General features: G+C 42.2%; 11 protein-coding genes across 15 annotated transcripts in view; 6 read left to right on the top strand and 5 right to left on the bottom strand.

The window, feature by feature from the left end:
• Window positions 1-5,427: 5,427 nt before the first annotated feature.
• Window positions 5,428-5,800, top strand: RB195_001565 (uncharacterized protein; the record flags this gene model as incomplete). Its single annotated transcript, XM_064198408.1, has 2 exons — window positions 5,428-5,515; window positions 5,595-5,800. 2 exons carry the CDS (start codon window positions 5,428-5,430, stop codon window positions 5,798-5,800), a joined length of 294 nt encoding a protein of 97 aa, XP_064054289.1.
• Window positions 5,801-7,379: 1,579 nt separating this feature from the next.
• Window positions 7,380-21,546, bottom strand: RB195_001563 (uncharacterized protein; the record flags this gene model as incomplete). 3 transcript variants are annotated; one of them, XM_064198406.1, is made up of 7 exons in its annotated part: window positions 7,380-7,553; window positions 7,842-7,961; window positions 9,585-9,721; window positions 9,780-9,936; window positions 18,198-18,316; window positions 19,363-19,507; window positions 21,484-21,546. In XM_064198406.1, 7 exons carry the CDS (start codon window positions 21,544-21,546, stop codon window positions 7,380-7,382), a joined length of 915 nt encoding a protein of 304 aa, XP_064054286.1. The 3 variants fall into 3 exon arrangements, with proteins under 3 accessions (XP_064054286.1, XP_013306920.2, XP_064054287.1); XM_013451466.2 differs by lacking the exons at window positions 18,198-18,316; window positions 19,363-19,507; window positions 21,484-21,546 and adding an exon at window positions 10,490-10,501; XM_064198405.1 differs by lacking the exons at window positions 7,380-7,553; window positions 7,842-7,961; window positions 9,585-9,721; window positions 9,780-9,936 and adding an exon at window positions 16,316-16,366.
• Window positions 11,090-16,010, bottom strand: RB195_001564 (uncharacterized protein; the record flags this gene model as incomplete). Its single annotated transcript, XM_064198407.1, has 6 exons — window positions 11,090-11,205; window positions 12,182-12,214; window positions 12,275-13,983; window positions 14,762-14,952; window positions 15,832-15,929; window positions 15,977-16,010. The coding sequence occupies 6 exons, from the start codon at window positions 16,008-16,010 to the stop codon at window positions 11,090-11,092; spliced, it is 2,181 nt and encodes a 726-aa protein (XP_064054288.1).
• Window positions 21,547-24,607: 3,061 nt separating the features above from the next.
• On the bottom strand, window positions 24,608-30,396 carry RB195_001562 (uncharacterized protein; the record flags this gene model as incomplete). The annotated part of the gene is made up of 11 exons (XM_064198404.1): window positions 24,608-24,667; window positions 24,739-24,835; window positions 24,900-24,992; window positions 25,058-25,125; window positions 25,247-25,345; window positions 26,724-26,771; window positions 26,874-27,104; window positions 27,176-27,298; window positions 30,027-30,083; window positions 30,135-30,272; window positions 30,334-30,396. The coding sequence occupies 11 exons, from the start codon at window positions 30,394-30,396 to the stop codon at window positions 24,608-24,610; spliced, it is 1,077 nt and encodes a 358-aa protein (XP_064054285.1).
• Window positions 30,397-32,303: 1,907 nt separating this feature from the next.
• RB195_001560 (uncharacterized protein) lies at window positions 32,304-33,853 on the bottom strand (the record flags this gene model as incomplete). The annotated part of the gene is made up of 3 exons (XM_064198402.1): window positions 32,304-32,357; window positions 32,409-32,481; window positions 33,768-33,853. 3 exons carry the CDS (start codon window positions 33,851-33,853, stop codon window positions 32,304-32,306), a joined length of 213 nt encoding a protein of 70 aa, XP_064054283.1.
• On the top strand, window positions 33,355-33,828 carry RB195_001561 (uncharacterized protein; the record flags this gene model as incomplete). The annotated part of the gene is made up of 1 exon (XM_064198403.1): window positions 33,355-33,828. The coding sequence occupies one exon, from the start codon at window positions 33,355-33,357 to the stop codon at window positions 33,826-33,828; it is 474 nt and encodes a 157-aa protein (XP_064054284.1).
• Window positions 33,854-34,013: 160 nt separating the features above from the next.
• RB195_001559 (uncharacterized protein) lies at window positions 34,014-34,278 on the top strand (the record flags this gene model as incomplete). Its single annotated transcript, XM_064198401.1, has 2 exons — window positions 34,014-34,179; window positions 34,232-34,278. The coding sequence occupies 2 exons, from the start codon at window positions 34,014-34,016 to the stop codon at window positions 34,276-34,278; spliced, it is 213 nt and encodes a 70-aa protein (XP_064054282.1).
• A 313-nt stretch (window positions 34,279-34,591) lies between these two features.
• Window positions 34,592-36,605, top strand: RB195_001558 (uncharacterized protein; the record flags this gene model as incomplete). 2 transcript variants are annotated; one of them, XM_064198400.1, is made up of 4 exons in its annotated part: window positions 34,592-34,645; window positions 35,054-35,064; window positions 35,114-35,162; window positions 35,328-36,605. In XM_064198400.1, 4 exons carry the CDS (start codon window positions 34,592-34,594, stop codon window positions 36,603-36,605), a joined length of 1,392 nt encoding a protein of 463 aa, XP_064054280.1. The 2 variants fall into 2 exon arrangements, with proteins under 2 accessions (XP_064054280.1, XP_064054281.1); XM_064198399.1 differs by lacking the exons at window positions 34,592-34,645; window positions 35,054-35,064; window positions 35,114-35,162 and having other exon boundaries at window positions 35,490-36,605.
• Window positions 36,606-46,021: 9,416 nt separating this feature from the next.
• Window positions 46,022-46,291, top strand: RB195_001557 (uncharacterized protein; the record flags this gene model as incomplete). The annotated part of the gene is made up of 1 exon (XM_064198398.1): window positions 46,022-46,291. One exon carries the CDS (start codon window positions 46,022-46,024, stop codon window positions 46,289-46,291), a length of 270 nt encoding a protein of 89 aa, XP_064054279.1.
• Window positions 46,292-47,828: 1,537 nt separating this feature from the next.
• Window positions 47,829-48,188, bottom strand: RB195_001556 (uncharacterized protein; the record flags this gene model as incomplete). Its single annotated transcript, XM_064198397.1, has 1 exon — window positions 47,829-48,188. The coding sequence occupies one exon, from the start codon at window positions 48,186-48,188 to the stop codon at window positions 47,829-47,831; it is 360 nt and encodes a 119-aa protein (XP_064054278.1).
• Window positions 48,189-60,444: 12,256 nt separating this feature from the next.
• Window positions 60,445-60,948, top strand: part of RB195_001555 (uncharacterized protein) — a gene marked incomplete at both ends in the record, with an annotated part of 6,351 nt that continues 5,847 nt past the window's right edge. The window contains 2 exons of one of the 2 annotated variants that reach the window (XM_064198395.1): window positions 60,445-60,494; window positions 60,706-60,787. In XM_064198395.1, the coding sequence (XP_064054276.1) occupies window positions 60,445-60,494; window positions 60,706-60,787 (132 nt within the window). Of the gene's footprint in view, window positions 60,495-60,705; window positions 60,788-60,948 lie in introns of those variants that run through there. The other variant, XM_064198396.1, reaches the window with a different exon arrangement.

The raw sequence follows: 60,948 nt of genomic DNA, 5'->3' as shown, positions 1-60,948 counted from the left end.
TGGGCCGAAAGCGTGACGTTGAAATAAGATACAAAATAGTTACTGCTATGGCTGGTCGAGATTACCCAGAATGTGGGTCTCAACTGTCCCCTACAAAGCCTTCTCACCCAAAACAATGCCCAAGACAGGAATCGAAGTTGTGTCGCCACGCCCACAACGTGGAGTACTAACCACTATACTACTTGGGCCGAAAGCGTGACGTTGAAATAAGATACAAATTGGTATTACGTATTGTGTTAGAGACTACCCAGAATGTGGGTCTCACTGTCCCCTACAAAGCCTTCTCACCCAAAACAATGCCCAAGACAGGAATCGAAGTTGTGTCGCCACGGCCACAACGTGGAGTACTAACCACTATACTACTTGGGCCGAAAGCGTAGCGTTGAAATAAGATACAAATTGGTATTACGTATTGTAAAGACTACCCAGAATGTGGGTCTCACTAAATTTGTCTCACTGTCCCCTACAAAGCCTTCTCACCCAAAACAATGCCCAAGACAGGAATCGAAGTTGTACGCCAACGTGGAGTACTAACCACTATACTACTTGGGCCGAAAGCGTAGCGTTGAAATAAGATACAAATTGGTATTACGTATTGCAGAGACTACCCAGAATGTGGGTCTCACTGTCCCCTACAAAGCCTTCTCACCCAAAACAATGCCCAAGACAGGAATCGAAGTTGTGTCGCCACGCCCACAACGTGGAGTACTAACCACTATACTACTTGGGCCGAAAGCGTGACGTTGAAATAAGATACAAAATGGTTATTACGTATTTGTAGAGACTACCCAGAATGTGGGTCTCAACTGTCCCCTACAAAGCCTTCTCACCCAAAACAATGTCCAAGACAGGAATCGAAGTTGTGACGCCACGCCCACAACGTGGAGTACTAACCACTATACTACTTGGGCGGAAAGCACGACTTTGAAATAAGATACAAAATAGTTACTGCTATGGCTGGTCGAGATTACCCAGAATGTGGGTCTCACTGTCCCCTACAAAGCCTTCTCACCCAAAACAATGTCCAAGACAGGAATCGAAGTTGTGACGCCACGCCCACAACGTGGAGTACTAACCACTATACTACTTGGGCCGAAAGCGTAGCGTTGAAATAAGATACAAAAGGTTACTGCTATTAGAGACTACCCAGAATGTGGGTCTCAACTGTCCCCTACAAAGCCTTCTCACCCAAAACAATGCCCAAGACAGGAATCGAAGTTGTGTCGCCACGCCCACAACGTGGAGTACTAACCACTATACTACTTGGGCCGAAAGCGTAACGTTGAAATAAGATACAAATTACTGTATTACGGATTGTAGAGACTACCCAGAATGTGGGTCTCAACTGTCCCCTACAAAGCCTTCTCACCCAAAACAATGCCCAAGACAGGAATCGAAGTTGTGTCGCCACGCCCACAACGTGGAGTACTAACCACTATACTACTTGGGCCGAAAGCGTAGACGTTGAAATAAGATACAAAATAGTTACTGCTATGGATGGTCGAGATTACCCAGAATGTGGGTCTCAACTGTCCCCTACAAAGCCTTCTCACCCAAAACAATGCCCAAGACAGGAATCGAAGTTGTGTCGCCACGCCCACAACGTGGAGTACTAACCACTATACTACTTGGGCCGAAAGCGTAGCGTTGAAATAAGATACAAATTGGTATTACGTATTGTAGAGACTACCCGAATGGGGTCTCAAGCCAAAGAGCACGTTGAAATAAGATACAAACTGGTATTACGTATTGTAGAGACTACCCAGAATGTGGGTCTCACTGTCCCCTACAAAGCCTTCTCACCCAAAACAATGCCCAAGACAGGAATCGAACCTGTGTCGCCACGGCCACAACGTGGAGTACTAACCACTATACTACTTGGGCCGAAAGCGTGACGTTGAAATAAGATACAAAATAGTTACTGCTACGGATGGTCGAGATTACCCAGAATGTGGGTCTCAACTGTCCCCTACAAAGCCTTCTCGCCCAAAACAATGCCCAAGATAGGAATCGAAGTTGTGTCGCCACGGCCACAACGTGGAGTACTAACCACTATACTACTTGGGCCGAAAGCGTGACGTTGAAATAAGATACAAATTAGTTAGCTACGTATTGTAGAGACTACCCAAGAGTGTTCAACTGTCCCCTACAAAGCCTTCTCACCCAAAACAATGCCCAAGACAGGAATCGAAGTTGTGTCGCCACGGCCCACGAGTACTAACCACTATACTACTTGGCCGAAAGCGTAGCGTTGAAATAAGATACAAATTGGTATTACGTATTGCAGAGACTACCCAGAATGTGGGTCTCACTGTCCCCTACAAAGCCTTCTCACCCAAAACAATGCCCAAGACAGGAATCGAACCTGTGTCGCCACGGCCACAACGTGGAGTACTAACCACTATACTACTTGGGCCGAAAGCGTAGCGTTGAAATAAGATACAAAATAGTTACTGCTATGGCTTGTCGAGATTACCCAGAATGTGGGTCTCAACTGTCCCCTACAAAGCCTTCTCACCCAAAACAATGCCCAAGACAGGAATCGAAGTTGTGTCGCCACGGCCACAACGTGGAGTACTAACCACTATACTACTTGGGCCGAAAGCGTAGCGTTGAAATAAGATACAAATTGGTATTACGTATTGCAGAGACTACCCAGAATGTGGGTCTCACTGTCCCCTACAAAGCCTTCTCACCCAAAACAATGCCCAAGACAGGAATCGAAGTTGTGTCGCCACGGCCACAACGTGGAGTACTAACCACTATACTACTTGGGCCGAAGACGTTGAAATAAGATACAAATTGGTATTCGTCTACTTGAGACTACCCAGAATGTGGGTCTCAATTCCCCTACAAAGCCTTCTCGCCCAAAACAATGCCCAAGATAGGAATCGAAGTTGTGTCGCCACGCCCACAACGTGGAGTACTAACCACTATACTACTTGGGCCGAAAGCGTAACGTTGAAATAAGATACAAAATAGTTACTGCTATGGCTGGTCGAGATTACCCAGAATGTGGGTCTCAACTGTCCCCTACAAAGCCTTCTCACCCAAAACAATGCCCAAGACAGGAATCGAAGTTGTGTCGCCACGGCCACAACGTGGAGTACTAACCACTATACTACTTGGGCCGAAAGCGTAGCGTTGAAATAAGACACAAAATAGTTACTGCTACGGATGGCCGAGATTACCCAGAATGTGGGTCTCAACTGTCCCCTACAAAGCCTTCTCACCCAAAACAATGCCCAAGACAGGAATCGAAGTTGTGTCGCCACGCCCACAACGTGGAGTACTAACCACTATACTACTTGGGCCGAAAGCGTAGCGTTGAAATAAGATACAAATTGGTATTACGTATTGCAGAGACTACCCAGAATGTGGGTCTCACTGTCCCCTACAAAGCCTTCTCACCCAAAACAATGCCCAAGACAGGAATCGAACCTGTGTCGCCACGGCCACAACGTGGAGTACTAACCACTATACTACTTGGGCCGAAAGCGTGACGTTGAAATAAGATACAAAAGAGTTACTGCTACGTATTGTAGAGACTACCTTTGAAATAAGATAAAATTGGTATTACGTTTGCCCAGAATGTGGGTCTCAACTGTCCCCTACAAAGCCTTCTCACCCAAAACAATGCCCAAGACAGGAATCGAAGTTGTGTCGCCACGGCCACAACGTGGAGTACTAACCACTATACTACTTGGGCCGAAAGCGTAGCGTTGAAATAAGATACAAATTGGTATTACGTATTGCTGGCAGAGACTACCCAGAATGTGGGTCTCACTGTCCCCTACAAAGCCTTCTCACCCAAAACAATGCCCAAGATAGGAATCGAAGTTGTGTCGCCACGCCCACAACGTGGAGTACTAACCACTATACTACTTCGGCCGAAAGCGTAACGTTGAAATAAGATACAATCTGTGGTTGAAATAAGATACAAATTGGTATTACGTATTGCAGAGACTACCCAGAATGTGGGTCTCAACTGTCCCCTACAAAGCCTTCTCACCCAAAACAATGCCCAAGACAGGAATCGAAGTTGTGTCGCCACGCCCACAACGTGGAGTACTAACCACTATACTACTTGGGCCGAAAGCGTAGCGTTGAAATAAGATACAAATTGGTATTACGTATTGCAGAGACTACCCAGAATGTGGGTCTCACTGTCCCCTACAAAGCCTTCTCACCCAAAACAATGCCCAAGACAGGAATCGAACCTGTGTCGCCACGGCCACAACGTGGAGTACTAACCACTATACTACTTGGGCCGAAAGCGTGACGTTGAAATAAGATACAAAATAGTTACTGCTACGTGGCGAGATTACCCAGAATGTGGGTCTCAACTGTCCCCTACAAAGCCTTCTCACCCAAAACAATGCCCAAGACAGGAATCGAAGTTGTGTCGCCACGGCCACAACGTGGAGTACTAACCACTATACTACTTGGGCCGAAAGCGTAGCGTTGAAATAAGATACAAACTGGTATTACGTATTGTAGAGACTACCCAGAATGTGGGTCTCACAGTCCCCTACAAAGCCTTCTCACCCAAAACAATGCCCAAGTCAGGAATCGAACCTGTGTCGCCACGGCCACAACGTGGAGTACTAACCACTATACTACTTCGGCCGAAAGCGTAACGTTGAAATAAGATACAAAAGAGTTACTGCTACGTATTGTAGAGACTACCCAGAATGTGGGTCTCAACTGTCCCCTACAAAGCCTTCTCACCCAAAACAATGCCCAAGACAGGAATCGAAGTTGTGTCGCCACGGCCACAACGTGGAGTACTAACCACTATACTACTTGGGCCGAAAGCGTAACGTTGAAATAAGATACAAAAGAGTTATCTACGTATTGTTGTAGAGACTACCCAGAATGTGGGTCTCAACTGTCCCCTACAAAGCCTTCTCACCCAAAACAATGCCCAAGACAGGAATCGAAGTTGTGTCGCCACGCCCACAACGTGGAGTACTAACCACTATACTACTTGGGCCGAAAGCGTAGACGTTGAAATAAGATACAAATTGGTATTACGTATGGCTGGCAGAGACTACCCAGAATGTGGGTCTCACTGTCCCCTACAAAGCCTTCTCACCCAAAACAATGCCCAAGACAGGAATCGAACCTGTGTCGCCACGGCCACAACGTGGAGTACTAACCACTATACTACTTGGGCCGAAAGCGTGACGTTGAAATAAGATACAAAATAGTTACTGCTATGGCTGGTCGAGATTACCCAGAATGTGGGTCTCAACTGTCCCCTACAAAGCCTTCTCACCCAAAACAATGCCCAAGACAGGAATCGAAGTTGTGTCGCCACGCCCACAACGTGGAGTACTAACCACTATACTACTTGGGCCGAAAGCGTAACGTTGAAATAAGATACAAAATAGTTACTGCTACGTATTGTAGAGATTACCCAGAATGTGGGTCTCAACTGTCCCCTACAAAGCCTTCTCACCCAAAACAATGCCCAAGACAGGAATCGAAGTTGTGTCGCCACGGCCACAACGTGGAGTACTAACCACTATACTACTTCGGCCGAAAGCGTAGCGTTGAAATAAGATACAAATTGGTATTACGTATTGCAGAGACTACCCAGAATGTGGGTCTCACTGTCCCCTACAAAGCCTTCTCACCCAAAACAATGCCCAAGACAGGAATCGAACCTGTGTCGCCACGGCCACAACGTGGAGTACTAACCACTATACTACTTGGCCAAAAGTACTTGAATAATGTGTCGCCACGGCCACAACGTGGAGTACTAACCACTATACTACTTGGGCCGAAAGCGTGACGTTGAAATAAGATACAAAATAGTTACTGCTATGGCTGGTCGAGATTACCCAGAATGTGGGTCTCATGTGGGTCAACTGTCCCCTACAAAGCCTTCTCACCCAAAACAATGCCCAAGTCAGGAATCGAAGTTGTGTCGCCACGCCCACAACGTGGAGTACTAACCACTATACTACTTCGGCCGAAAGCGTAGCGTTGAAATAAGATACAAATTGGTATTCTACGTATTGTAGAGACTACCCAGAATGTGGGTCTCACTGTCCCCTACAAAGCCTTCTCACCCAAAACAATGCCCAAGACAGGAATCGAACCTGTGTCGCCACGGCCACAACGTGGAGTACTAACCACTATACTACTTGGGCCGAAAGCATGACGTTGAAATAAGATACAAAATAGTTACTGCTATGGCTGGTCGAGATTACCCAGAATGTGGGTCTCAACTGTCCCCTACAAAGCCTTCTCGCCCAAAACAATGCCCAAGATAGGAATCGAAGTTGTGTCGCCACGCCCACAACGTGGAGTACTAACCACTATACTACTTCGGCCGAAAGCGTAGCGTTGAAATAAGATACAAATTGGTATTACGTATTGCAGAGACTACCCAGAATGTGGGTCTCACTGTCCCCTACAAAGCCTTCTCACCCAAAACAATGCCCAAGACAGGAATCGAAGTTGTGTCGCCACGGCCACAACGTGGAGTACTAACCACTATACTACTTGGGCCGAAAGTGACGTTGAAATAAGATACAAATAGTTACTGCTTGGCTGGTTTCTACGCCCTAAGCCTTCTCGCCCAAAACAATGCCCAAAAAAGGAATAAGTTTTTCCCCCGTGTCTACCACTATACTACTTGGGCGGAAAGCACGACTTTGAAATAAGATACAAATTGGTATTACGTATTGTAGAGACTACCCAGAATGTGGGTCTCACTGTCCCCTACAAAGCCTTCCCACCCAAAACAATGCCCAAGACAGGAATCGAACCTGTGTCGCCACGGCCACAACGTGGAGTACTAACCACTATACTACTTGGGCCGAAAGAGTAACTTTGAAATAAGATACATATAGGTTGGCATTATGGATAGCTAACGCTAGGAACACTGAAGATCTGAATCTCAGCAAGCTGCTGCAAGAACTTGTATAAGATTGGAAGTATGAATTGGACGTGTAGGAGCGGCATCCCTGCGCTTGACCTCTGTTGATCTTTATTACTTCACCGTTTTTATAGTTCAATTCATATAACAGTCATCAAGATCAAGTTATTTGAAATTTACTTTGAACACTTACTTTTTAGTTGATGCTCTTTTCAAGTTTCTTCTTTCAATGCAAGTGGCTACATTTCTAATCATATAGACACTGTATATATATCTATATCCAGGCAGTTGAATGTTAAAAAGAAATTGCAGACGTGACCAATAAATTGTACAATATCACAGGAATTTGTATCTCTCAAAGGTACTTTCAGTAAAATTATCAAGACTTCTAGAGCTGAACTCCAGCTCCTATGCTACCCTTCATCATATGTGGTAATTAGCAGCATGGACGGGTTGGTTCCTCAACAGCAGTTGATGAGTGGAAATATCACAACCGTCCTCCTGAGAGGACCGCTTGTTTCAGTTCGGCAATTTCCATTTGCATTCGTTCTACCGTTCGCCGCAGGTTCTCATTTCGCCGTAGCAACTGATCTAGTTCACCTTCAGCCAAATCGCGAGCCTCTCGTTGGCGTTTGCGATAACGAGCAGCCGCTAGGTTGTTCTGAAAATTTCCACTTGTGCCAGAACTGTAAACGTGCTTGCAGAGAAAGAAAGTGTCGTAGAAAGCAAAACCAATAAATTTGTAAAGAAAAGCGAAGCTCTTGGGAAAATTTGAAGCGTCAAAACAAATCTTTAAAAACAGATGATATCGTCTCGTTGAGCTTTATTCTTCGAAGACATAGGATGGTCGAATGGTTTAACTAGACACGAAGTTTCTTATTTCCAAGCAAATTGAATGTCTGGACGATGCTTAGAATGAGAATATTGTTAAATTGTTATGACCACTCACCTGCTGCCGCTTTCTTCGGAGAATTTCTTCCGGACTTTCCTTCTCGACTTCTGGGGTGGAGCTCCTCATTTTTAGTGCTGTTATAACCATTCTCACTATTTCTTCTATTGAAAAGGAGTTCTGCAAAGCCACAATCCGTTTTTTTTTAAGTACTAGGCATCTAGAGAAGTTTCAAAACAAGAAGACGTGGCACATTAGTCTCACGGCTTTTAGCGTATCGGTTTCGTTCAAGACTCAAGATAAAACTTCAAAATTTTTGAGAAGTTCTAACTATACATGTCAGTGAAGGTCTAGTGAGGAGTTAGACTACCGAAGCTAGAAGAAATTTCTCACCAAATCAACATTTAAAAATTCAAATCATAATGGGAGAAACAAGAAGTGGAACATTTTAAAATGTTTAAGGATTGGTCTGTTTATGAGAAATATATAAGGGATGCAATATGCAATACAATATGTCCTAGGACAGAAGATCTTCTACGTTTCATCTGACTCACTCACTGCTGGAGATCTACATTGATATGGTAAATCGCTCAGCACACTCATTATATTTCTAAAGCGACGTTGCTCTTCTAGAAAAGTTTAAGAAATGAAGTTCTTCTTAATCATAAACGCACAAAACGCAAAACAATTCTTTATCATTGGTGCGCATCATGCATTGATCAGTAGAGATATAGTTGGTCAAGAGGATCCGCGACTGCGAAAGAAGGGATACATTGGAACCAGGGGTTGCAATCGAGGTAGGAACATCGCTAGCTAGCTCTGAAGACTTACTCCAACTGAAGAGCTAGTGCTGGCCCGGTGTGCCGTTTTGAGCGTTTACTGTACACACATTCCTCTAATTTGTGTTGAAGGCATCACTCCACGAATCTGAAGTGGTACGGATTTCAGGTGGAGTATTCGTATACGGGATGGGAGATTATGGAGAGGGGACTGATTCCGTCCATTTCTTCCTAATTGCCGTAAAAAACGGCCCGGAAGATACGGCTTCATTCGTTCTGGCGCACTATTTTCTACAAGGAGTTCGACTGGAGCGCGCCAGCCTTGTGCGGCGCCGCATTTCGGTATTATTCTCCATAGTCTCCCATCCCGTATACGAATACTCCACCTGAAATCTGCACCACCTCAGATTCGTGGGGTGATGCCTTTAAGCGACATTGAAATTCCAATAGCAGGAAAGCGCTAGTTCACTACTACTCAGCATGTTCCTCAATTTTCGATCATTTTAACTCCCTTAGAACACTATTAGCGCTGACAATGGTGCAAAAGTTTATTTGGACATAACAGAAAAAAATGACTCGCAAGAAGAACAGGAATTTTGTTGATAAAACAGCTTAGATCTTACTGAAGATTGGAGGGCATTGTCTCATACCTAGGTCACGCTTAGCTTTTCCATAAAATATGAAGAACTGAGTCTGATTGTGAAAACACTGATATAGGAAGGAACAATCTGAAACTTCGTTGTTGCTTAGGTTGCAGTTGCTTAAGCGGCTGTGCAGTGAAATCGGACTAGCGGATGGCATCGAGGTGGGCTATCGCTAGCTCCATGCGAACTGCACTGATGAATGGTGCTAGCGGGGGTGCTACCTCAACCCCAACCGCTACGTCTCAACGCGTCACTGCAGCCGTTTAGATAACTGCAACGATCTTTCTTTAGTTTTGACTCGACTGTAACGAAGAAAACGCAAACAATGAAAAAAAAGCTTCTCTAAACATGAAAAAAGGTGAATAAATTGAAATATTCACCAAACTATCTTCCTGATCGATTTGTTGCGGTATTAACATCCGTGGCTCCAACGGTGGGTCAAGCAAATTTTCTGCGTAGGCCGGCAATTCCTTGGTGGGCACAGGAGGTAATAATGAATACGGAGGTGGTGGCAAGCCTGTTATGAAGGAACTGCGGAAGTCCCGAAACTAATTCAACTCATTTCATTTACTTACCATTGAAGTGCTCTTCATGCAATATGGATGAGACGGAATCCGGAACGAAAGGACTCATGGTGAATGGGATTGAGGAAGTGACAAATGGTGATGAAGGCGCAATGGGTAGATTAAGCGGTGAAGCTGATGACGACTCGAAGTCTGACGTGGGGCTAGACTGAAAAGTGCAGGTTTCAACATCAGCTTTGATACTATTGATCACACTTTCGTTTAAAGATTATTTTACATTAAAAATTCTAGAGATGACGAAAAATGAAAGCCGCTAGCGAGTTGAGCAGCGGGAAAAAACTTTTTGTTCAAACAGGATGTAGATAATAGGGGCGAGTGACAACAGCTTCTGTCACATGGCACATCAACAGAAAGTGTATTGTATCTACTTCAAAGTCTACTAGAAAACTTCATCAACTCATGCATATACATTTTAGTTGTTTGCGAAATGCCCAGTTTATAATCTGATACCTCCTTAGATTCTCTATATAAATAAACGATAAATCCTCCGGTCTGTAAAGCAATACAGTCAGTAGCAATCCATCTTGTACATATAAGCGCGAATCGTTAAAATCATTGATATCATGATTTGACTATTGCTTTCGTTTTGCGCACCACAAAATACCAATTTTTCATTCAACACTTATGAATAGGAAACATGCTCGATAGATAAAAGTTGAGAAAAGACTATAATCGGAAGACGTATGTGATGAAAACCCTACGCGGACACACATGTTTGCAGATCCAGCTGCTGCTCAATATTGTTTCGGTCAGCCAAGTCAGCGTCCGTCCCTTCCACTCAGTGGGAGGATGTTCGATACACTGTAGCACATGTGATGAACTCCGTTCGGGTTAGGTAAATTATAACCGCGACAGAACGGAATGTAAATAGTTGAGACAGAACACTGCTGTGCAGTTCTCGGTCCTCCAATGTGCTCCCACATTAGACAATGAAAGTGATAGCAGACACAAATAACACAAACAAAATGTGCAAATACGAAACTAATCGCGTCGGAATCGCTTTGCACGACTGAAACAGCATATCACAAAACTGATAGTGTTGGGATCTCTCCACGAATAATTACTGGTAGCGGTGTAGTTCAAAAGTATGAGCGTGATTATACTCAATTCTCCTAGTAATTCAGAAAAGGATGAGTGAAGCGGCTTTTGCGATCTCGTCTTCCTTAACTTATTTCGGGTAATAAGACGTGAGCAATCCGTAGCGCGTCTAAAATTGTGCAGGTGGGCAGTTTCTGCTCCTTATTTTAATCATGTTAGTTGGATTGGGGACATTGAGCTACGATGGACTTGACCACATTTAATCATGCGGTCAAGTCGGTCATCATATCATTAGGTAGACGAAATTCACTTATTGCCCATGTTCGACTGTCTTTGAATCTCGGCATGTTGAAACGTAGTTTTAACTGATTTCCTTGTGCTGTAGCCAAGATTGGTATCGATCTTTATTAAACAGTGGCTAACGTTTCGGCGATATCGCCTTCGTCAGAGCCTGGAAAACTCAAAGCCATTAGTGACCTATCCCCTCAAGCGCCTCATCACCCTACAGAAAGCACCCAAACGGTAAGCAAACTCAAACAGCAACACATAGGCTAGTACTTACCTCATTAGCTAGACTTGTTAACTCAGCAGACCACCACGTACCACAACTACGAGTCACAAGGGTTTTATATAGGGACCTCACAGCTCGCCCCGTAGATCAAAACCCGCATAGGTCTTGATACGGGGATAACTCGTTTGCAATGCACTCATCCTTCTTGTTCATTTTGGGACTTTTGGCGGTTATCCAAAAGGCCTCTAGCGTTCTGCGTGCTGTGATTTCGGACTCGTAGGATAATATACGAACTTCTACCTCTACTTCGGAGTTTGGATGACATATTCTACGGTGTGCTCCAAGTGGGGTGAAGGTTTTTGATTTTGCGAGTCCATCTAGATGCTCCTTGACCCTAATACACAATGGGCGTCCCGTTTCCCCTATATAATCGTCACCGCACAACCTGCACGTGATACGATACACCACTCCCGATATCATGCAATCACCCTCTCTGCCATACGGGCAAACCACGCAGCTGGGAGTTGTGCGGAGTCGATCATACGCAGGATTACGTACCAGCTGACCCTTCGCTGGAGGTATTTCCGCAACTTTTACGTCATTTTCTAGGCCCGCTTTTCGTAGACAGCTCCGTACCGCCCTGCTCATATCATCAGATATATAAGGTAGACAGAAAGGGATCTTTCCTGAGCCATCCACTACTTCGAGAGGGATGTCGCTTGTCGTATAGCACCATCTCCAGTTGTGTATCCATTGGATATAGCCACTTTATGAGCTAGATTTACAGACTATGTCTTCTCCTGGCTACTCGATGAGACTCTTGCCGCCGTTCTGCACATGTTACCTATAACAGATTTTTTCATTTTGCTGGGATGCGCTGAAAGATAGTGGATTAAGATGTTTTTACTACTGGGTTTCCGGTACCACTTAGTCTTACATATCCCATTCCGCAAGTAAATGTGCACATTCAGGAAAGCCAACCAGTTGTCTATCGGTCTCTCCCTTGCGAACTTAATGTGCGGACACTGCTGATTGAGAATATTGAAGCACGCGTCTAGTTCTGCTTGGGTTGAGCAGACGACGCAGCAATCATCTATGTAACGATAATACAGCAGTGGTTTGCGGTCTATTATAGGCTTTTCGATCTTGGTCATGAAAACAGTGGCGAGAGTGGGTGCCAGCCTTTGTCCCATAGCTAGGCCTCTAAGTTGTCGGTAGTACTGTCCCGACCATCGGAAAATAGAGCAATTCAGGCATTCGTTTATCAATGTCATGATCTGCCTGATGCTGAATCCATACATGTTCAAAGAAGCCTGGCGATGCGTGAGCAGTTCGTGAACAGCCTGCATTGCTACATCGTTTGAAACGTTCGTATAGAGTGACGTAACGTCAAAGGTCTCTACTACACATTCACGCTCAAATGAGGTACTGCGGAGATGTTTTAGGAAGTTGCTAGAACTGCTGAGGTGGGCAGGGACATATCTGAGCAGCTGATTTAGGATTATGTTGAGCAGCCAGGAAATTCTATCCGTGGGGCCCCCGATACAACTAATGATAGGCCTCACTTTAAAGTCACGTGGATCGTTCGAAGTGAGGCCATTTTCAGAGAGCTTGTGAGTTTTGATTAGCGTGTATAGGACTGGACATGCGGGTAAGTCGTTCTTGAGACGCGTAATAAAGTTTTTTGGGAGCCCTGCTGTTCCAGCCGTTTCTACCCAAACCCTGTTTAGGCGGCGATATTGCTTTCTAAACTCATTGGCGGAGGATGGGACATATAGACTGTCATCCTCAAGATGTTGTCTCGTTATCGCCTTGTCTAGTTCACGTGATAGAACAACAAATTCGCCTCCCTTATCACTAACGGAAACCTTGATCTCTCCAGCTGTAATAAGATTGCGAATCTCACGTTGGCCTCGACGTTGCGCGACAGTGAGATTGAAATTTACGTGTTTTCTCGAGAAACGCTCCAAAACGGAATACACGGATGTTGCGAACACTCGAAACTTGTTGTCTACCGTGGGGTTGGGTTCAGGTGGTTTATACATCATACGCGGGAAAGGTATGGAGGGTAAGGATACTTGCTCAGCTATTCTGTTCTCTTGCCTTCGCTCTTCTTCTTTTGCTCTCAGTCGCAACCTATCATGAACCAATTGGAGGCTGCCCACAACCTTGCGTGATACCTCCGGACTTATTGATTGCACAGGCGCGAAACTAGGGCCGAGATCCAAAACGGAAAGCGCGTCAGCTGAGATGAGTACATCGCCAATCACAGAAACACGAAATGAACTTTGTGCACTGTTCTTATTAGCAATGGTGCTGTTGTGATCTGCACATACAGAGGTAGATTTAACAGATTTACTAACCTTCTGATGTTGCTGATGGTCTACTAATCGTCTGAACTTTTCCTGCAGTCTAGATTTAGCACTAGAGCGAATATAATCACAAATGGACTTTGACTCACCCACTATTCTCCTCCAAATGCGTTCCGGCACAAAACGTTCACAACAATGTTCTTTATACACACACTTCTTAAGCAAAGAGAACATGTGATCCTGTTTTGCCTTCAATGCCATACGTAGGAGTTGTTGCTCGATCTTCTGCATCTGCCGGCTTTCTTTGGGAACACCGCTTATCTCGTGAAGTCGCCTGTTGGTTATAAAGTTTGGAGAAATTCACTTAGACACCTAGTGGGCTGCCTTCACTAAACGTGTGGGCCCCAGCATCTTTCCCATTCCTCTCGTTCCCTGCGAAAACTGGCTAGATGTTGTATGCACCGTTTGAACTTCAGAAGACATCTTTTAAACGCTGTGCGGGTAGTAAGCAGCTTCTTAGAGGTGACAGCGGTATCTGCTGCGTACAGAGCGAGGAAGTCGAGTCAAAAAGATAGCCACAGAGCTCTTGGTCTGTCAGTTGGTCCGTACCTTCCCTAACGGGTCCGAATGCTGCCCACCCTGTTCTTATCCTTCTGCTCATTCCTCCCTATCGTTCTCCATATTTATAGAACGTGCAAGGTAGACTTATGGCGAAGTTTCCACGACCTGGGAGCCTTCAACTTGTACTCCTCCGTTCTCACAGACGACGTTTTCATAAACTGTGTCTTCTTTTTGTCTACTTGCAACCCTATCCTCTTCCCTGCTCCGTCCACTCCCTCGAATACCACCTCTGCCTTATTGACACATCTCAAAAAGAGAATGTCGTCCGCAAGGTTTCAGAGCAATCTTCTGTTAACACGTATGCCCCTTTCTTCCCAAGTAAGTGGTTTCATTATCCATTGTAGCCGTGATTACCTTCCCCGACAAAGTATCGCCTTGTCGCACCTTCTTTCCAATGGGTATGGTGAGGGGGTGGTACAAAGCTGTATATTAGGGGTGCATCGATCGTAGCAATCCGTTAACGATCGTAGCAATTCGTTAACCTCACATACGATTTGTTCACACCTTCATCGGTCAGCGCTTTTAGCATTGCATTCGTTTCTATGCTGTCGAAGGTTTTCTCATAGTCAATGAAGGTTAGAACAAGAGGCAGGAGGTATTCCCGGTACCTCATTGAAACTTGACACGGTCTGGATGTGGTCCAGGCAGCTGAATTCTTTATGGCAATTGGCATTCCTTCGTTCTAAAGATATTACGTCAGCAAGAATTACATGAAACGGGCGGCCACCAGCCCGAAGAAAGTCTACTGATATAAAGTCAGGTTACGAGACTGTACCAGCTTTCGTGCACTTGATAGCTAGTCTTTGACCAGCCAGGGCTGTTAGCGGAATATTATATTGCGGAAGTCTCTACTACATTTCTTTTGAATTGTCCTTCCTTCTGCTACTTCCAAATCTTCCTGAATCTTCTTCTGCCTGTATTTCGAAAGATCTTCCTGCAACGCTTTTCTGCAGCTAGTGTTGCTACTAACCACTCAATGTGCAATGCATTCGGACCAAGCCTCAGAGTCCTTATTCTTTCCAACAATTCCTTGCTGGTCTTTAAAATTCGAACCAAGTTTGTCGTACGCGGCTACGAAGCACATTTAGCATAGGCTCCCCAGTTTTGTGTAGTAGTCCACGTCTGTGTTCTCCTCGTTGTGCCAGTCACCTTGGGGCAAGGAGTCCTCGAGTACGCAATCGTCGTTTACGACTTCTTTCCTCCTTCGTTGCCGATAGCAGATCTTCTTTTCCATCGTGTGGCTAAGTCGCAATTTTGCATGAAGGAGACGGTGATCAGAACCACTACAAACGGATGGCTACCGAGACGTTAAGTAGACGCCACCTCCGGTTGTTGACCATGTGGTCGATCTCCGCGCGAATCGTGCCATTCCATATACACCGATTCATGAATTTGGTGAGTTGCAATTGCTAATGGTAATGATAAAGAAGGCAATGATGCTAATGATGCTAATGATGCTGATAGGTTTTTTTTGGCGCAGGCAAAGAATGGCCAGACGAGGTGACAAGACCATATGAGAATCGACCAGATGGACGACAGATGGGTGCACAACAAGACCAACTTCGAGAAGGACATTTAGGCAGTGTCTGTAGACGCTGTTCTCGCGTTGTAAGTACACACACAGAATGTCTCCATGGCGAGTCATGTGTCGCTTAGGTCCTGAATCAGAAACGTCTTGAGCAACCTGAGATTTGATCGCCTCTCACCGGTCGCCATACCGTCCGACGTCTGAGACGCCATGGCTCAGTATGCAGGCTACTGAGGTAGTGTATATGCTGGAGTGGTAAAAAGGCTTTTCACAAAACTAAGCAGCCAGGTCACTGCGAGGTTATTTTTCACCACAAGTCATCGCCAACTTATTGAATCATTGAGCCGTCTTGCGACATTTTACTACGAAGGTGATGAATCTTAGCAGTAGTTTACTATTAGCTAGGCTTCCGATTCCGAGAAGTCGGAACCTTGGATGTGTCGAACTCTTTCTCAACTTTCTCATATCGGAGGACGTACCTCGGCTGTGCATCGCAATTCGACTCCCAGAGTCACCTTCACGCCACTATGAGGCGGTAAACCGTTGTGGAGGCTCGTCTCACTGCTCTCTGGAATTTCTTGACTGATACGCTCAAATATAACAGAATAACCCCGTTATTATACAGCATGATATCGCTTTCTGGTACTACCTCACCAATTCGACACTGCAGGATCCGTACCACCCCAGTGCAATGGTTATTGGCGTCGGCGCACTAGATCGATGCCCCTGGACCCATTTCGCCCATTCTAAAGCTTTCTGACGCTGGCGGACTAGTTCAACCTCGTGGGACCACATTCCACATATAACTTACTGGTGCGTGAGCAGCAGTAAATTATAGAATATGGTATGACGCCGTTGGATCACTCTCACTGCTTTTTGGAATTTCACGACACACACAGTGACAAAATAAGCCCATTATTATACAGCATGAATATATCGTTGTTTTTAGAAAGTTGGAAAAATAAACGTTGTTAATAATAACTACTTTGGCCTTGCGAAGCAAAATCTCAGCCAAGTTCATACCGTTTATATCTTTGTGTAATACGTCGCATTTTAACGCCCAGAGTCACCTGCACGCCACTATGAGGCGGTGTACCGTTGTAGAGGCGTTAGTGCTAGCGAGGGTACCCTCTCGACTCTCGATATCAACCGTTTTATCCCACCACTTACTTACCGCTTAAACTTACGACTGCATAGAGCTTCAGGTCGCTTTGATCGGATCATATTTAAGAACCACTGCAATTATAATCTCCGTAAATGGGGCATAGCGCAACAAAACATGATTATACAATTTCACGGAAGACCGGAAAACACTGCGCAGACAATCACTTCAGTTAGAAGGCAGATTGGGAGCAAACTTAGAAACGAAATTTTTACACAACATGCGTTAAAAAACTTGCTTCAGACCGCAGATGGGCACACAACAAAGTCGAAAATCACTATAACCAGTGAAAAAACGTGATAAATTACTAGTGAAGGGAATTACGCCGCATAACGCACCATGGTAATGTTCTAGGAAAAAGTGTGATATGAGCGAAAATGTAAAAATTCACGTGCCGAACAACTACTATCACATCGTAGTGCTCCGTGGCTTTCCGTGAGGCTTTGGAATCACGCAGATCATTGTTAGATTGTCGACTTTTTCCTTTTTACTTTACAATAGCTAACATTGCCTCTTTGGCTAGGGATTTAATTGTGAGTACGTGCTATCCAGCTACTTGATGACGACCTTAGTTCTCATCTTTTGTCTTTTACCCTAAAGTGTTCATCGAAAGGTCGCACGCTAATAAACCCGTCAATCCAGGAAATTGCAAAGCTGATTATCGCGGAAATTTCTACCAGAAATCACGTCGTACCTAGCAACATCATCAAACACTCATTAAAATCTATCGTATTTGCGTAAAAAATCTAGGAACTTGCGAGAACTATTTATAAAAACTATGTTCTTCCGAAGACCATCTAAGAGCTATTTGTAACGGCTAAAACTCTCCTGAAAAGAACCGCGCGTTCTAAACTGCTTTAATCTCAGCATTGGATTTCTATAGTCGAGTCAATACCACCTTAAACTTGGTGCAATGGTCCCACCTTCTCGATCCCACCGCTAGCTCCACCGAGCTTTATGTCGTTTTGACTTGTTTATACCGCAAGGCAATTCTGATCAGTAACCTTTTCTCTATCCTTAGCCTGCTACTGATATTTTTTTGGAGTTGTTCTTGGTGTACGCTGTTTATTCAGAACTGGAAAAGTCTCACTTTTGCTCACAGATATTGTTGAAACACAATTCCAACGTAGGCCAGAAACGAGGTCGAAACAAACTCCATCACTCATAAAGCACCGCAAAGCATACAAAATCCCATTCTATGTCTAGATAAACAAGACAAGGTGTAGGTGCAACTCACTGTGCCGCTTCTCTCAATTTGCTCACATTCCACAACAATCTCTCTGTAAATATCATGTGGAGTTCGTTCCTCCACTTGGTGTACAGGACGATGGAAACTCGACGGCGAGCATAACGACACTAAATATCAAGGAAAGTTACTACATTATCTGATAAGTGTGATGGATCAAGTCATATCTAATATAGTTGGGTCAGAAACTTTTGATTCATAATGCGACGATGAGGTGGAGGTTGCAATCGTTGTCATTTTTAGCTACTCGAGAGGTAGCAGCAAGCGTCGAATTCGAAATAACAGACGACTTGGAATATGGCAGATTCGTCAAGAACACACTCACCAAAACGAGACAGGTCGAATTTTGGAATCGATTTTGTTCTTCCTACGAATATATTAGATTGTCCTGTAAGTTTTTTTTCTGGTTGTCAACACATTGATTCACAGAGACCTGAATCCTAGGTCAATCTATCACATCGATAGACGAAGACTATTCACTATTCTGCTGTTTGTGATTTTGACTAGAATATCTTTGTTGTTGAATAAAAATGAAAATATCAGAAGAGTATGGAAGAAATTTATGAGATAGCCTTATATTTCCTCTTGATGGGAACGCGACGAGAGAGGACCCGATTTTCACAACACTGTTGCTCTGAATACGATGAAGACACGATGGATGTAACCAGATCTACGAGTTTAGGAGGAGTAGATGTTGAAACTGATACATAACCCTTTGGGCGAGCCAATGATGGAGACTCTTTCCGCCTCCTTTTCCCCAGAGTACTTCTTAACACTTGTAAAAAAAACGCAATAACGCTCAATTTTTGCTTAACCAGCAAAAGTTACGAACCTCATAGTGTAAATGTCAAGAAAAAAAGTACATTACTTGGCAACCAATCAAGAAACAGTTGAACCCCGAGTTTCATCTTTCATCTTGGGTCAAATTAATGAACAAAGTGCATCAACACAATTTTATGTATTGTCACGGTTACTGTCCATCCACATGCATATAAGAAAAACGTTATTTTTGCTGCGCTCATTTCCTAATGTTGATAAGATTTATGTCATAGTTGCAGCCAATAAAACTGTCATAGTACCAAAAGAACATGGCCACCACTATAGCTAAACAAAGCAAGAAAAAAGCAATATTTAAAAGAAATATGCAAATGGTTACCGGATGATGATCCTTGTATAGTTGAATGCGTTGCTCTCGGTTTCTTTTTTAGACCAATAATCGATGATAAAATTGATCGACTCATCAGGTCATAAGCATCGAACGATGACGTCATTCTCGTCGTTTCAGCTTCTCGATTGCAGGCCTGATATTTCTTTTGTTGGATTCCTTATATTAAATTATCACTGTTATTTCTGGGGTAGTCGAAATAAATGAAGACAGGTTTTATACCAAATTCTATTTATTGTATACATCATTGCAATAAAATGAGTCGAAAAAAACTTTGAGTCTTTAGGTTCTATTACATAACAGAACTGTTCAGTTTCATATGAGGCACAAGTTGGTACTCAAATGAATATTTGAACAGATCCTATAACCAAGTCGAATTTTCGAGGTCTCAGAAAGTTCAAGGGTCAAATACTTGCAGCAGAACATTTTCGGAACCCATGAATTTAATATTTTTAATTGTTCGGCTATTTTGGAAGTTCTCGAGTATTTTAGTCATCAGCCAGTGCTTCAACTATAGTCAGCCACCATATAACAGTAATCGAAAGCTTTAGTAGGATGACTTCAAACTTTTTTGTAGCCGGATCTGAACGACATAAAACTTGGTGTGGTTGTAAGCGTCAGTGCTCGATGCGGTGCAGTGGAGCTAACGGTTGGGATCGAAGTGGGACCAACGCGAGTTATGGCGATCAGTGATGCTAGCAAGGGATCTCCATCGATCGTTACCGCTACGCTCCACCGCACCGCTTCGAGCGCAGCTGCTTACGTTACTGCACCAAGCATCTACTCGTTTTGACCCGACTATGCTGCCATTAAAATCTGCATAGACAAAAAAGCTAGAGTGTGCTGCGTAGAAATGCGTAAGCGCCTTAGCGTCAAAACAGTATCATGGTCACACGATAGCTGCTGACTTTCTTTTTTTCTTAGATTACTGGTTATCAGTATTTTTAAATGCGATGTGCCGCACTAAAGTTCATTTGTCGTTTTTTATTGCTCAGATATTGGGGAAAAAGAAGTTCTAAGGTAGGACTTTACCAAGTAAAACGGTGGTTATCTTCTGACACTTCTGCATTCTGACACTTGTATTGTTGTTATTAAGAAGGATTTTGCATAAGTGACTTCGGTGAAGCGAATTTGAGGCTACTTATTTATCTGCGCAAGTTCGCCACCCAAGATACAAAAAGATACAAAAAAGGGAACTTACAACGAGAGAATAGAAAATGCAAAAATAGAACGAAATTTGATGGGAAGAAAGCAAAAATAAGCTAGTTATTCAAAAACAAAGCATGAATGATGCGGCATTAAATGTATATGTATGCATTTGAGACAGAGGGAATGAGATAGTAAGTAAATAATTAAGATGTATGTGCATACACAGAAAAATATCGTTGAGAAATTGAACAGTTAGATTCGAATATTCCACCATTGAATATTCGAAGCACTAGATCTATTTGAATCTATTTGAAAAGAATTCTATTTGGATTACTGAAAAGTATGCGATCTTAAGTCGTTGAAATAGTCCGGGTCAAATATCGGGACCTCCGAGTCTTCGACTTATTCAAAAATGGAAGTACTCATATTTTCCAAGTACATTTTAGAATATGACACTTTTGCCATTACTATAACACTGAGTTCGAATATTAAAACATATTCATGTGCTGACATCTATCGAATACACGAATTCGAACGTGCGTAAGAAGCCTAAGAATCCTCGAGGATTTGAATATTTCAGTGTTCGAATATTCAAGAAGATGACACAGGAGTGTAGAGACTGGGGACATCGAAGAAAAGAACGGAGTATCGGAGTGGATCTTCTTTCCCGAATATTTCCGCAAGTTTCCATCAAAAACGGAATCGAGTCGGAAGTCCAATTATCCCAATAAAATTTATGAGCTTCGTCCTCCCAAAGACCTATTTTGTATCACCAACAAATGAACTACTTTACGTGGGCCGTTCCAGGAGAGCGTTTCTCGGTTAGAACCATTTTCTCATTAAGTAACAATTTCAGATACAGACAGCTTGCAATCTGCCAAGAACGAGGAACCTAGCGGAAGCAAAGAAAATAGCCGTACGCCAAGCAACCAACTGTAAGTGATAAGTGATAGCAATCAATACCTTTCTGGAAGAGCGTTTATGGACGGCAGCAATGGACGCAGTGCGATGTACCACAGCAGGCATTCTTTCCAAGTAGCTAGGTTGAATGACTCGTACTGTGCTCTCTTTGGAATCTTTATGACTTTTAAGAAGCTCTCAAAAAATGCAGATATTTCCATAAGTGTTCATCTGTCATTGCGCCAAATGGCTACGCCCTAGAGCTGTTAAAGGAGAATGCAGATAGGAGCAGATAATCGTAAAAAAAAACACTTGTCTGCATTTGCGGTGACGATGAATAAAATGCACCACTGAAAATGTATAATAGGGTCACGACATGAAACACGTACGCAATTGCGTACGCGGCTTCTTTCGAGGCGCTTCGGTGGAACGTAGTGGCTAGGAGCGTTGTGAAATCCTTGCTGGCACCACCCATCGCTGCAGTTGGCGACGGGCCCACCTCGGTTCCAACTGCTGCCTCCACAGCGCCGTTTCGAGTGCGTACGCAAATGCACATCAACTACACTCGTGTTTCATGTCGTATTGACCCGACTATATAGTAGGGTCAAAACGACATGAAGCACGTATGTAATTGCGGCTTCTCTAGAGGCACTTTGGTGGAACGCAGAGGCTAGAAGCGTGATAAAACCCTTGCTGGCACCACACGTCGCCTCAACTGCGCCGTTTCGAGTGCGTACGCAAATGCACCGCAACTACACTTGTGATTCATGTCGTTTTGACCCGACCATAGCTGCTCTCATGAAACATTTTGGGTTGAAACAAACACAACCAAGAAAGGGCAAAATAATAGAGGAAAACTTCTTGCCTTTCGGCGATTAATTTCCTACTAGTTCATATTCTTTGTACGTTCACTTCAATTCAGAATCGTTTGAGGTTTACGAACGTGTAACTGGCCTGTACAATGACTTGCGGTGGCTAGCCAATGTGTCAAGTCAGTGTTTTTCTCCTCCCAGACAAGTCTGGTACCAATTTATCGACCCCGGAGGGATGAAAGGCTTGGTGAGCACTAGGTCGGATTCGAACTTTCGATCGATCATGCAGGAAGTGGAACCTCTAACTGTTACACAACACCCACCCCTTTTGTACTCTTAACAGCAGTAAATCGCTGCTAGTGAACAAGTGACCCATTGAGAAACGACACCAACAACTATCTGAAGGTCCCGAACGAACAACTGATAAGTACCACTCCCCAGATGCGTCGCTTAACTCAGCACGAGCAATTTTTTCCAGTGATCCAGCAGCAAATAAGAGTACCCCTTTAGGCGAGAATCGTACCTCAACGTAGGATTGATGGGTAGTTTGGCCGTTCGCTTAGGAATATGAGGAGAATACTGTAATCTTCGAGAGTGTTCCAGTGCTGTTTTATCGAACACATTGAGAGCTACACAGCATCCATGCTCGGATTGCGTGTGTACTCTTTACCTCTCTTTGACTCTTTACTCTAAAAACTCTTTACTTCAAGGCACTGCCTATAGGCTGGTGCGTGGGGAGACCATTGCTAGCTCGCACACCAAATCCAGTTGGCAGTACTGCCACCTCGATTACGAGCATTAGCTCCACGTCAACGCCTAGAGCGCAGCCGTTTCCACAAATGCACCAAGCCTCAAGTCGTTTTCATCAGACTATAGAACGTGAAATTATATGTGTAGCTGGGACTGTTTCAAGCATTTTTTCTCGTAAACGCACGCGAATACAAACTCAATCAAATTGTCTGTGATCTCTGTTGAGTGTCTGATGCGTTCTGGAGAACGAGATTCAAAGGAGGATGAGTGTTCTGTCGGCAGTCTATGGTAGATTCGTTCACAATTGCTTTAGATGTTCTTCTAGATGTTTGGCGAAGAACACTACTGGACCAATTCGTGAGATGCAAACGTGCTTGGGCTACTCCTGCCTTTCTGGAGTACGTCAAATGTCTCAAAGTTTGTATTCACTCATAGAGTTGCCGGCACTTATGTTGATTCCTGTGAGCAGGCCAGCAGTAGATCATTTTTTCATCGTCTTCCTCTGTCTCACACACATTCCCTCGACACCCTTTCTCATTTCTGAGTACCCCCGCCTCTATCTATCTTATATCGTAAATTACTTTGGGCACTAGAATTTGTGCTGTTAATGACGTCACGCCTATGTCGTTATCGCCGACATCGAAGCTGTGCTTTGGGTTGTGTTGTGTTGTGTTATCTTCTTAGCTTCTGTGCTTGATTTACGTATCATAAAGTGTGACTTAGTGTGTGTCGCTTGGGGATTCTCAGCTACCTAGCCGCTTGGTGGATTCAATATATGCCTTGGATTAATGATGTAGCAAGTACTGCAATTTCTTTGATTGTTGGGATAAGAGATCTGTCCAGTTTCAAGAGACCCAGCATGCTGGGTTCAAGTTTCAGACTCGATTATACTCTATTCGCTAAACTATCCGTTCTCTCGGTCGATTCGAATGATTGTTGCTCTCACAATCCTCGAAGCTACGAAAAGTTGTTCACCTGGCGAGATATTGTATTGTTGCAATTAGAAGAAATGCGAAAAGTTGAGAGCAAAAGCGACGCAACGACATCCGGGAGTGAGGGTTAATGCCCCGGCAGCTGCACTACCTTCGTTTCGCTGATTATTTAGGTCGAATCTTAAATTGAATCTACCTACAAAAGACGATGTTGATGAAGAATGGATGCCGCATTCACGTTCAACACGACGAACACATATGAATGTTTCATATCGGGAAGTGAACATGATGAACGGCCTGATGGCTGAGGTGGTAAGGAGGAAACGAGCATTTTGAATAGCGTAGTAGATCACCGAAGGATGAAGAGCACCAAAAGGATTGGAATTCTGTTCTATGTTGGTGATCGAGGATCACATAGATACCACCGATTTTGTCAAGGAAAGTAAATGAAGGAGGCCGGACACGTGAACTACACACTATATACTTGGAAATACATCTAGTAACTTCAAGCGATGTAGCAGCAAATTATGTCACCACAACACTTTTGATTGGAACTGTTCACAGAGCTGAGTCAACTTTGATCAAAACGATAAAATACTCGCAAACCATTTATTCGACACAACTTCGTACCCAATCACGATATTTATTTGAATATGTATTGTAACGAATCTCGAAACTTTTTAGCATCGTCGTTCACTTCTTCAAACTCGCTTGATAGGCTTGTTCAATGTCCTTGATTTTAGCACGGGCGTCCTGAAATGGAATCATCATTTATAGCTAGATGAACTGTGATAATTCCATGAAAAGAAACCCTAAGAACGCACTGCGAGTGCAGTCCAACCGCCCAGAGATGAAAGTCGGAATGCCAGAGCTATCAAGACGCAGAAATGAATCTTTTTATAAAACGCGCCTGGTCGAGCTCTAAACGAAAGGTGAAGAAGACTGGAATAGATTTCTCTTTTGAGGTGAACCGCTACTTCCACACCTTACGCATTTCTTCGCGAGATCTTCGACATCAAAACACTCCTTCTTTTCTATATCCTTCATTAGAATTGTCGACACCCATATAATAGGCGCCCTGAAAACTTATCGTTGTGTGAAGCTTTTGATATGAGTTCAAGTTTGGAGTAGTGCAGGAAATACCTTCCAAGCCCATCATGACTTTGTATAACGACAGGCGGTACGTAATTATCCAGTGATTTCCGCATAATCTTCAAAAACAAAAATAAAAATGGAATTAACTTGTTTTAAAAGGATAGAAACTTATAATTACTATTATAGCATTCTTTACTGAAGAGGTCAGTTAGGTTACGATAACACTACTCAACGGACCTGAATCTCTTTTTTTGATAGTGTTTGCACGAACGGTCCAAGTAAGTCTAGATCCGGCCACGAGTCTGTTGGCCACCTTTCGAAATGCATGAGCGTTATCTGGACATGTTTACAGTGTAATAGTGGAAATAAATTACGGTATTATTACAGTTGTATCACAGAGGGAATTAAGTGCTCCAATCATTGTTGGTCATGTTCATTTTGCAAGACGTGTTTTCCAGAATTTTGCAACCAGAACTTTTTCGCTCTTTTGTCTTCTCTGAAACAGCTCTCACTCCCTTCTCCTTATTTGATATATTTCCATTGTTCTGCGCTCTCCTAACTATCATTCGTCTTTTTTCTTTTAGGCAGAAATGAAGGGAGGTCCAAGCGCGAAAATGTCTACTTGTGCCCGTCAGGGCACAATGAAACGTAACAATGAAGTCTCTTATTTTTGTCGACTTCACAAGTCCCTTGTCTAGTAATGAGGGTTTCATGAATTCCCTTAAAAAAAGGTTAGCTTGATATTGGCCGCAATTTCTTGCTTGTTTTCTTTTTTTTTGCTTTTCTTTCTGGTTTTTCCGTGTTTTACGTTTCTTTTTTTTTGTATTTTTGTTATGTTTGCTGTATTGAGTACTGTTACGTAGATCTATATTGTATCTGTATTGTTCTTAAAGGCATCGCTCCACGAATCTGGGGTGGTACTGGTTTCAGCTGGGTTTCGTCCGAATGGGTTTTCGACGAATCGCAGGAGGGGCGGGGCGCAACGGTTGCGCATTGCAACAGAAGCCGTCGTAAGAACCAGTTCCGGTACTGTCCGTTTACACTGATACAGGAAGAGATGAACGGAATCGCCCTCTTCCTCACAATCTACGAACCCGTATAGGCATTACCCCCATTAAATCCGTACCACCCCAGATTCGTGGTTTAATGCCTTTGAGTTACCGTATTGTTTTTGTTCGTGTATTTAGTTTAATGTTAATGTTCTTTTTTGTTTGTAATGGAGGGATCGTAGGCAAAAAACTAACGAAAGGACATTAACATAGAAATAAATACAACTATGAACCTAATTTCAGAAGCAAAACACGAATGAAAACAGTACAATAACCTAGGAGCAGTACAGATTCAATATAGATCTTTATAACAGAAGCAAATGCAGCAAGCATAACAAAATATGAAAAAAGAAACTTAAAAGACGAAAAGAAATAGAACGAAAAGCAAGAAATGAAAGCAAACAAAAAATTCTGCCAACATCGATCCGGACGGTTTCACTCGTCAACTAACCAAAGTGACGTCACTTCACGTCACTTTGGTAAGTTGCTAAGCATACCGCTTGCAGTACGCTGCGAGCGGTCTGTTTAGCAATTTACCACGGCCGCTCCTGCAACTACACTCGTGCTTCATGTCGTTTTGACCCGATTATAAGTTGTGTGCAATCATGCGTTGGTTAAGAAAGCCGTAGAAAACTATGAAACTTCCTATCTCGTATGAAACTCACAGGTCGAGAATTTTTGTCTTCCGAGTGTTCGTCATCTGCCTGGTCTTTCTGCAATAAACGTTATTTCCTCAGGTTTACTAACCAATTCAGTTTCCTGTAACTATTTTTAAACTCGCCAAGCAAACCTCGTTGAAACTTATAAACCGTAACCTGCACACTTTTGTTTCCACTCGATGCATCAATTGAAGGATCCGTGCTGTTCAATTTTAGGTCATATATAGTGTACCCTTTGAAATCAGTCTTCTTTTGGCATTTTATCACAAAACGACTCCCTTGTATTTCCAATTTTCCATCTTGTTCCGTTGGCCAGTATGGATAACACAGTTTTCCATCGGAATCGCTCAACTTTTCACTCAATGAAACACAAATTTTGCAACTATCCTGAAAGGCACCTGTTTTTACAGCTGTCATGTTTGGGAATATTTACTCGCTTTTCATAACTCCAATCATACCCTCCAAACCATTCGCCAAAAATCGCAATAGTTTTCTTTCGTTGGTGCCTGTGTGAGGATGTAATCATCACGTTCACAACATGCGTACGTCGCTGGGAAATACTCGCCATCGCCTTCCTTCACCTAAAGATGTGGTGCGATTGGACGAAAAAAAATCACAGTTCCATCGCACTGTCGTCGCCGAACACAGTCAATCGGGCTGATGCGAGGCGTCAGCGACAAAGGCGAACATTGATCCCCTGCCTTTAGAACGATCGCTCCTTTTGATGGCCTGATAGGCTCTTTGAAACACCAGTGTCCCTCCAAAACTTCACAACTCTCCGGTTTGAACGCGTTAGATGGAAAAGACAAGACATAGATCTCTCTTTTCCACCAACATGCTATTCTCTAACATTCTACTTTCTAACAACATACTACTCAAGTGAAAATTATAAAATGCGAACCCTTCATCGAACGGACACCGTAACTCGTACCACTAGACGTCAGATATATTGTTCAATGTCGGGGAGTTTAGTGGAACGAAACGGAGAGTTGTCATCAAACAATCCATGCTCCTTCTAGGTATTTGGCCTATCTGGCTTCCGCGTAGACCGTATACACGAATGTTTTATTGCATTTAGTATAAGGAAGGCCAATGGTAGAAGGTAGAGAAGGTAGCAATCAAACTCGTATACGCGACCCACTTCTGGCATCAAAACAATATTTCTGGTTTTAGTTCTCATCTCCTCCTTACTTCGAGAATTACTCAGGCTAATTGTTTTTAGTCGTTACGTGTGTGTTTTGCTTTTTTGTGCATGCGATTGAATGCTAGATTGTAACTTCAACTTCATTCCATTTTTCTTCTCTTTCATTTCATATCTCCGAAGTCTTCTTTGAAATCGCTTGCTATGACGTTTGTCATACTTTTTTGTCGTGCGTACATAATAATGCTGAGGGCTGGATGTTCCAAAGGAGAAACTGGATGTATAGTAAGGTCGAAACGACATGAAACACGGTGCAGTTGCGTAAGCGGCTTCTCTCGAGGCGGTGCGGTGGGGCGTAGCGGTTAGGAGCGTTCTGGAACCCTTGCTGGCGCCACCCATCGCCGCAGTTTGCAATAGTTCCAACTAGGTTCCAACTACTGCCTTCACCGCGCCGTTTCGAGCGCGTAAGCAAATGCACCGTGCTTCTTGTCGTTTTGACCTGGCTGTACCGTTCCGTTCCTGCCTGACAACAACCTTAAGCCATCTGTAGTCTCCTAGGGTTTTTAGATTGTTAAGTTTGAGTCTCTTTGTGTCAGCTACAGGAATTACGCTAATGTTAATAACATGTATGAACTAATAAGTGTGTCCATGAGGACGTTTCCTGACCCCAGAACTGGAGGAGATTCATCACACGCCTAGTGGTGCACACGAAGGCCCGACATACAAATTTATCCCGACATCTGCAAGAAAAAGTAAGGACATGAGGTTCTTCCCAACCAAGCTGGTCGCACTATTATCTCTGCTATCAAGAAATCTTATTTATTGTGTTTCTTATTCATTTTTTGGTAGAAGTCCGACTAAAGCCGGACTTCAAACTTTCTGTGGTGTTTGCTTTGCCCGCTTTCACTGATCAACGAAAATTAGTATTAATGCCGTTTTCTGTGAAAATAGACTTGTGTATCTCCAACAATCATTCTTCATTTTTTTAAATTATAACTAAAGGCGAAAGATTTCATAGTCTTCTTTCTAAACGCGTCAGTTCTACATTTGAAGAGCATTCAAACTTCAGCTTCAAACACTCTTTGCCAATACATTATGTACTAAATTTAAAAGCTTTACTCGAAATATGGGTTTTCCACCTGTTTCCACCCAACAGTTATCAAAGAATGATGTTTTGGCATAAAATGACGTGAAAGACATCATCCTACTTATATAAATAACGTTCTGCGTCAGATCATGTAAACTGTTCACTGCTATTTAAGCAGCCGCAGCGTTTGCATGCATGTTTCCACTTTCCGAGGAAAGCATGCTACCAACTTGAGGCGTAGAAGGAAATAGACACGCAGAGGAGTCATAAAAGGGAGAAGCAACGCGCCCAGTGGCCACGGCTATGAAACGGTTGCAACGTCCCATTTACTTCTTGCGACATGCCCAAGTTATTGCACTCCATTTCGATGTCGCAGGACCAATTTTGTAGCTACCTAGCGCCGGCGCATCAATCCGGCATCGTGGGACCCGTCGCACCCCATTTTTTCTTGCTTTCTGGCGTCGCGGCACCAATTCGACACCGGTGGACCCGTCGCACCGCCTTTTTGGAATTTCGTCACACACACACACCACATATATATATATATATATACATACATATACATACACACATATACAGGTATACACACATACACACATACACATATACACATATACACATATACAAATATACAACACAAACACATACACATACACATACACATACACACACGCACACGTGACAGACTAAGCCCGTCATTATATGGCATGATCGTAGCTGTTTGCCTGATAGAATATGCCAGTGTGCACACATATCAGTGTATCATACTTAGTCCTTGCGGATCACTGGACAATCCGAACAGAGAGAATCAACAGCACTATCATAGTAGTGAAACGCGCGAAACTACGCGTATACAACGCTAAATTCTAATCTTTGGTTTGCATTCGATACGGTTGTTTGTTTCAGTAGTGGCATTGGTGTACCAATGGCTCAGTACGGCTCAGTACTCTCGGTTCCGAGAGTAGTATTGCTCTGCAGTAAGGACCCCAGCAACGTATGCCTTCTCCTCAGACCCTAGATTCTCTATTCTCAGTGAGACATTGTATTCAAAAATCCTTGATCTGCGAGTTCTGGAACTAACCACTGTAAGCAGCACTCGCTTCTTCTCATGAATCGGTACTGGTACACGATTGTGCGCCTGAAACCAGCTTTCGACTGCCTCCTTGCTTATCCATCTGAAACTACTCACTCGATTCTCTAGAAATCCTTTACAGTTGATCCTAGATGCGGCGGTGACTTGATCGAACACCATCTGTCGTTGTTTCTGCGATTGTCGTGTGATATGCGTAACCAGATCCACTGGTCTTTCTCCTTCGGCGCTCATCGGCTGTAATGACACAAGAGGCTAGTTTGTGAGACAACCACAATGCATTCTTCAGATGTCGTACCAGCCCCATTCGGCTGGGCTTTTTGCGGCTCGACGCCCCTTTCCTTGCTTTTACCGCTGGCATCGCAACCGCACTCGTGGTTGAAGTGTAGTAGAAAATAAGCCACCACCAGTTACTTGGTTTATATATTGCTCTGTTATCGTAAACACTCTAATACGGTTAGGGACTGTTTACATAACAAGGCTGCTTCCACACTGAACCATACACGGTAAGACTGTCGTCATATGGCCCACAACGAAAACGACTACGATGTGAAATGCTTTGTACTGGCTCACGAAACAGAATGAGAAATATCCGCAAGAAATATGTTGGAGACGTTTCAGATTCTTAAGGGAAATGAGTAATAGGAATGAATTTTTATCGGTAACGAATGATTCTTGCCACCTATAACTCTCTAATATTGTGTTCGTAGACCAAATGCTATACCGTTGTTGTTGATCGCATACAACAATACCCATTCGAGATCAGACCCATCAACAACGAGTGTGTGCTACCAACAGACGTACATCTGGTAGAAAACTACGTAAGACTAATTCCAATGTATATGGCTTCTCTATTCACTAATCTGAGAGATAGAAACACCGACCCAAGATAATGTGGCACTTGACGGAATAAACGTAATATTGCTCTAATGGGACATGTACAAATTGTTTTTTTTTTTCATTCCTTTACAGTTTTAATAGAATTTCGTGATCGTCTTTTGATCACAATAGTAGTCTCATTTACATCATTTCGTTCGTCGAAAGGTCGACCGTGATAACTACTCTATTCTTCCTTGTCATCCTAGCACTTTTATCGGATGAGCAGACCTATTCTGATATACCCTAATTTAAGAAGTTGACTTCCTGTGTTGAAACTAGATTCACTTTAAGTGCTGTTGCTATTCGTGGGATTGTGTTGTATTGTTAACAATCAAAAAATGAGCTGTTGTTGATATCGAATTAATTTTATTTCAACACACCCTCTCTAGATTGACTCAATAATTGATCTGATCTCGATGTTTAAAACAGAACGTATTTTAATTCTGCTAAATTGACAGGACGATGTTTCAATTTATGGATCAGCATCGTGTATTAAAAGACAGGATTTCAGAATGACATATACATGACAAAACTCTTCCACACAGCTTCACATGCTACTTGCTGGCTTCCACCAGCATGTGTGAAACGTGTGCACAGAAGACCAATCCATGCTCGTCGACTGAGTTTGTGTTACGGTGACAGTCGGAAAGGAGCAACTATATATGAGTGGTTTGCAGCTACCCACACATACAGTAACGATGGAAGGTGGCAAGAGGTTGCAAATGCAACAACTTTATAGCAGTTTCACCTTGAATTATCTGATGGCTTTTATTAACGGTTGAACTAATTTCGCACCAACGAAAATTCTCAGGTGCATGCGTGCCTAGTTAAACTTGCGAGTAACCACAAGCGATCTCTTGACAGAATTTCGGCTGTTGCCTAATGAAAGTAATACTAAGTTGCTGGTTTCAATATCCGGAAGTTGTCTGAAGTCTGGGAATTTTAGTGGTTTTTCTTGAAGAGTCTCAGATAAACACTCTACAGACTCTAGGGCAGTACAACAGATGGAAACGCGATGTTCATCACCTAAACCGAGTCCTCAATCGCTTCTAGTTGTTAGTCAATGGATAAACTCACAGAAGCGGCTGCTTTGAATACGCCACTTGCGGTATATATTTCACTCAGTTATGGATCTTTGGATTAGGTTTGCATTCAGCCGTATAAATGTTCATCCAGCTATGGATCTTGTATGTGTTGTACAGCTTGTATCTTGTACACAAGTCTGAACGTCCGGCTAAAGCCGGACTTCAGACTTTCTGTGGTGTTCGCTCCGCTCCCCATCACTGATTACTGGAAATAAATTAATAATAGTGACAATTTCTCTAAAATTGAAATTGTTTCTATTTGACTTTCTTGAGCTGTAGCCAAGATTGGTATTGATCTTCTTTATTAAACAACAGCTAACGTTTCGGCTTTTCGTTTCGTTATCGCCTTCGTCAGAGCCTGGAAAAAATCAAAGCCGTGAGTGATTTATCCTCTCAAGCGCCTCATTACCGTACAGAAAGCATCCAATCCTACAGAAAGCATCACTTTCATTGCGCTTTCGTCTTCGCCGAGAAATTGACGCCTAAAATTAGGCATCAAAAATTGAGTGTTTTCAGTTTTGAACACATTACTTAGGGTAAGTATTGTATACCAAAAGAATCAGCATTTTACGCTCTATCTGAAAATATATAACATGTTGGGGCAAAACTTTTTTTGGATCAAACGGAGGGGGGGGAGCACGCGCAGTTGTAAATTCTCCCGCGTGCTCCGGGCCTAATGATAAAACGTAAGAGGGAGTGAGCACGCCAACGATAACATGTTCCCCCCCCTCTTTAAAGAAACTACGCATTTTTGCAGGTCAGTCGAGTTACCTTTTTATAGATTGAGGAATTCTAGAGCAAATATGTACCCTTCACTCTACTGATCGGTTTCCAAATAAAGAAGTTATTTAGAAAAAACCTGTTTTTTCAGCTACAAAAAGCAGCGATTTTTTTGAGCTCGGGACGCATTTTCTCAATTCAGTCAGATAACTTCTGTATAGAACAACGAAGGTTAGGGCAGTTATGTACCCTTCACTGTATTTCCAGGTTTTCAAATAACTGAGTTATCAAGGGTGAAATTTGCTCGTTGAGGTGACAATGCGACTAGTTATTTTGCATTGCTTGAGGCTCGTTTCTGACTCCTTTCCTTGCAAGTTTCTTGTGAGGACTTCCTTCTTTTCGCTGTGTGTAGCGTTAAAAAGATGTGCTCCGCAATTCTTTTTATTATATCTAGAATAGTAAAGTGTGCATTATCCAACGTGATGACTCATCAGGCGGCGCGCTGCAACAGATGTTCGCTGGCCTGCCGACGCGTCTATTCAAGTAATTATCTATTGATCCATCTTTTGAGTGCAACGCTTACACCAGTGAGTACAGCACGCACTTTCCTTCCTTTTTCGCCATACTTTCATAACATGCATGTCTATTTTCTTTTGTTGCTTGTCATCGAAAATGTCATTGCCCCACCATCTTCCGGTCAGAAAAGAAGTAGACTTAAGCGGGATTTTCGTGTTGGTCAGAAGAGATGTCAGCCGCGGTTTTCGGAGATATCCACTCTGTACTTGGGAACTAATTCACAGGATAACCAGAACAACTTCGACGAATTTCTTGAGATCGATTTCCCCGAGGAACAGTGCGCTGGAATCAGAAGGCCGTCACTTATGCCTTATTTCATCATGGTTTTCGATACCAGACCAAAAAGTCGAGAGCTAACAGGTTCTTTGCTGTATAGTTCCTTGCATCAGAGAACATTGCAGCCAAATTCACTTTATTTTGTCATGGGAAATCAAAGTGAACAGAACGTATTATGGCTATACCAATGGAGTACCGCGAAGAAAGCGAGACGAATACTGCTGCGCACGATTCGAACATATCGGAAACGACGATAATATCGTTAATATCATCAATCATCATCCTTACACTCATATATCTGTTAAAAGTAATTCTCCAAATTTATTTATTTATTTATTTATTTATTTATTGAACGATATCACAATGTTACAATGTGTCGTTGTATGCTTTGTCTCCATTTGCTCACATCAGTATCCATCAGTTGAGATCGGTATTTACTTATATGCTGGAACTGGATAAAAATAAAGCTGGCGAAGCTGCACCTCGAAATGCACCAAGGGGAGGAAACAACATCAGCGCTTCCGTTAGTGCTGAGAGGAGAGATGCCGGCGACCACGAATACCGTAGTGAGCTGGATATGGGCTACTGCAGTTCTGCTAATTCATATTGTGAGTTTTCAATTCCTTTCCCGCTCTTCTTTGCTTTACTGACTTCGTTCAGATGTACAACTCCGCATGCCTCAGGAGAAACTTGAGAGGACCACCTGAACAGATCAATATTTAAATGTATTCAAATGTTGCATGCAATAAATGTTTTGTCATTATCTTTTTACCTCAAAGACGGCAAAAAAAAAACACAATAAAAACAATCTTCTACAATGTATTAAGTACAATTAGTCTTCATTAGGCCTATTAGGAAGAGTGAAGTGCTAGTAGGTCTAAGGTTTCTAACATCAGCAAGTATTGAGTTTTCACATATGGTTCAGTAGACCGGCAGTGCCCTCAGGGAGGGATTACACATCAAGCTTCAGATCAAGCAGAAGGCACCATGTGTGTTTGAAGAAAAGCCAAGGAAAAGAGCATGTATGTAAAGAATCAACAACAACAAGGGGAACAAAGCCGAGGAAAAGAGCGTGTATGTAAAGAAGCAACAGCAAGGGAAACAAACTGATAATAAAATAGTGGGAAAAAGATCAGGTGAAATAAAACTTACTTGTCGATCCGAGGACGATTGGAAGTTCGTAGAAGAAAGAATCAAAATCAGAAAATATTTTGTTACGTCGTAATGCTTTGCGCAATGTGTGTAGAATCACATAACAACATATTCGACGCCATCCATCACCATAACAAACTGTGACTTTTATAATTCCACCCCCCCCCCCCCCCCCGGTCGACAATATTTTTGAAGCTAACATAGATACTCACTGACCCCCTTCACTTTCGGCTGCCCAATATGGGCAAAACCCCCTTCACCTGGGAGGGGGCCGGCTCCTCCCTATCGCACCTATGGTTGTGAACGTTTTGTGCCGGAACACATTTGGAGGAGAATAGTAGGTGAGTCAAAGTCCATTTGTGATTATAGTCGCTCTAGTGCTAAATTTAGACCACAGGAAAAGTTCAGACGACTAGTACACCATCAGTACCACCAGAAGGTTAGTAAATCTGTTAAATCTACCTCTGCATGTGCAGATCACAACGGCACCATTGCTAATAACAACACTGCATAAAGTTCATTTCGTGTTTCTGTGATTGGCGATGCACTCATCTCAGATGACGCGCTTTTCGTTTTGGATCTCGGCCCTTGTTTTTCATGATAGGTTGCGCCTGTGCAATCAATAAGTCCGGAGGTATCACGCACGATCATAGGCGGCCTCCAATTGGTTCATGATAGGTTGCGACTGAGAGCAAAAGAAGAAGAGCGAAGGCAAGAGAACAGAATAGCTGAGCAAGTATCCTTACCCTCCATACCTTTCCCGCGTATGATGTATAAACCACCTGAACCCAACCCCACGGTAGACAACAAGTTTCGAGTGTTCGCAACATCCGTGTATTCCGTTTTGGAGCGTTTCTCGAGAAAACACGTAAATTTCAATCTCACTGTCGCGCAACGTCGAGGCCAACGTGAGATTCGCAATCTTATTACAGCTGGAGAGATCAAGGTTTCCGTTAGTGATAAGGGAGGCGAATTTGTTGTTCTATCACGTGAACTAGACAAGGCGATAACGAGACAACATCTTGAGGATGACAGTCTATATGTCCCATCCTCCGCCAATGAGTTTAGAAAGCAATATCGCCGCCTAAACAGGGTTTGGGTAGAAACGGCTGGAACAGCAGGGCTCCCAAAAAACTTTATTACGCGTCTCAAGAACGACTTACCCGCATGTCCAGTCCTATACACGCTAATCAAAACTCACAAGCTCTCTGAAAATGGCCTCACTTCGAACGATCCACGTGACTTTAAAGTGAGGCCTATCATTAGTTGTATCGGGGGCCCCACGGATAGAATTTCCTGGCTGCTCAACATAATCCTAAATCAGCTGCTCAAATATGTCCCTGCCCACCTCAGCAGTTCTAGCAACTTCCTAAAACATCTCCGCAGTACCTCATTTGAGCGTGAATGTGTAGTAGAGACCTTTGACGTTACGTCACTCTATACGAACGTTTCAAACGATGTAGCAATGCAGGCTGTTCACGAACTGCTCACGCAGCGCCAGGCTTCTTTGAACATGTATGGATTCAGCATCAGGCAGATCATGACATTGATAAACGAATGCCTGAATTGCTCTATTTTCCGATGGTCGGGACAGTACTACCGACAACTTAGAGGCCTAGCTATGGGACAAAGGCTGGCACCCACTCTCGCCATTGTTTTCATGACCAAGATCGAAAAGCCTATAATAGACCGCAAACCACTGCTGTATTATCGTTACATAGATGATTGCTGCGTCGTCTGCTCAACCCAAGCAGAACTAGACGCGTGCTTCAATCTTCTCAATCAGCAGTGTCCGCACATTAAGTTCACAAGGGAGAGACCGATAGACAACTGGTTGGCTTTCCTGAATGTGCACATTTACCTATGGGATAAGGAAGACTAGGTACCGGGAACCCAGTAGCAAAAACATCTTAATCCACTATCTTTCAGCGCATCCCAGCAAAATGAAAAAATCTGTTATAGGTAACATGTACAGAACGGCGGCAAGAGTCTCATCGAGTAGCCAGGAGAAGACATAGTCTGTAAATCTAGCTCATAAAGTGGCTATATCCAATGGATACACAACTGGAGATGGTGCTATACGACAAGCGACATCCCTCTCGAAGTAGTGGATGGCTCAGGAAAGATCCCTTTCTGTCTACCTTATATATCTGATGATATGAGCAGGGCGGTACGGAGCTGTCTACGAAAAGCGGGCCTAGAAAATGACGTAAAAGTTGCGGAAATACCTCCAGCGAAGGGTCAGCTGGTACGTAATCCTGCGTATGATCGACTCCGCACAACTCCCAGCTGCGTGGTTTGCTCGTGTGGCAGAGAGGGCAATTTCATGGTATCAGGAGTAGTGTGCAGTCACATGCAGGTTGTGCGGTGACGATTATATAGGGGAAACGGGACATCTACTGTGTATTAGGGTCAAGGAGCATCTAGATGGACTCGCAAAACCTTAAATCTTCACCCCTCTTGGAGCAGACAGTAGAATATGTCATCCAAAGTCCGAAGTAGAGGTAGAAGTTAGTATATTATCCTACGAGTCCGAGATCACAGCACGCAGAACACTAGAGGCATTTTGGATCACCGCCAAAAATCCAAAAATGGACAGGAAGGATGAGTGCATTGCGATCACAAACGAACTACCCCCATATCAAAACCTGTGCGGGTTTTGATCTACGGGGCGGGTCGTCAGATCCCTATAAAAATCCTTGTGGCTCGTAGCTGTGGTACGTGGTGGTCTGTTGCGTTACCAAGTCTAGCTAATGAGGTAAGCACTAGCCAATGTGTTGCTGTTTGAGTTTGCTTAACGTTTGGGTGCTTTCTGTAGGTGATAATGCGCTTGAGAGAATAAATCACTAATGGCTTCAATTTTTCCAGGCCCTGACAAAGGCGAAAGCGCCGTTGTTTAATAAAGAAGATCAATACCAATCTTGGCTACAGCTCAAAAAAAATCAATTAAAAACTACGTTTCAGCATGCCAAGATTCAAACATTGTCGAACATGAGCAATTAGAATTGTTTTTCTAACAACGTTTTCTTCTTTTTCTCAAAGGAACTTTAGGCTGAAGATTTCATAGTTTTCTTTGTAAACGCGTCAGTTCTACATTTGGATAACATTCAAACCTCACCTTTAAGCACTCCTTCGATAATAATGTAATATAGACACGACTTGGAATCATTATTCAAAGTATTCAGGTTTCAATCTTGTTTCCCCAACACTTCTCACAGAATGATGTTTCACATAAAATGAAGTAGAACGCTACTATATAAGCAGCAGTTAGCATTCGTGTTTCCACTTTCTGAAGAAGGGAAGAGTCGTAGAGGTGAAACGAACGCGGAAAGTGGATACGACTATGAAACGTTCGCAACGTCCCATTTATCTTTTGCGACATGCACTCGAATTTACTGCGCTTCTACACCACGACCCAGGAATTCGACGCCGTTGGACCCGTAGCACACCCCTTTTCGAATTTCGTGACTTGCAGACAAACATACACACACACCACACACACAAACACACACATGTGACAGAATAAGCTCGTTTTATATACCTGTCTGAACGTCCGGCTGAGGCCGGACTTTAGACTTCCTTTGGTTTCCCCTTCACTCGCCTTCACTGATCATTGAAATACAATGGTAGGGGCGTTTCCTTAAAAATTAGACTTGTGTATACGCACAATTTGAAAGTATAGCCCTGAGTATGCGTTTACTTCCTCTTTTCCCCAACAGTAATCACAGAATGATGTTTAACAGAAAATGACGTGAACAATTTCATCGTACTGATAAAGATACTGTTCTAAGTCAGATCATGTAAACGCATACTAAGGGTTTGCTACTATTAAGATTACGCATGTATAAGATTTGCTACTATTAAAGCAGCCGTTTTCATTCGTATTTCTACTTTTTGAGGAAGGCATGTTACCAACCTGAGGCAAGTGTGCAAGGAAATAGAGACGCGGAGTAGTCATGGAGGTGCAACGCAGTAGCCGCGCCTATGAAACGGTTGCAACGTCCCATTTACGTTTTGTGACACGCCCAAGTTATTGCAGTCCATTTCCATGCCGCGGGACCCATTTTGTAGCTACCTAGCGCCGGCGCATCAATCCGGCATCGTGGGACCCGTCGCACCCCATTTTTTCGCCTTTTTGGAATTTCGTCACACACACACACACACACACACACACACACACACACACACACACACACACACACACACACACACACACACACACACACACACACACACACACACACACACACACACACGCACACGCACACGCACACGCACGCACGCACGCACGCACGCACGCACGTGACAGAGTAAGCCCGTTATTATATGGCATAATCATGATAACTGTATAGTACATTCTTCTTTCAGAGTTTCTCTTGCATGTGTCGCTACCAACATGAAGATCACTGGCGAAGTATTAGTGAGTGTTAGACGAACGGAGTGTGAATATGAGTGCAGAATTTTGAGTAACACACAAAACAACACTGTCATTTTATGTCACTAATTGATGACAATGGTGATAGATATAAATACCTATGAACTGCAATTGAGTGATTTTTACATGCTCAATGCATATTATCTGCAACATGACAACCAACCGATTCAGATGGCGGCTTCATTTTTGACATCTGTTTGTTGGTAGAGTAGTGATAGCGACGATATCCGAACCAAAACGATGACTCATCTTTACAGTCGGTGTTACATTCTGCTGTTTATTTTTGTTTACGATGGAGAGCTATTGTACCGAAAGCATTATCATCATCATCATGATGCCATATAATAACGGGCTTGGTCTTTCACATGTATGTATGTATGTATGTATGTATGTATGTATGTATGTATGTATGTATGTATGTATGTATGTATGTATGTATGTATGTATGTATGTATGTATGTATGTATGTATGTATGTATGTATGTATGTATGTATGTATGTATGTATGTATGTATGTATGTATGTATGTATGTATGTATGTATGTATGTATGTATGTATGTATGTATGTATGTATGTATGTATGTATGTATGTATGTATGTATGTATGTATGTATGTATGTATGTATGTATGTATGTATGTATGTATGTATGTATGTATGTATGTATGTATGTATGTATGTATGTATGTATGTATGTATGTATGTATGTATGTATGTATGTATGTATGTATGTATGTATGTATGTATGTATGTATGTATGTATGTATGTATGTATGTATGTACGTATGTATGTATGTATGTATGTATGTATGTATGTATGTATGTATGTATGTATGTATGTATGTATGTATGTATGTATGTATGTATGTATGTATGTATGTATGTATGTATGTATGTATGTATGTATGTGATGTGTGTGTGTGTGTGTGTGTGAGAGAGAGAGAGAAAAACGCAATTCCAATAAGGAATACGACGGGTTGGTGAGCCGGCGTCAGATACCTATAAAATAGGTTGCGACGGGTTTACCGGCTTCGGATTGGTGCGCAATAACTTCGCCTGCATATCGCTAAAAGTAAACGGCACGTTGCAGCAGGTTTATAGCCACTGAGCGCTTTGCTTTTCACCTTTATGATTCCTCCTCGTGTCCATTTCCTTCTTCGTTCGCCTCAAGTTGGTGGTACGCCGTTCTCAGAAAGTGGAAACACGCATGCAAACGGCTGCTTAAATAGTAGCAAGATGTTTATGTAGTCTGACGTAGAACGTTTCTTTTTCAGTAGGATGATGTCTTTCACGTCATTTTATGCCAAAACATCATTCTTTGATAACTGATGGGTGGAAACAGGAGGAAAACCCATATTTCAGGTGATAGCTTTAAATTTTGTCTATAACATTGGTAAGAAGTGTTTGAAGCTGATGTTCGAATGTTCTCCAAATGTAGAAGTGACGCGTTTAGAAAGAAGACTATGAAATCTTTTGCCTCTAGATATAATATAAAAAAGGAAGAAAGATTGATTGTTGGAGATACACAAGTCTAATTCACAAAAAACGGCACTAATACTAATTTTCGTTTATCAGTGAAGGCGAGCAAAGCAAACCACAGAAAGTCTGATCTCCTGCTTTAGCCGGACGTTCAGACTGGTTCTATATAATAACGGGCTTATTCTGTCATGTATGTATGTATGTGTGCATGTATTTGAAATTTTTATCAATGTCGTGTATTTGTATGTATATTTGTAAATGTATACAACGGACTTCTTATCGACTGCACCACACCCGTCCCTGCGTTTGTTAACATTTGGACATAGTGTTTTCGTTCGTTTTTTCGTTTTTGATTTCCTTGAGCTATGGCCAAGATTGTATTGATCTTTATTAACAGCTAACGTTTCGGCATTTTCACTTTGCTCAGAGCCTGGAAAAATCAAGGCCATCAGTGACTTACCCTCTCAAGCGCCTCATCACCTACAGAAAGTATTCAAACGATAAGCCTACTCAGCGAACAACACATCAACTAGTGCTTACCTGATTTGTTGAATTTGGTAACGTAACAGACGAGCACGTTCCACAATTATGAATCACAAGAGTTTTTATAGCGACCTGATGGCCCGTCCTGCAGATCAAAACCCGCAGAGAACCTGATATGGGGCAAGTTCGTTCGTGATCCAAGTGCACTCTTACTTTCTGTTAATTCTTGGACTTTCGGCGGTTATCCAAAATGCCTCTAGTGTTCAGCGCGCTATGATCCCGAATTTAAAATATAGTATCGTACCAGCTACCTCTATTTCGGAGTTTTATTTATTTATTCATTTATTTGAAAACACCTGAAGGTGTTTCATAAAACAAGAAGATGGAACAGATCTCGCTAGAATTTTGTTTAGCAAGGCTGGAACTTCACAGCATAATGATGCTGTGAATGAAGTGATGGATTTGCAGGTCACTTCCCTGTTACAGAAGGTGAGAAATCCCCACGCAAGATTCTTTTTCCAACTCCAGAACGCTATAGAAGGCAAACGGGTAATAGTTCACCAGCTTTGCTATCCTTGAAGGGCTAATCACCGCTAGGAAGGAATAACGAACAATTGTAGGGAGGAATTTAAAAAAGAGCATCAAGGCAGAATTCCAGCTAACTTATGTCATAAAGAAAAATAGAAAAAAAGAAACTAAAGCTGTGTGCCAAAAACACATATCAACTCAATGCTTATTGTGGTCGTTGTTAGAGAAGGAACCTGCTCCATGTCTCTAAAAAAAGTGAAATTTTAGGCTTTGCTCATGCCCAGAATATGATTTTTCAGTAGGGACATATCATTTGGATACCCTGCTTTTGAATATCTCCGAGTTTGGACTAGACATAACTTCAGCTGGAAGTAAATTAATCCAACACGCAACTCTGCAGAAAAAGGAGTTGACTATAGTTGAGAGGAGTTATCATCTGAGTTTACAGTAGTGCAAATTGAAGCTACCTGTTCTCCCGCTTGTTGGTCGCGAAATGCAACAATTGTTTGCCTTCAGCTTAATCTCCACTCGTAAGATATGAAAATACCTAAAATAATCGTTGACTACTCCTATGTACTTCAAGCTTTTTTTTAAATTCAGAGCAGTAAATCTAATTTCACAGGAAGGAGGTGTTTCAGGGTAACCCGAACCCGGAAAAGCATCTATAATAAACCAGCCTAGTAAAAATCTTTTCAAACTGTTATTCTAGATGTGGCAAAACGTATGTTTTGTGAAGAAATATCAGTAGATCAGAGTCCTTACCGTGCACCTTCCTCGATATTATAAAAATAGACGACAGCGCTTCTTTAGTGACTAAGTCAAAATGAGGAGAAGTCAGACGATTTTCCAATTACTACCTCAAGATCTCTAACTTGCTCTTGATGTTGAATAGTTATTGAATTGCATGAGTAGGGGATCTGAGGAGGTTATTCGAATGCAACGCCACTGTTTTGGAAAGATTTGAAGGTAGATTCCATTTTCTTGACTATGATACCATTCTCTGAATTGCTAAGGAAACCGTGTTGTGAGCGGAAGTTTGTGCATAAGGTCAGTACAAAAAATATATTTCGAACATTGCGAATTTCATGCCAGGATGGGTTTTGAAATGGCTGGGGAGGTCCACAGTGTAGGCAAGGAAAAGAAGCGGTGAGAGTAAACTGCCTTGCGGTACTCCGTTTTACGGTGAATAAAGCTTGGAGTAACTGTTTCGGACCTTAACAGTAATGTGTATTTCGATTTCTACCAACTGAGCAACTATCCCCGAACTCAATATTTTTCGAGTTTGAAGATCAGCTTTTTGTGGTTTAACATGTCAAAAGCTTTAGATAGGTCGAATAATATTACATCAACTGACTCAGTCCTCCAATCATAGACCGAATCAGACGATAGAGAAGTGATGGAGAATCCAGATTGCGAGTCGTATTGTTCGAAAGGCTTGACATTACATCTTTTGTTGATAGCCACTCGCTTAGTCTTCCGTTGATTATCTTTTCCAAAACTTTAGCGGAGGATATAGTACTGATAGGGCGATAGTTCCAAGAGAACGTTAGAATTGTTTTTTTTTTGGGAGAAGAGGAGTGCAGCATTAATAAGGGCCTCTTTCCAAATGTTTGGAACTGAAGATGAGCGGCGCATCAAAAATATGAGCAGGAAGAAGACACAAAAACTGCACATTTTTGGTAAACCATCCTGGGAATGCCGTCGTAGGGACACGAAAAGGAAAGATTAGAACGTTTCAGAACGGGAAGAACTTTATTTGGATAAATGATAAAGTCAAAGGACCTTTGAGCAACGTGAACGGCAGAGGAATCAGTAGCTGACAATGAAAGATTATGACTTTCATCCAAATTCAATGAAGATTATGGCAACTTTCATCGATACGCCGCTCGTGGTACCTTGCAATCACCCTCTCTGGCATACGGGCAGACCACGCAGTTTCGACTTGTGCAGAGTCGCTCACACGCGCGATTACTTAACAGCTGAGTTGAGGTTCGATTCCCGTGTTTTTTCGTGGTAATTCCCCAACCCTTACGTCATTCTGTATACCCGCTTTCACATTTTTTCCTGGCTAATCGATGCCACTCCTGCTGCCGTCCTGCACATTTTGCCTGTGGCAAATCTTTTCATTTCACTAAAAGGCGCTGAACAAAAGTGTGCTAAGATGTTTTTTGTTGCAGGACTTTCGATACCACTCAGTCTTCCGTATCCCATCCCGCAAGTAGATATGCATTATCAAGACAGCTAATCAATTGTCTCTCGGTTTCTCCGTTGTGAAATTAATGTGCGCACACTGCTGGTTGAGAAGACTGAAGCACGTGTTCAATTCTTCCTGTGTGGTCAGACGATACACGACAAGTCCCTCAGAAGAATGTGACCAGAAACCTCTCATCGAGGAGAAGCAGTATTCAAGCGAAAAGAGTAAATGTTAAAAAAAAACAGTTTCACGACGGTTCATAAAATCTCGCAACTCTAAGAGGTTGAAAGCTAGATTAGACTTGCTGTGACTGATCGCCACAACTCGCGTTGGTCCCAACCACATCGATCCCAACCGCTAGTTCCACATCACTGCTTCAGGCATAGCCACCTACGCGACTATTTTAAGTTTTATGTCGTTTAGATCCGACTACACTAAGTAGGCTAAATCTGAAGTCATCGTAATAGGGCTTTCGATAGCTGTTATATTGTTTCCGACTATGGTTGCAGCACTGGATGATGGCTAAAATATTCGTGACATTGAAAAATATCCGAACAATTGAAAAACATTTGATTCATTAGGTACGAAAATACTTAGCAAGCAAGCATTCGACCTTTAAACTCCCTGAAACTTCAAACATTCGACTTCGTTATAAGGTATCTAATACTCATTTAGGTAGTAAAATACTACTAGTATAAGTAATACTAGTATAATAATAGTAATAATAATAATACATGTAACACTTGCGTCTTACATGTTACTGAACAATTTTGTTATATAGTAGGACTTGAACATAATTTGGCTCCGTATATAGGCACTTCGCTGCGGGGTCTAGCACTTTGTTGCAGGAATATTATTTCCAGTGATAAAATAAGTGGAAACGCATTTTTGCGGCGTGACGCGTTTGTCCTCAAATAAATTTTCATTAGATACCAATGTATCCAATACATTGGGTTCAGAAGTCAACATGAGATAGACATTACAATAAAATGAGTTCTTTTGCATTTTAAAGAATATCACCTTATTCGAGGCATTATCCATACATATGCCTTCGAAAATATTGTTAAACCTAGGCTCCATACTCGCTGCTGTCCTCCCACCATAACTAGGAAGAAGAAAAAGCTGATCACACTATCATTGCTATCAAAATTGGCTGCACTACTGCCCAGATAACCTTGATTCCAACTAAACAAAGTTGTTAATGTTTGCAGTGAGACCTACTTTTCAGCAATAAGATACCATTGGTTTTTTCGACAGTACTCTTGGATCTCCCTAGATGCACATATACGTAAAGTATAGGAGGTCCTTGCAGTACCGCCAAGTGATAAACTTGTAACTCAAGGCACCAAAAACTGACCCCTTCTGCTTGCACCTCATAGTGGAAACCACTACCATTCTTCTTCCCATTTTTGTCACGCAGCTTAGAGGTGTTACGCAAGGCTGCTCGGCGGCGCCGCCCGCGCGGCTGTGAACTCTGCGGCCAGATTTATCCGCATCTTCGCCGAGGCGAGTCGTGCTTGTTTCCTCAAAGTCCAAGTTTCCTCAAATATTCCTTCACCAATTCCGTCCAGAACTTTCTTTTACGTCTAGGTGGTCTTATCTAGTTTAAGTCTGGCCAAGATGTTGATGTTTTTCTCGTGTCATTCGCCGGTACATTATAACCACTTCTGACTAAAGTTTTCGTCAAGACACACAAATGGCCAAAAGTAGCCGAGCATTCGTCTTAACAGTTTCCTTTCCATGTAGTCTAGCTTTTCCATCACTGTTGACGGCACTGCTCAAGTCTCCGATCCGTTCATCATGATAGGACGAATTGCAGATAGGTAGTCTTGCAGCTTCACTTCGTTGGCGATGGGAATCCATCACAAACATTTTGTCAAGAAGTTGAATGCGGATGTGGCCTTATCTCATCATTGAATATCTGCCGAATGCTGCCGTAGTTTTTTTTAGCATGCAGTCTAAATAACAGGACCCGCCCATAATTTCAGTTTTTTTCTTGACTTTCCGTTTTCCTTGACTTCTGCTCACGATATCGCGGAGACCCACACCTGCTTACATTCATTAGGGCGGAGCCATTACAGACTAGACGTAGACTGCAGCCAATTCCGATACAAGGTCGGCGCCATGTTTCAACTTCGCGCTGCATGAAGCGATTGTTACTAAATCCATACATACATACATGCTTACTCGACCAAGAGATGTCCAAATGGTCAAAGAACCACGTCAAGGGAACAATGCGCAGGTGTCTTCGCATGACATCGACGGCAAAGTTGAGCAAGAAAGGTCCCGCGACAGCCCTTGTCTTACTCTAGTTTCCACTTCGAACGATGAAGTAAAGCGGGTTGGTGTTCAATCAGCAGTTGTTCTTCTGTTCATGTTATCGATTAGGCGAATGAAGTTTCCTGGAATACCATCTGCGCAAAGAGCGTTGAAAAGACTGCTTCAGTGAGAAGAGCTAAAAGGGGTTTCGAAGTCTAGGAAGGCTAACTACATAGATTTCAAGTACCGCTGCCGCATTTTGATCACTCTCCTGTCAATAAACTGTCAATCGTGGATCAACCTGGACGAGAGCCGACTTTTTCATTACGGGTGGTTTCTTCACGATGTTTGATCATGATTGATCATGATGTAAGATGATCCGCTCTAAGAACTTGTATTCGCTTGGTGCGTAATTAATTTTGGAAACGGACCGCATACTTCAAGTTGCTATAACTCAGCTTAAACACAACTTTATTAATCGAAATAAAAACCATCAGAATCTACACATCTTTTCCAACGAGTGGGTAATAAATGTAAGCCTTTAGTATAAAAACTGAGATTATAGGAATCAACAAAATTATGGAAAGCGCTTCCAACATCGTCTGAATTAATTAAGAGCTCGAAAAAAGTGATAGTCTGTTGTAGAAGGGTCTGGGCAATACGGTTGGTGAGGGAAAACTTCTATAAATTGCCTAATTTTTGTCGGGTGATTCGTGCGGTATATAGCCTTGTGTTGTCTTGCAGCAGAATCGGCCCTACTCTGTTCGCCCCTGCGGGCTACAATTTTTGCAACTTTTCGTACGTATGCTCTAAATCATAGCAGTAGGATTCCGCTGTAATTGTCTGGCCTGGTAGCATGAAGACGTAGTAGACCCTTACAGCACCACCAAACTGTAAGCATGACTTTTTTTGGGGTGAAGATCGGGTTTAGGAAGTGTTTGGAGGGGTATCCTTATCTACCCACACAAATCCACGTTTCCTATGATCGTAAAGAACCCATTTTTCATCTACAGTTATAATGCACTAGGAAAGGGCCTTATTTTTAATCGTATCAAAAGGTTAGAACACGTGCCGTTATGTGCCAGACGCTGATCTTCGGTCAGCTCGTGAGGCACCCACTTTGACATCTTCTTAACTTTGCCGATTTCCGCCAAATGTCTAACTACTGTAGTATGATGTACTCCCAGGTCTTCTGCTAACGTCCGTATGTTATTCTTCAGATTTGCTTCCAGAGCTCTCTCCAGATTTTCATTATCAAGCGGCGACCTGCGACTGCGACCCAGTTTTTCTTCGAGATCAAACTGGCTAAAAGCGAGTTTTTTGAACCAGAGATCCGCTGTCCGTTTGCATGGATAGTCTGATCCAAACTCTGCTAAGGTTACGAGATGCTTCTGCGTTCTGAGTGTCCCAATTTAAATTCGTAAAGCATGATGACTCGATGGTCGCATCGGCTCATGATCTTCAGAGCCCTGGAAAAGGCCGGCTGAAAAGATTAGAGTGACAACTATGTATCTATTTGAAAGAGCAGAAAAACATCTACAAAACGGTATGTGTTGTTTGCCTTGAGGCGAAACAGGGAAAAAATTGTTTCATTTACACATCCCTCAGAACCGAATTTAATTTTGCACCAACTTAATCATTACATGCAGCAAAGATATTACTCTATTTCTTGAGTTTTGTGAATTGGAATTATGATAGCGCGTCTTCACGCATCAGGCATTTCTTCATCAATTCATATTCATGAGGGATGGAGATTTCAGCATTTCTGTGCTAATTCCATCGTCTTCACCAGATTTTCCATTCTTCATTTTTTGGATACAGACCAAAGCATACGACTCGGTCGCTAGTCTCTCACTGACCGTAGTGTACATAGGTCGTTGGACATGCTCGAGTTCAGGGACTGAAGAAGCTTGCCGGTTCAGGAAGTTGTTCAAATGTTCTCTCCAAATTGGCAAGTTTGCCTCCACGAGACGGCTCCAGGCGAACATCTCTTCGTTTTGCCTGTATGTTGCATTATTAGAGCATAGGCTTTCTTCAAGTTCTTGTCCTCCCATGCTTTTCCAAAGTGCTTCGCTCTCGACGTCCATTCGTTCTCGCGATTACGTTTCACCGTATGACCAACTTTCCTCTAAGACATTTCTCTTGGCTAACCAGTAGAGCAGGATACATATACAGAATTGTACTTAGATCTAGTCTCCGCAGATGCAAAGGGAAATTTCTTCCTTCGCATCAGAACAGGGAGAGTTTTTAGCGTCCTGAATACAAATGGTGGGAGAGTCGACATTCTCAAGCTCCTTCTTGGTTCGCACTCTGATATGCAGCGACATTCGTTGCCAAATTTTTTTCTGTATTCTTCGTTCATCAGAACTGCTACGTCTATCTTCGGTTGAGGTTGAACTCCTCGACAACCTTTCTGGAACTCTAAGATGAGGAGAACAAGAAGATGGTCGGAGTCAAATGCGATGAAGAGGAACTGCGAAATTTTCCTCGTCAAGTCCAGCTGTAGCTTGAGAGTTCGCTTACGCTGCTTTTCTGGTGTTAAACTGCTCCCTTGCAGCGTAAGCTGATTGCGTTGATGATTCCTCTTAAAAGTGGAAGCAGTGATAAGATTCGTCTGCTCATAAGGATTTGTAAGACGTTTACCATTGGTCGACAGTTGTTTCACGAGATAATATCCAGGCACACTAGACTATCGCTCGGAACCTATCTTTGCATTCGCATCAATTCCATCCGCTGGCTTAGCATCTTGGATATCAACGTGTTTAGTTCATCATAAAAAACATCCTTGTGATAGTCTTCAGCAGTCTCCGTAAGTGCACGATCCAGTGTTTGTGTCCTCTGCGATCCCGCAGACGTACTAAAGCACTTTTGACGACCTTGAGTCAAATTCCTTCAACAGGCTTGCGTAGCCATTCCTCACAGCTACCGCGCACCCTCCTACTTTCTTTTCATCAGCATCATCGTATATGCTGTAGTTTTCGATGATGATGGTGGGACGTTCTCTGAATGCAATTCTTGCAATGCAGAGAACAGCGCATGCAAATATCGTTGCAGTCTGGACGGAGCAGCTTGCAAGAGTTCACTAGACAGCGATCGGAACTTAAGCGTTGCGAAGCGGATATCTACGATCTCAGATGCCTGATGAAGTACTTTTTTCTCCCCCAAGGAGACGGTAAATGCGCACTCAGATAAGATTCCATATTCTCTCTAGGCATGAGACTTATGAGACTAGGGGGTCTGGGAGTGTGCTGGACGACAGCACCTTTTTGTAATGTCTGGAAAACTTTCGGCGTATAAAAAAGGGTAAAAAAAAGTGGCGTACCAATCCTCTTGGAGTGCGCCAACACTTTTTGCTGCAATTCGTAATCGTTGAAATTTTGGAACGCGTTTTGGCCTATACAATGACTTGCGGGGACCAGCCGATGATCAGTTCAGTGTTTTTATCTTCCCCGACAAGTCTGATACCAATTCATCGACCTCAGAAGGATGAAAGGCCTGCTTTGCACTAAGGCGGCTTAGATCCATCGACCGTGCGTCTGCACCGGATCTCTTACCAACTGCGCACCATTACCATTACGTGCGCACCATTAGCACTACGCATTACCCACCCTTCCCCATATAAAAGTGCAAGTTATTATTGCTCACACAATCCCAAGGCGTGTACTCAGATCTCTGATTGCATTTAGTGAAACCAGGGAGATTCCAACCAAGAGATTCCCTCTAGGAGAGATTTCAATCAACAATGTAGGCAGCAAAATAGTCATAAGTCTTTGTGATAGGTTGTTGATTATTTAGGACTCGGGTGTCGCTGTGAATTAAAGTGTTGCGAAAGCAGAAAGAAACTTATGGGACAATCTACTTTTGACAAGAGCTCGAGATTTCACAGTCGTCCCTGCATGACCTCCAATAATCATCCACGAAAGTACTCATAGAGGTCGGTACTGTGCGTTAATTGAAATTTATCGATTACGTACATATATAGTGGAAGGCATGATACGAGATAACTAACATTTTCGTCGTCAATATCACATCCGCTGGATGCGTACTTTTCGTCGAGCAGAAATAGCGAGGCCAAGTTAAAGCTTACTTTCGGTTTCTAGAGCTTTTCATTTAAAACAATGATTCAGTAGCTCAGTAGACTGTTGCAGAGAAATGGTGACATCTACTGAAAAGATGTCCCAAATCACATAATGCCGTGCTATGTTCAGCAAAAACTGAAAAATATACCTTCCTTTCCCTCATGTCAGTTGACAATCTTGAGCTGATGTTAATCAACATCTCTGTCTTCCGAGTAGTTCTTTTCAAAAATTGTGGACAATTTGTCTATGTCTTCACGACAGAGATATTCTATGAGCTCTTTTAAATAGCAGTAGAAAAACTACATCTAGGCAAATCTAGTCTGTAGTCAAGAAATAGAATGTACAATTGCTGAGAAACTATTCGACTTTACTCAAAGTTTGTGACAAAATGGTCTGGCTCCACTTTTCGAGCTCATTTTTCATACGGATGCTTTTGAGTGGCCAAGACTCGGACTCTTTCTTTTTTTCTTTTTCTTTTTTGTTTTTTTTTCCTACAAACTCATTTTCTAAATTAATGGATAGCATCCAGAATGAAGGGTAACGCTAACATCAAAGATATGTTAAGTGATACTGCAGGGGAATTTTTTTCTGTTGATTCTAGTTCTACTGCTATGAAGGTTAGTGGATTGAATAAGTGTAAAAGATGAATTTGGGATCAGGAGTGAGGTATAACTTCAAAAAGTAGAAACAAATGGAGATTTACAATGTAGAGTCAAGCCAATGAATTTTTTTCCTTTTCGGTATCGGGTAATTCTAAATCTAAAGAGAAATCCTCGACTTTTTTGAACCTGAATTTCGAACCTATTTACGCCGCTGGTTTTGCTTCATCACTTTGATAGTAACGTCATTTTAAGAGAATTATGTGGTTTTTAAACCTAATTCAATTACATCATATCTACGTGTTTGCGATCGATAACATCGAATCCAGGTCATTTGTGAGGTAACAATGTCATTAGTCATATCATCACATGTTATAAACAAATGCTGAAGCCACTTTATCAAGAAAGCTCCCGAAGAGTTCCTTGAAAAATCGTGCACTTCCGATTGCTTATTTAGTTTACTATTATTACTAATCTATCGTTTGATCTATTTTCTTTTCCTTATCTTCCTTTCTTGAATCTTTGTCTTTACAAAGCTGTTGACACCTTAGAAAATTATCTGTTTTAAAGTTATTTGGTGCTAGATATGCTTGGAAACTCCTTCAGCTGCGCTCTTTGAATACGCTGATCCTTGACCAGTTGCGCTATCGATCATTGGTGTCATTGATAGCGATCAATAATTGCTTGCAGATCACGCTACGTGACCAAAGCTCTTACGTTACTCCAATGTAGTCTTGCTGTCATCATCCAATTCCAGTAGCGCAATCGCATCCGTATTTGAATTGCAACCGTGTAAATAACATATTGATAACGCTGCTAATTCACGCCATTCGCTTATCAGTTGCGAACCGCATTGCCATGTCCCTTTATTTTGCTTTCAGCGCTCGGCTTCTGCTCTCTTCCAAGCATTTTTTCTTGGTTAGATAGGACATTCCTCACTTTACTTTCCGCCTTTGAGCAGCACCGCGCTCCTGTAACCCGTATATAAGCACTGATGCTCAGAATTAATCGGTTTATAGCATCGTTTTAGAGAACCATTTTTGAAGTTTGTTTTAAAATCTCTTCATGGTCTGCACACTCACATAATGCGAACTTGTATAATGAAGTCCTAGACACACGCAGATCCCAAAAACTTTGTCTTCTTCACGATGAGAACCAAGAAAAGTCCTGTAGAATGCGTTTTTTACATTTATTTGCATTAAACGCAGATGGATAGGTATGTAATACAACAGGTCAAAAATCGAATCCTCTACTGAGTATTTTAGATGCGGCTTTCAATATTATCCGCTAAAAATCTAAGGTTCTAAGTATTAACTACTTAAATAGTTAAATACAAATATAAATTGCTGAGACCATCATCGTTTCGATTTTAATGATTCGAAATTAGTTCTTCAAAGTTCTGCGCCATCTCTGCCAAGAGGTATGAGACACACTCATTCATTCGTCATGTCCGAGATCTTGAAGTTCCGGTGAGAAGTTCTTTCTTACTTTGGCAATTGCAATCATTCACTCTTCCTCTCACCTGTGAAAACGCAACGACAAACATTTCGACAAGTTGCAAACCTCATGTGTTTGGCACGGATTTGCGCCGTAATACTAAAATCGCACTTTTTCGGATTACATCGGTCGTCTGAACGTCCGACTGCTCGGACATATGTTCCAAGTGCTTAATTCATGTGCCGAGGACGAAAGCCACTGTGTGGATGCATTTTTAAGTGAATCGATACTTTTAGCATAGATGTTTACGCTAGTTTGTCTCGAAAACAGCATAAATTTTGTTCGCAGAGGACACGACGCTGCGGCATTTTTCCATCATTTTTTCTACCGAATTCGCTTATCTCTTGCTAACTAGTAAGCTGTGATCACTCCTAAGAATACCAAGGTAGTGGATCCTTACATTGAACAGATTTTCCGAAGTCCTCGAAGCGTAGTTTTTCAACCATTCGTTACCGTCATGAGATGAGAAGCATTTTTACGTGTACAAGGCTAGCATGATTTCTGCTTGTTCCACCATTTTTCTTCGTCTCTTTTTCAACGAGTTTATGAGATCAGAGGCTGATACTTCTTATGTTGTTCGAAGTTTAGAGTACTCTGGATAATTTACGTTACCCAACTATAGAACGTCAATGAAAGACACATTGCGTGATAGCGGCAAAAAAGAAGGGCTGCTTTTTAAATTTGTAATATTGCGGAAATCTTTGTGACTGAGGATTATGGGAAACTCGTCCGAGCTTGAGAAAAGATTCATAATTCATAACTTTTGTGAACTACATAGTTAGAAAATTTGTAATTGTCCAGGTGTTAACCCTTCTTCTCCTCAGATATCTTTGGAATTTTGTTGAAAGTTTCACTTTTTGGACTTTTTTGCTTTTTACAATTAGGAATTCCATTTCTTTTTCTATTTCTGGATTTTTCACAGGTGGCGTCCTTCTATTGTATTCCATTCTCGACATTCATTACGTGTCGTCGTTGTTTGGATTTTATGGATAAACCTTGTCTCTCAGATTTTTCCCACTTTTTCGTACCTATTTAATAGATTTGCGAGTTTTCCTTATTTTCGATTATTTTCAGGATGTTATCGGTTGAAAATGAACAATAATCCAGTTGTTTTGTTTCTGCATTCTTGTTTTTCTTTCTAAGCTTGCACCTTGTTATCTGTTTGTCGAAAAAAGGACAGATGAACTCACTGGATTGCAGCAATCGATTCGAACGCGCGATTCACTCATCTCTGATTGCATTCTTTTTTCGAACATCGTAGAAATTCTTCATTCCTTCCTACGATGCTTTCAAATATGAACTGAGTTCAAACTGTAGAGATGGAACGATGAAATTTTAAAGCATGTAATGTTGGTGAAGATGTTGGTATCAATTCTACAAGATTCCCGAAACTGTGCTAGAATTGTATAAATTTTAAAAGGACATCAGTTCTACCTTTCGTTCCAGTCTTTTTTTCTGAATTAGCATCTATCGTCCATTTTTTCTCAACGAGACCAACCGATGAATTCACCGCATTTTCTTTTCTATTCCTGCTATTTTGCTGTAGAGCGACATGCGACGGAAAAGAAGTTTTCCATGTACTACAGGTTGTTCCGGAGTGATGATTGGTGTTTCAGGCGTCTTATCACCTGTCTAACAAGCGATAATCATTTTATGTGGTAATGTATACCTTCGTACCTGATAACCCTTTTATTGTAATCATTCAAATTTGACATGAATCGTCAATAATTTTGGAACGACCACATGCTGACAAATCTGATGTAACTGGTAACATCTAACACAATCAACCCCCTCATTGTCAAATCTAACACGTTGGCTTTGAACATTGGTCCTTCCTTCTTCTTTCATTTTTTACTAGAATCCTTTTTTTGGCAATGGGTTTAGGAATAGGTATCTTTTTCCAAAGTCAAGTTAAAAGTGCACAGAGAAATAAGAAGAACATAGACAATTTCTCACTCTGCGAAAGTGTGGTATTCCAACACTTTAATTTCATTATTGCTACTACTGTGCAATTTTGGTACTTTCGGGTTCTTTTCAGCAAACCAGGGGCAGGGTAAAGCGTGGTAAAAGGATAAAGGATAAAGTCACTGGCGTATCAATCCACTCGCCAACGCCATTCCTAATTGTTGAGGTTTTGGAACGCGTGTTGGCCTATACAATGACTTGCGGGGGCCAGCCGATGATCAAGTCAGTGTTTTTATCCTCCCAGACAAGTCTGGTGCCAATTTATCGACCCCGGAGGGATGAAAGGCTTGGTTTGCACTAGGGCAGTTTCCCTCGACCGTGTGGCTACAACGGACCTCTAATCGACTGGCGCCACTCCCGCCAAAGCGTGGTAGTGGGACACAAACCTGTCGAATGCGACTTCCCCCTCCCCCTTCCAATACCCTGTGTCTAGAAAACTTCTAGAAAATGGAGAATTTAATTTTATGCAGTTCACAAGAGTTTAAAAGTAAATTTAACAAAATTTAATTACCAAAAGATCTCAGATTTCGTGCACACTACTAGGTCTGGGTGGTCGCAAATAACTTCGTCATAAGAGGACCAAAAGAAAAAGTTAAGGTGGTTTTTAAGAGAAGAAGGTTCACCCTGAAGAAGGGTCATTTTGATGTTTTTTTGATGAGACGAAATTTGAAATTTTCTGACTTTTTTTGGAATCGTCCCATTTAAATTTTGAGAGAACCAGACGGTCCGGAAAGGAGAAATTCTGCAAGTTAAGATTTTCTTTGACTCTCCATCCGAGTATATGGGTGATTTTTTTAAATGCCGTCTCATTTTTTTACAATGGAGAAAATCGCTCAATTTTTGCTCACGCGCCGAAAAGAGTGAATTTGAATAAAATTCAGTGACTCAGAGCAACTCAGAGCAAGCGAAGTCTCCCAGTATATTGGAGCCGAAGATTTTCTCCATCAGAAGCTGCATCAGACCTTCTCCAGTGCCTCGCCATTTTTCAAATTTTTGATGGGAATGGATGGAAAAATGCCATTTTTCCCATCTCTGTCCCATCAAAATTCCAAAAATACTGGGAGGTGAAAAAATACAGCAAAATGACCATTTCCTAGGGCAAACCTTCTTTTCCTTGAAACTACCTAAACTTTTTCATTTAGTACTCTTATGACGAAGTCTCTATCTCCCAGAACTAGCAGCATAGGTGCGATAGTTAGAAGCCGGACCTTCCTCAGGTGAAGGGGGTTTAGCTCATGGGGTGCAGCTCAAGTGAAGGGGGTCTTTTCGTCAATCACCCAAAAGTGAAGGGGGGTAATTTCGCCAACCGTTCAAAAGTGAAGGAGGTCCCTTCCCCAACCGTTCAAAAGTGAAGGGGATCAGAGCACCGGCTCCGATTATCGCATCTACGACTAGCAGTGTGCACAGAATCTGAGCTTCTTTGGTCATTAAATTTCGTTGAATTAATTTTTAACTGTTGTGAACTGCGCAAAATTAAATTCTTCATTTTTTAGAAGTTGCTCCAAATTTCCATCTCTTTCGCAAAAAACTGCCACAGCTGCGTGTCGAACCTGAGAGGCCAATTGTCATATTGTCAACACATTGTGCATTTGTCATGACAAAATGTTGATTCCTTTTTTCGTTTTCCTGTTCGCTGTTCATCTCTAAGTCGATTTATCCGTCTCATCCTTTTTTGTCCAGTTCCACGATGTCTATGTAATTAGTGCTTATTTACTCAATGCTCCATCGTCTCTATCTCAAAATAAATCTATACCTGGTCAGAAGACAATGATGCATGAATGCCTAACAGCTGGCGGCCCACCGATCTATCGTTCTTGCCGCTATCGTCTTAGCAGCTTGAACAATAAATTATTTCTTACGGTACATATTGTCATCTTGCGTCTTCATTTTTTCAGTGGATTTTATCACAAAAAATAAGTGCTTTTACCAATGCTTCATACAAGAATTAAATGAGGTTACTTTAAAGACACAGAATTAAGTTGGATTCATACACAGTTCTTCTTTCTTTCAACAGAGCCCGAAAATTTTCAGCAATATTGGCTTCTGAAAGTAAAAAGAATCCAGAAAAGCTCGTTCCAATTTCTACACCTTCTGAAACACGTTTAAACTAACTCAAAATTCATTCTTCAGTCAGCCAGTTTTAAGAAGTGCGCAAGACCTCCGTTACTATGTCTCTGTCCTATCTCTGAAACTTTGTAATATAATATTTTGTAGTGTATGTAATTAGAAATATTTCCAAGTTTAATATAATATTTTGTAGCGCATCTAATTGATAAATATTATTTGATATTTTGTCACTATAATAATGCTGTGTTCCATTCACCTACTGCTCACTCGTTTACGGTCATCTCTCTTACGACCCACCCCCCCCTCCCCCCCTCACATCCCCCTCCTTTTACGATCCCCGATGGGAAAATCCGATCACACGCTTGATCCTGATCTTACTTACTGGCGCTTACTAGATCTGTGTTACGCATGGAGGAGATCACGTGGGTATGAAAAACTGTGGAAATAACGGGAGGACTTGAAAACACATAAAGATAAATTTCAAAATAAACGAATTATGAAAGCTATTGAGCTATAGGAGAGAGTTTTTGGAAACAGCGAGAAAAACAGCACTGGAAAGTGTACTATCGAGTTATTTCTATAGGTCTTTGTTTCCGACGAAATTGGAGAAAAAAAATTAGCTTTCCCATGATAACTGGGTCGACCGACGTTTGATCCACCTTCAAGTTCAAAATTCCCAAGTCCAAGATGCCAACACAAAGTCTTTTGAAATATATACATATAAACGATAAGGTGCACGGTGTTGATGAATCTTTATGGGGATGCGCCAATGCCCTCACACCAATTCAGAATCGCTTGAGGTTCATGAACGCGTTTCTACCCCATACATTGATTTGCGGGAGCTAGACAAGTATCAAGTCAGTGTTTTTATCCCCCACGAGACTTCCATCAATTTAACTATCCTTTAGGGATGAAAGGATTGGTTGGAACTAGGGCGGTTTCAAACCACAGGTCGATAGCGCAGACACAGGCGAATTTCTTATCGTTGCAGGACAAGAGATACCCGCGAAAATCGGCTGAACGCTGCTGCCTTGCCTTCGGCGCCTTGCGCCTCCGCGTAATTACTGCTGCCGCTCCACCAGCCAGACAGCATCCACGGCTGCCTTGGATCACCTAGGCCCCGCCCGCCTGCTGCACTCGAACCAACACAGCGTGTGGTGTTCGCGTCGCGATAGTGCGGTGGAAGCTGCGAATTCGGAGGGGAGAAAACCGAAAAGCGAGTTCACCCAACAATTTGTGACATACGAATGTGGTAAACTGAACACATGTTGTCGGAAATTAGGAAGAAAAAGTAACTCCTTCTATCCAGTTAAAAGATATAGAATTAAAAGATATAGTATAATAGTTTTACTTAGCTGTAATGTGCAAAAAGAAGTGTCTAGAAAGCGAAAAAAAAGCAAAGAAATACAGCATGAGACCGAAGAGTGGACCCTTTTTCAGAACATCTCTTGTATTTTCAGAGATAAATGGGAGGTTTCCATTTCACAAATCAGAAAAAAGTGATAATAAACATTTCCACTCACATTTCTAAACGCTATTTCGCTTATTTGAACTTCTTAAACAATTTTACTTAGTCTAATGTATCAAACTACGTTTATCACCGAGTGTTTTCCTTTTTTGTTCGTTTCAAAAAGCGCATCGTAAGAGCTGCTAGTGCGGCGAAGGAAAAAAGCATCGTAAGCGAGGCAGATGCGGCAAAGTATGTATTTGTCACGATGTCATTCAAAGAATTCATGTTCAACTTTCGACTGCAGCAACTATACGCCTAGCAACTTTATTTCCTTATTACTTTGTATGCATTCTTTGAACTCCTTTCTAAATTTTACCTTTTCAAAATTTCATATAGATATAATGTTTATATGGAGCGCAACTTAAATATTTCAGTACTTCCTTGTACGTTTTATAGAATAAAACGTTATATGGTTCTTCAAATTTCTTTCAACAGCGTTTTATTGCTTCATTTCTATCTATCCTCAGCATAAAATCAATACGGCAGGCTAGGTGTATTAATGGCGAGCAGAGACCTTTGTATCTTCGAGATATACCTTTAGGTCCAATGTATGTCTGCGAGGCATTATTCGCGCTTAGTTAGTCGTTGGATGCCACGTTTATTCAGCTAGAAAGCAAAAAGAAATTCCTAGAAAGCGAAAAAGTTAAGAAATAGCATTACACCGATCAGAGGAAATTCTTTGGAGCATCTTTTGCATTCCAAGTGATGGATGATTAATTTCCATCTAACAAGTCAAAACAAGATATTTTCATTTTTCACTCGCATTTTTAAATTCCATATATACAAAAACCTCTTTCACTTACATTAACTTACAAGTATACTTTATATAGAGTTTCAAACAACATCTAATATCAGGTACTTTCATTTTCCTTCGATTCGAAAAGCGCTCCGTAAGAGTTGCGGGCGCGGCGGAGAAAACTCCTCGTAAGAGCAGCAGACGCGACGAAATGGGCATGGAGGGTAGTGTGGGAGGGGCGTCAGCGAGAAGTAGCACAAGAAGAGCAACCAAGCTACTGTAGCGATCACGACGCTGTCAGGAGACGCGCGGTGCAATTTACGAGGGGAGCGGTCTTTAGGTACCCGCAGCCATCATTAGGGAAAACGACTGGCAACGACGATCGTTAATTGCGCTGCGCAGCGTCAGCAGAGCACTGCGCTGCGTTTGCCTTATGCCCCGCCCATCACATCCTTCATCAGCGACTCTCATCGTCTAATGAGGTGCGAAACATGCCTCGCAGGGGCACGCTATCTCTGCTATTGCCTCCGTATAGAGCATCGATCGTTAACGTATAAAGATATATCGAACGACTGCACACGAGATGCCAGAAACAGGGAATAATTGTACGTTTTATTTGCGTAAAGCAAAAAAAAATCGAAATCTCACAAACTACTGCAGTATCTTACAAGGATTTAATATTCTGTGTAAATACAAATCTACATCGATATCTTCTATACAGTTTTTTCAATCACACATCTACATCTTTCAAAAACCAGGTTCTCGGTTCTACACCTTTTAACTTTTATTTTGGAACGTTTTCAATTTTTAGCTAGCTATGTTTGCATTTGTTTCAACATTTGCTTTACAAATACAAATTTTTTAAAAAACATAACTTTACAAATTTTCTACGTTTTTTCTTCATTTTTAGCATTTTCATTCTCTACGTTTTTGTTATCAATTTCTACGTGCCTACGTTGTTGCCTTTTTGCTCTTTGAACTTTCCTAAAAGTCAACTCCATTACGTAATTGCAATAGAAACAGAGTGGCACATGACCTCAGTGATGTGGCGATAGATGGGTGTGGCTTAGTGATCACAGATAGCCCAAGGTATGCCTGCTCTGGCCTACCGACAGCCTCTTCTGGAGGTACTTATCCGGCTGCAGATAATCGGCTGCGGGTACCTAACGGTACGCACCCAATTTACGACGCTCATTAGCCTCCTGGATATGTGGCGGCACATCATACGGGTACCTCTTGACCGTTCCCCGGCAAAATGGACGGGGAAGACAGTGTGAGCGGGACGTCAGAGAGACGTAGCGCAAGAGAAGCGATCAGGCTACTGTAGCGATCACGACGCTGTCAGCAGTTGCGCGGTGCAATCATCGACGATGATTAGCGTCCTCCAAACGCGACGGCACATCATACGGGTACCTCTTGACCGTTCCCCCACATCGACTGCGCTACACCCGCCCGCTCAGTAACGTATAGGTATATACAACGTTTAAAGAAATCTTTCTATTTCTAAGTGCATTTTTTCACTTTAAAAGAACGTTACAACTTGTTCCTAACTCATATTTACTTTCTGAGACATGGTAATTTTGAATATCAGTAAGTTCAGATAGGAATTAACTTACCATTAAGGAAGGACAACGTCATCCGGATAATTATAGACCTGAAGAGGATTTTTACACAGACCTTTCTAATTTTTACTAATGCATTTTCTTTCTCTTTTGTTTTTTGAAATATATATATATATATATTTGTAGAGCTGAAAAGAGACTTAGGTCACAGAGCAGTTTTTGTTAAATATTTCGGAAGTGATGATTCTATGCCCTACACACTTAATAAGACACCATTCTGAAACTAGTAACTCTTGGGAAACTGCTTTGGGGTACGGCGAAGTTTGTGATGGAAGCGGCACGACGCATTTTTGGGAAACTGCTTTGGGTGACGGCGAAGTTTGTGAGGGAAGCGGTACGACGCATTTCAACTGCGTGTTACATTTGCAAAGTGATGGAAAGATGCCAAGAGTAGAATAGTAACAAAATTTCATATGCGCGTCTGTTTCTCCCCTTATTTTCTCTCCTTATTCGTCTTACCATGTTCCGCGTCGGAAGAATGCGGTAGCATGATGAAATGATATGATAAAATTATTCGTTTCTTTTCCAGAGACAGTAAGATGTCGGAAATAGAAGCAAAGGATCAAACACCTGCTGTTAATCAACGACAAAAATTTTCGTCATGGAGAACAGTACGCTGCATTGAATTGACGTTTTCCCATTAATTTATGTAGTATATACAATTTCGTCACGAAAGATGAGCATTTGCCAAAGAAGAAGGACAAAATCAGAGTTACTTACATGGTTGACGTGCCTTCTTGACTACACACCTACAAACACCTCTTAAATTAGT

The sequence above is a fragment of the Necator americanus genome, chromosome IV (assembly GCF_031761385.1).
Source record: "Necator americanus strain Aroian chromosome IV, whole genome shotgun sequence".
Lineage (NCBI taxonomy): Eukaryota > Metazoa > Nematoda > Chromadorea > Rhabditida > Ancylostomatidae > Necator > Necator americanus.
This window is presented reverse-complemented; position numbering and strand designations above follow the sequence as displayed.